This window comes from Coptis chinensis, chromosome 1, assembly GCF_015680905.1.
Source record: "Coptis chinensis isolate HL-2020 chromosome 1, ASM1568090v1, whole genome shotgun sequence".
Classification (NCBI taxonomy): Eukaryota; Viridiplantae; Streptophyta; class Magnoliopsida; order Ranunculales; family Ranunculaceae; genus Coptis; species Coptis chinensis.
Genome location: NC_141456.1, coordinates 37231972 through 37304060, shown reverse-complemented (window position 1 = coordinate 37304060; position 72089 = coordinate 37231972). Strand labels below are relative to the sequence as shown.

At 38.2% G+C, this 72089-nt stretch overlaps 2 protein-coding genes and 1 pseudogene across 2 annotated transcripts; 1 reads left to right on the top strand and 2 right to left on the bottom strand.

Moving 5' to 3' along the window:
• Positions 1–22199: 22199 nt before the first annotated feature.
• LOC147523818 (callose synthase 12 pseudogene) lies at positions 22200–24805 on the bottom strand (annotated as a pseudogene).
• Positions 24806–36721: 11916 nt separating this feature from the next.
• On the bottom strand, positions 36722–38320 carry LOC147523817 (uncharacterized). Its single transcript, XM_086572492.1, has 2 exons — positions 37175–38320; positions 36722–36997 (listed from the first exon to the last, which is right to left on the bottom strand). Exons 1-2 carry the CDS (start codon positions 38318–38320, stop codon positions 36722–36724), a joined length of 1422 nt encoding a protein of 473 aa, XP_086428618.1.
• A 15210-nt stretch (positions 38321–53530) lies between these two features.
• On the top strand, positions 53531–57779 carry LOC147523816 (uncharacterized). Its single transcript, XM_086562754.1, has 6 exons — positions 53531–53840; positions 53972–54781; positions 54863–55049; positions 55186–55275; positions 56431–56516; positions 57469–57779. The coding sequence occupies exons 1-4, from the start codon at positions 53643–53645 to the stop codon at positions 55203–55205; spliced, it is 1215 nt and encodes a 404-aa protein (XP_086418880.1). The 5' UTR covers positions 53531–53642; the 3' UTR covers positions 55206–55275; positions 56431–56516; positions 57469–57779.
• Positions 57780–72089: the final 14310 nt, after the last annotated feature.

The window sequence follows — 72089 nt, the reverse complement described above, 5'->3', positions numbered from 1 at the left end:
TATTGGACACTTGACAATCACACACCACAACATGCAGACTCACTCATAGTTAGGCTTTCACTTGACAATCAAGTGTTACTATGTAAAATAGGGATATTCAAACGTGATTAATTGCAGTTCTTCAGTTATATCAGTTGATCATTGTTATGTGTATACCTTCACTTTGTCCTAGCTTTCTTATAGATTGTTATGATTATTTCAGGTTCTGGAGGAGATTAGATTGGGTTTAGAGTTGAACGATTATAGTTTTTAGCAAAGACGCATTGCACATATGTGTTTCTTGGGGGAGCTCTACAATTATGAGCATATAGATTCCTCTGTTATTTTTGAAACACTATATTTGATTCTCGCTTTTGGCCATGGGACATCGGAGGTATGAAATTGTAAATTTTCTTCTGATAAACTTCTTTGAGTAGAACTTGGTACTTTTAAAATAGTTGCAAAGGATAGAAGGAATAGCCGAAGGATAAAGGTTAGGACAAAGGATATTCCGCTCCTATTAAACAGTAGCAAGGGATAGAAGGAATAGCCGAAGGCAGGACTTCTTGACTCCTAAATCATAGGTAGGGGGTTAAAAATCTCATTATAGGTTGGTCGATACCTTTATATCTGACTCTGCCATCTGTTGGACCTGCTTTTTGTAGTTGAGCTTGTTTGCTTGATTTACTTGATGTTTAGCCTTGCTTATTTTATTGTTTCATTGGTGATAACTTTATGACATGAGGTTTTTTAATGGTTTGGCATTTACATGTACAATTTAGTTCAAAATCTATTAGTTTTTGACTATTTTTGTCTTCTTATTTGATCTGTACCTTCATGAATGTGATCGAGTTATAACTTTGATAAGTTCTTTCTAAGCTTTTGGCCATGGGCACCAATTTACGCATATAGGAGGTGCATAGTTTCACATGCATTGCCAACTTGAGTGTATATTAGGTTTATTAATGTTTCTAATAAATTTTTATTTGATTTTTTTTTTTTTTTTTTATTTTTTTTATTTGTTGTCGATTGGGTCGTAAGTAGTAGAATCAAGAAGAAGCTCCGAGTGGATGCTACTTAAATTAGCATGTTATAGAAATTATTTGTGGAATTTTAGTTTTGAATAATTCGTCTAAATTTAGTTGAACGTTGTTAAGATTATGTGAGACAATGTTTTTTCGCAAAAAATAGTTATGCGAATTCTTTAAGATCTTTTGTATTGAATGATTTAGTAATGAAATTCATTTTGTTATGATTTGTGGTGAATTGTTATAGGGTTACTGTGTTCTATAAAAATTGTTTTGGGCAGGATTATGTAAATGGAAATGTACAGGTATATGTATGAATTGCACCATTTGCAATGCTAAATGCGTCCCAAATAAAGCACATGAGTTTATATCATTCGCAACAATTTTGGTGTAGCTAAAAGCTTTGATTCTACAGTAATGTAGATATCTTTTGCCACGCTTGGTGTGTGGCTAAATTTTTGGACATCTTTTGCCACGCCAAATGTTCAGCTAAATATTTAAATTTCCCACACTATGTAGGCAAATATTTAAACTTTCCAAGAATCGAAATAGTGTTGCAAAAGGTTGCCTTTGCGGCCCTAGTTTAGTTGTGTAGCTAAAGGTATCACTTTTGCAACGCCATCCTAGTTGTTACAAGCTCTCTTTTGTGATGCCATACCGCAAATAGTTTGAAAAAATTTGCAATTAATTTAATTTTAATAAATGAAGTAGCAACGGAATTAGTGTATTAGCAGCACCCTCAGGCGTCGCAACAAACTAAAAACATTTGCCACGCCACCTTTGGCGTTGCATTTGAGTATTTGAGATGCACTTTTTAGCCACGCCTTTGCAACGCCATCTGGTGCGTTGCGACAGATCTTTTGCCACCCTCAAAAGCACCTTTAGCGATGGAGTATGGCGCTGCTAAAACCATGCTCTGTTGTAGTGAACATAGCTCCAAAGCCCATGTACGAAATTGTAAATCTAGCCATCTCTTATATAAAGAGGACTAAGACACAACTCTAGCACTCTCTCCCAATTAGATAATAAATTAGTTTTCTTCTTTAGTTTTAAAACCTAGTTATTGTTTTATTAGCCTAGCCACCGGCCCATTAATTCAATCCAAGCTATTTCTAATACAAGTGTTCTTTAATTATGTCTTCTTCTCCTTATTATTATGTCCATGATAGTCTAATGAATCATAGCTAAATCTCTATTAGATGGGTTTGATTAAAGCCTTCATGAATACTTGATGTGTTAGTATAGAATAGTTGTAGTAAGATATTCCACTCTAGAGGGTAGTTAATTCACCATGAGAATGAGTTTCAATTGTCTCACATGCTAATTATTAGTTGGTAGAGATGCCATGAATAATTAGGGATAAAAAGACCTAATCTTTATGTGAAAACCTACAGACTAGGGTTGTAACAACTCCATACTAGCATATTAGGGATTAATCAAGGTGGATTTCAAATCTCCCTAATTCCTTCTCATTCACATCTTCGTATTTAATTGCCATAGTATACTTTAGAATATCTTAATTAGTTATTCCCACATATTAGTCTTATTAAAAACATTGCTCTCATTGGTATTATAGAATTGTTTAAGTTAGTAAAACTGTCATGTTCTAAGCAACTAGGAGTGGAACGAAATATTTACTCTAAGTTTATTGCATGATAATTGAGAGTAGAAACTTTGATTAAACGTAGAATAACTAGCTTTCTTATTCCTAGCATAAATAATTATTCATAGGATAGAAACGTTTATTTTTATTTTATCAAATGGCGTCGCTGCCATCTTAATTGTTTTAGAATTACATTCCCTTAGTTTTTCACGTCTTTGCTGTTGTTAGAATGTCTATGCCTTCTCTCCAAAAGTCATGGGGCTATATGTCTGATAATATATACTTATATAACTATGAGTATTTCCAAGAGACTTATGGGGCGGGGATTTTTCGTGTAGAGGACCAAGGGTATCTTAACGTAGCCCTTGGTAGCCTGTTCTTTAACGTAAACATTATCATGTTCTTTATCATGCTGAATATCTTGGGGAAATGGCGGTTTTCTTCTGTGAATAACGCCACTGGTGACGTCTTCCTTGCTTTAGCTGAGGGACGTATGCTATATGATATTCCCCAGACCTTAGTGTCCAGTTTAGCAAGAGCCCATAGTATGAAGCATAAGTACCTTCTTATGCTTGTCTAGGTTTGCCGCATCATGGTATGTTTCTTTCAGTCGGAAGCTCCAACTTCAACAATGACTCCTACATAGAGGATGCCCTTTCAGAGTCTACTCCTATCTTTGATCCTTCTATCGATCCATATCCTGAGTTTGAAGACCTTTTACCTAAACAAGTCTTTACTACTCAGGACGAAGAACCTCCTGAATCTTTTGTACCCGTTCCTCCCACCTATGTGCTTAAACCTCTTCATGCTGAGTTGAAATATATCCAACTTGATTCGGATGGTAGTCATCCGGTGATCATATCTTCTCAGTTATCTGCCGATGAAGAGGCATGTTTGATTAGGGTGATTAGGGAACATCGTTCCGCGATCGGTTGGTCCCTAGACGACATTAAGGGGATTGACCTTAGTGTATGCATGGATCGCATTCATTTGGTGGATAATACGAAGACTTCACACGAACCTCAGTGTCGCTTGAACCCTGCCATGAAAGAGGTGGCTAGGGAAAAAGTCTTATGGTTACTCGATGCGGGTATCATATATCCCATCTCCGATAGCGAATAGGTAATCCCATTCACGTAGTTCCTAAAAAATTGGGGGTTACCATTGTGCGTAATGCTGTGGGTGAATATTGATAAGAGCCCAAAACTATAGTTGAAACCCTTTAATAGTATTGCTATTTAGCCAATTATGTTATTAATAATATAAGTTTATCATTAATTACGTGCTTTTGAGTATTTCAGGCTTCGGAGTTGAATAAATGTCAATTCGTTACTAATTAGGTGCTAAAAGGAGCTAAAGTGATTGTTAGGGAAGTCCCATGAAGAAAGCCCAAGTTTCATGGAGAAAAAGCTCTTAAAAAGCCCAAGTCAAAACTGTTAAGTAAAAGTCAAATCGGATTAGAGAGTTGAAGAAAAGTCAACAGAACTTCAAAATGCCATATCTTTGGACATCTTTGGACTCAGGCCTCGGATTTGGGCCCATTTTATATTAAAATGACCGGCTCAGAAAGCCCTTTCCAATGGTCTAGGCCTTGACTCGATCAGAATAGTATAAGTTGGTGAAAACACACGCTACAGTAACACGACCAGAATTGGAAGTCTTAGATTCAACCAATTGGGTTATGGACTTGATTTATGGGTCTATAACCTAGCCTAAAAACCCATGCACGATTTTGCATCATGATAGAAGAGAATAAAAACCCTAAACCCCATATCCGGCTACTCCCCTCTTTACTTTAGTTGTAAATTAAGGTTTTCTCTCTCTCTCTCTCCCCCATTAGTTTAGAGTAATTAGGGTTTAATGTTCTTGCCTCCAACTCCATTACACCATTAGTTTTATTAATATAAGTTTAGTTTAATTTAATTATGTCTTATTATTATTGTTTATTGTTAATGAACCAAATGAAACTAGGCTAAAACTTCATTAGAGGAGTTTTATGAAGTCTATGTGAGGGTTATGATTGTTCTTCATTAGTTTTCTCATTGTCTTATGTGCTTCAAGTTCAAGTTCTATAGTTGTCTAGAGATAGAGATTATAGAAGTTGAACTAGAGAAAGAAAACTCCACAAAGAGATTTGTGGAGGAGAATTTCTCTTATGCTAATCATATCTTAGTATAGAGATTGCTAGGATTGGTTAGGGATCAATAATAATTGTGACTTTTGTTGTTTTACCTTGTGTAGATTAATAAAGGTTAAGATTAAAACATGAGAAACTAGTTAGAATAATCATAGCTTCACATAGATGGATTAAATTTTTCCTCTATGTTCTTCCTATTCATTAAATTCACATTTTAATTGCTTAGTTTAAATTAGTTTAATTTATAATTAGTTTTAGTTTAAATAAATCACAACACTACTCTCATTGTTCTCACTTTGATTTCTAATAGAATTTTAAGCTCTTAACGATTAAGAGTGGAACGAATCCTGACTCTCTATATTGCATAATGAATTGAGAGTAGGAATAATATTGATAAGGTAGTTGATAATTAGTTGTTTGTGTTCTTCTAAAGATAATTAAGGATCAATTTTTACGTTTATCAAATATGTTTCCACACGAGTTCGTATGAAATGGAGGATCTGTATTGACTATAGACGCTTAAACGCCATGACACGGAAGAATCACTTTCCTTTATCTTTTATAGATCAGATGCTCGAACGTCTAGCTGGTCATGTTTATTACTATTTTTTAGATGGCTACTCTGGCTATTTTCAGATCATTATTGATCCTGACGACCAAGACAAGACTACCTTCATATGTCATTTTGGAACATATGCCTATAAACGAATGCCTTTCGGCCTTTGTAATGATCTTGGTACCTTCCAGCGGTGTATGCTTCATATCTTTAGTGACAAGGTGGAGTGCTTCATGGAAGTTTTCATGGATGATTTTTCTCTCTATGGAGACTCTTTTAGTGAATGTCTGTCTAACATTTCCAAAGTGTTGACACAGTGAGAGGAAAAGAATCTAGTTTTAAATTGGGAAAAATGTCATTTTATGGTAACAAGAGGGATAGTGCTAAGTCATATTGTATCTAGTGACAACATAGAAGTAGATAAGGCCAAATTAGATAAAATATCATCTTTACCTATACCACGGACTATCCGTGACATTAGAGCCTTTTTAGGCCATGCAGGTTTCTATAGGCATTTTATCAAGGATTTTTCAAAATTAGCTAGGCCTTTAACTAATCTGCTTTTAAAAGATGTCATCTTTGATTTCAATTATGACTGCAAATAGGCTTTGGAAACTTTAAAAGCCGCTTTAACATCTGCACCGATTATACAGCCTCCCGATTGGTCTAAACCTTTCGAACTTATGTGTGATGCTAGCGATTATATTGTTGGTGCTGTGTTAGGCCAGAAACTAGATGACAAGTCCATTGTTATTTATTATGCTAGTAAAACTTTAAATGATGCTCAAAGAAATTACACTACTACGGAAAATGAATTTTTAGGTGTGGTTTATGCTTTAGATAAGTTTCGTCCTTATTTGGTTGGTTCAAAGACCTTAGTCCACAGTGACCATGCAGCTCTTAGGTACCTTCTCACCGATGGATTGATCCGATGGATTCTTCTCATGCAAGAGTTTACCCTAGAAATTAAGGATAAATGAGGGGCCAAAAATGTAGTTGCCGATCACTTATCTAGACTAAAAAATGACAGTGATAGTGATTCTAAGTCCATACCTGATTCTTTTCCTGATGAGCATCTTTATTATATTTTTTCTGCACATTGGTATGCCGACATTGTGAATTATTTAGCTTATGATATTATTCCTGATGTTTGGTAAAAAAATGAATGTAAATTTTTTTTGGCCAGAGTTAAGCTATACTACTGGGATGAGCCCTATCTTTTTAGGTATTGTGCGGATCAGATTATTCGTCGTTGTATTCCCCAATGGGAATATAATGAGGTTTTATCCTTTTGCTATGACAAAGAGTGTGGTGGCAATTTTAGTGGTATGAAAACGGCAGCTAAAATTCTTCAATGTGGTTTTTATTGGCTTACCCTTTTTAAAGATGCCTAAGTTCACTACAAGACGTGTGTTCGTTGCCAACAACTTGGGCGTATCACTAAACGAAATATGATGCTTTTAAATCCCATTATGGTAGTAGAAATTTTTGATGTATGGGGCATTGATTTCATGGGTTCTTTTCCTATTTTTCACGATTTTATTTATATTTTTGTTGCCGTGGACTACATTTCCAAATGGATATAAGTCATGGCTTGTTGTAGCAATGACCATAAGACAGTTGTATTTTTTGTTAAGGAATATATTTTAGGTCGTTTTGGCATCCCTAAAGCCATCATCAGTGATGATGGAACGCATTTTTGTAATAGAGTTGTTGCTTTTTTAGTTAAGAAATACGGGTTACCCATAAGGTGGCAACTCCTTATCATCCACAAACTAGTGGCCAAGTAGAAGTCTCTAATAGGAAAATTAAAAAAATATTAGAAACGACAGTCAATCCTAATCGGAAAGATTGGTCTAAGCATCTAACAGATGCTTTATGAGCGTATCAGACAGCTTTTAAAACTCCTATATGAATGTCTCCTTTTAGACTTGTGTTTGGAAAACCTTGTCACTTTCCCGTTGAATTGGAGCACCGTGCTATGTGGGTTATAAAAAACCTGAACTTCAATATTGATGAGGCAGGTATAAAACGCAAATTGCAATTAAATAAGCTGGAAAAAATTCGTAGCGATTCTTATGATCTCGCGAAGGATTATAAAGCTAACATGAAATGTGTTCATGATAAATAGATTTTGCGTAAAGAGTTTGTAGTTGATCAAAAGATTTTCATATTTTCCCAGGGAAATTAAAAACCTGTTGGTCTGGTCATTTTCTGGTTACTGAAGTTACCCCTTACGGGTCAATCACCTTGGTAAATCCCAAGGACAATAGTACCTTTCAAGTTAATGGCCAACGTTTAAAATATTTTTACGAGTTAATGTCCCCAGATGTGGAGGATGTCCTTTTACAGGACCCTATCTATGAGGACTGACCTTTGATATTTGGTGTACTTCCTCTCATTTCTATATATTGGTAAGTGCACCATGAAGGTAACCGGGCCCTCCCTTTGGAGTGTGTGGTTGTAAGTACCGGATCCTAAGTCCACATTTAACGTAATTCATGCTTTTCACTCTTGCATGTTTTCTCGGATTTTGATTCATGTTTCTCTATGGAGTGATTTATGTCTTTATTGTTTTCTTTTATATTTTTCCTTTTATATATATATATATATAAAACCCTATAAACAGTAATCTAGCAAGTCTCGGGAATTTGACTTTAAAAGACCCATGTTTTTAAAACAATTTTTTTTTAAACCTTGTTTTCAAAAATTTGTTTGGGGGTGGGGTGTTTGGTCTTTCCATTCTTGATTGCTCAACTTCCTATTCTTGTTGGTTATGTCGTAGCTCATTCGCAAAAATCGGACCGTTAATAAATCGAGAATTTTAGTTTTAAGTTTTACGAGGCATAGGACAGGATGGGTATTACGGATTTGTTTTGGGCTTGGGCCCAAACGATTTAAAACCCTACGCGGTCACGTGCCCCACATGTGACTCCCTAAAAAAAAACCATGCGTTCTTCTTTCCTCTCCACCTCCACGCTCAAGAACACTGACCAAAGAAAACCTTGAGCGGGCTCGCGCCCTAACCTCCACACAAACCCAGTTCAAATTTCGATCGAGTGATTCATTCACTATCCCCCACCTTACATTCGCCACAATTTCCAAATCTAAAACTCAATGGCTCCTCAACCCCCAAAGATTCTTCCGGAAGAAGTTTTTACTGCTCAACAATTTTCACCCTTTTTCGGTACCGAAATGTGTATTAGGAAGTGGGAAGGGTTGTGGTATTCTACGGATGATTTTTATCAAACTGATTTGGTGGTTGATTTTTATAAGAAGAGGGAGATTGATGGTCGTAGGATTTTTGTAAAGGTGAATGGTAATCGGAAGGAATTGACTACATCAGTGTTGTCTGAGATTACTAGTATTGAGCAAAGAGACATCATAGTCACAATGCAGGAATCTCAGTTTGGTGGAATCGGTCTTTTGATGACGGAGACTGTATTGGAAGGACTTTACAACCCTAGTTCGCATTGTGTTCGTCAAACATCTCTAAGAAGAAACTAGGTGGCTGTGGCTTAATGGGTTGGTAGGAATGTTATTGCCACCACCAAAATTAGTGACATCAATTTGAGTTGTCTGCACATTCTCTTGACCCTTAAGGAAAGGAGGTATGGGTTTTGCATCCTTTACTTTTTGTTAAATGAGATTACAGCAATTGGTAAATTTATCGCAGCCTTCTCTACATTGATTTCGAAGGTTATGTTGTACTGGGGATGTGTTCCGAAGACTGGTAAGGTTAAGTTGAAGTTGCATGAAAATGCACGTATTTATTGGGAATGTATTCAGAAGGATTGGCATTTGCTTGAGGTTTTGGGCACTGAGATGGTATCGGATGAGGAATATGAGGAAGATGAGGAAGACACAACATGTTTTGATGTAGACGCTTTGGAAAGGGCTACTACGGATATAGCTCACGTCTCATTACTTCATCGTGGCCTGCAAACTCTCTATAACGAGTATGAGACAATTTGTACAAGCCAACATTCTCTGCGTGACCTCTGTGAGGCTATTCAGACTAGGCAAGGTATTATTATCCGTAGCCAAGCAAACTTCCAGGCTAACGTGGAAACTCTCGTCCAGAGTAATAATGAGCGTTGGGAAGCCATGAATGTTTTTATGGAGCAATAGTGCACGTTTCAAGTAGAAGTTCTACGACACCTTCCACCTCATGATGGTTCTTCTTCTGCTGACTCTGGAAGGCATGAGCATCGTCGATGCAGGATGGATGATTCTAGCCCTTCCTCATCTCGTGGCTAGTTCTTTAGTTGTATTGTTGTTTTTAAGAATATTTTCCTGTTTAGTATTATTTTTTATTCCCAATTGTAGTTAAGTAGTTAATATTGAATTCTGTGTTTGATTATTATTTAAGTTTAAAGTTGGTTTAATTTTCGGCGTATGCTATATTTTTTTATGGATCCCACCCTTCCGACTTGTTTGGGGGTGGCATTATTTGTTTAGCAATTGCGTTATCATATCCACATGTTCCATTCGAAAATATTATTGCCTTGCTTGATAACTATCGTTTGTGTGCGCATCATGCCGATAGAGTGTTGTTAGAATTAGCTACCCTTGGTTTGTGCAACCTCAAGGATTAGAAATTGGATTATTGCTATTTTTAATTCCAGCCGAAAAGCTATCAGTTTGATTTTGGACTCTGCATCTCGTCTGTTTCTATTTTGGATTTAGAAAATTTTCTTTTCCCATCATCTTGCCTTAACAATTTGTGCAACTTGGGGAACTTAGATTAAGAAACTTGGGTTATATAAATACATGGTTCGCTCTAGACTTCACACCGCACATCTCAATTTCACCCCTCAATTCTTACCACGGACAGTACTTGGAGCGTGCACACCCTCTCTTTTGCTTTATAACAGAGTGCGCCCGCACCCAAGGTCCTAGATCGCAGAATTTTCCTTTGTCAGAATTGAGCGTGCACGCCCTCTTCCATAGGCCATTCTAAGTGCGCCCGCGCCTGGACTTCAACAAACTTCCAGTTCTATTTTCTAGGGTTTTCCGCAGTCACTTCCAGGAGTTCAGTAGGCATTTGTTTTCTATGAAATATCCTCAAATCATACTGGAGCAGTCCTTTGAAGAATTACTCGAGAGTGGCACCTATGGATACTGGTTCCGCGACAGGATTGTGCTGTCAAGATGGTAGACTCTACTGGTAAGTATTGATGAATCTTATTCTCCTGAACTTACTGCTTATTATTTCTATGATAATTGTAAGTTCTTTTATCGACCAGATGGGGAACAAGTGTTCTCCGTCACCATTAATGATAAGACAATGGACTTCAACAAGTTTTTGGTAGCCTTTGCTGTTGGAATGGCTATGCCTACTCCCCAAAACTCATGGGGCTATATGTTTGATAATATATACCTCTATAACTATGAGTATTTCCAAGAGACTTATGGGGCGGGGATTTTTCATGTAAAGGACCAAGGGCATCTTAACGTAGCCCTTGGTAGCCTATCCCTTAACATAGGCACTATCATGTTCTTTATCATGTTGAATATCTTAGGGGAATGGCAGTTTTCTTCTGCAAATAATGCCGCTGGTGACGTCTTCCTTGCTTTAGTTGAGGGACGTATGCTATATGACATTCTCAGACCTTAGTGTCTAGTTTAGCACGAGCCCATAGTATGAAACATAAGTACATTCTTATGCCTTTCTTGGTTTGCTACATCATGGTATGTTTCTTTCTTGATTTCTGTACCCGCTACACGGATTGGGTTGGGGTTGACATTATGCGACCCACCAATTGCATTATACGCTCTTTTCGTGTTGTGACTTGGCTGGGGTGGAGACTACAACCTCATTGGGTTGCCCTTTACACCCCATCAGACCAAGTGACACTTAACAAGTTAGCACAGGTTGATGATAAATGGCGTGAGGCCTGACAAATTATCATGGCTTGGCAGGATGCAAAGGAACCCCACTTCTTTATAGAAGAGGAGGACAATACTTAAATGTTGGATATGAGGTAAGTTTTACTTTTTGTTAGTGTCTGTTTATGTCCCAATTAATTTAATTTTTTGTTATTCCCATAACGGGTGAAACTCATATAGAGTTGCGTCTGTTTTTCATTACTTATATTAGTATGTTCTGAATTTGTTTTGCAGGTGTTCTAAAATTTTCACTCGTTTCTATGATATTTTCTATCCTTCTTATTTCTATACTTTGAGGAAAAAACATGTTTTTGTTTGGGGGTGGCATAGAAACACGCATAATTTAAGGCACCTATTAGGATATATATGTATAATATGCACTTTGCTTTCTAGTAAAAAAATAATAAAAATAATAAAAAGTATTTATACTATACACTTAGGAATATTGATATTGTTTTTTTTTTCTGTGATGATAGTAGTCTAGAAGTTTCAATTTAGCTCTTAAATTAGAATAGTTTTTAGAAATTTAGGTTAATATGTAGGTAATAGTTATTGCATCTTTCTATAAATATATTGCATGAGATCTATGTTTGTATTGGCAGTAAGTTTCTGAAATCTAGGCTAGTATTCTTATTCTACAAAACCTGTGAGAATATAGCCTAAAAAACCTTATATGAGTGAAATATTTGAGTAATGACACAAGGGAAAGTCACATGTCCACTTGCTTGATTACTATACCATATCCTAAGCGAGAATTTAGGCCCCTTTTGGATCAATATAGCCAACAATTCAAACCTATATGAAATTATTTTTCACTAGTCGCCCCTTTGAGCCTTTCTTTAGCCTTTTCATAAACCACAATCCTTTACCCTTTTACAAAAACAAAATAAAAATAAAATCAGCCTATCCATTTTTGAATGAGTCTGAGAAGTAGGATGAAAGGAAGAAAAGAAAAGAGAAAGACCTGTGGAACACCAAGAATTTGTTAGTTGCTTCAAATAAGAAAAGAAAAGAAAGTTTACATCAAAAGAAAAGAAAAAAAAGTTAGAACTCCAAAAACATAATCAAATGAGTCAAAAGCCAAAAGAAAAGAAAAAAATGGCTAAGGATGGAAACAAAGTGTAGAAGCAAAGTAAGAACAAGGTTTTCTCTAGTTACATATTTTGAAGATCCTATTATCTTAGACTTGTCCTCTTGAATATCCATTTTCTTCCTTCTTAAAACCATCACCTAATCCCCGCAACACCTAATAAAGACCTCTAGCTCAATTAGGAATAGGTTAGTGTGATAGTAAGTGGCAGATCTGTAATGAAACCCCAAGTATTCTTTGGCTAGGAGTAGATTAACGCATTTGACTTCGGAAAAGAGCCCCTGACCAGCCACTAGTGTCCCTACTAACCAGCCATCGGCATAAACTTTGATGGTCGGTGGCTGGATATGTTGACCACCCCCTCTCTAGCACGATCTCTCTCAAGAGCTCTCACAGGAGGCAACAAAAGTTTGGTCTTGGCTGAACGTGTTGCATCTCGATCTAGCCGACAGATCTGAAAAGTATTATAGGTACAATTGTTCATTGCTCATGGGTAGAAAGGATAGTTAACCACTCTTGATCCGTATAAGTCTTGCTGAGTTTGGGTTGTGTCGAAGCCATTGCTCCATTACTATGGTTGTTCTTGGAGTTTTAAGTTGAACAAGTTTGGATATGGTGTGAGAACTTTCTAAAGTTTGGGACTTGAAACAAAGTTGTGTTTGGCTGGAAACAAGGGAGGCAATAGCAGTTAATGGTTGCACTTCAATCAACTGCTCTTTATGGGCGGATATTGTAGATCGATTGGTTGGAAAACATTTTTCTTGGCTGATGAACTTTGATATGATTGTTGTATTCGGGTTTTTGATGAGAGGAGTTGGCAATAGCTTCTCGAATTGGATAATCCATAGCCTTGCGATGGGGAAGACACCACCTTAGGCGCTGGTTGCTTACAGGCGGGTAGAGATGGAGGAGTTCGGGTTGCCCAGATCCTTCCTCTATTATTGGGTTTGATCCTGTTGGGCCGGTAGACATGAAGTCTTGGTCTTTTTTTTTTGTCTTTGGGCTTGGTTAGGCTGTTAGTTCATGGGCATGTTTCTAGTACAGGAAAATATAGCTTTTGTACAGTCTATTTTGGGCATCCTCTAGATATAGATTTATAAGCCTATATAAAAGAGGATGTCAATGGATATGTCTATGTAAGTAGTTCTTGAATTTAATACAGGTGAGGGTCTGCCTAACCCTAGCTTATTTGAAAAAAAAAAAAAGTGGCAGATCTGTTTGATCGACTTCAGCTTCCTTGTACGTCATTGAGTTTGTAAAGAAAAGTGTGCCCACTGCACACTGGAGTGAGCGAAACTTGAGTGGAAAAATTAGAGTATTTTTGTCTTGGCATATTTGTGAGGACCTACTTAAGGACGTTATTCCAAAGTTTCAGAAACGGACCTGTTATTGCATTTCATAGCATAGTTCATTATATATATGTTTATCCGTAGATGATTGATTATTACGCATGTATTAGCTTAGGTTTCGAATTGATTATTCTGTATTCATTGCTAGTGAGATGTATAGATATCTAAGAATAAATAAGGAAACATTAAGTTTAGTTCTTAGTCGTTGTAGTATAGATGAAGTTTGTGAGTACCTTCTCTGGAAAACTCTCATGAGACTATAACTCGTCCACTAGGGAATTTTAGTGGTATAAAGCCTTATTGCATATGGTCAATGCAATCGTACTCGGCAAAACGAGATTAGTTAGAACTCCATTTTTGGTCACTTATTTTAATTTCTCATATTTGCTTGAGGACAAGCAAAATACTGTTTGGGGTGGTTTGATAAGAGCCCAAAACTGTAGTTTTAACCCAATATTACATTTAGACCAATTATGCTTATAATAAATAAGAGTTAGTACTGTTTACGTACGTTTGTGTATTTAAGGTATTGGAGTTAAATATGTTAAGAAATATGTCACTTTTGCAAGAGAAAGAAGCAAATGTTGGTTGCTAAGAAGTTATATGGTTAAAACCTATGTTTCAAAGAGAAAAATCATTTTTAAAGCCCAGCCAAAGCTGAAAAGTCAAAGTCAACGCGGGCAGAAATAGAGCAGAAAAATCAACAGAACTTTCGCATGCCGTATCTTTGGACTCAGATCTTGGAATTGGGCCAACTATATGTCAAAACGACCATCTCAGAAATTGCTTTCTAATGGTTTAGGACTTGATCCAATCAGAGGATTAAAAGTAGATGAAAAGGCTGTTGCAGTAATTTCCAGCAAAAAACCCCTTTTTGGACTTATATAATTATGTTTTGGGCTTGATTTAATGACCCAAAATATAGCTCCAGAGCTCATGCACAAAATTGTAAACCTAGTCCTCTCCTATATAAAGAGGACTAAGGCACAACTGTAGCACTATCTCCCAATTAGATAATAAATTAGTTTTCTTCTTTAGTTTTAAAACCTAGTTATTGTTTTATTAGCCTAGCCACCGCCTCATTAATTCAATCCAAGCTATTTCTAATACAAGTGTTCTTTAATTATGTCTTCTTCTCCTTATTATTATGTCCATGATAGTCTAATGAATCATAGCTAAACCTCTATTAGAGGGGTTTGATTAAAGCTTTCATGAATACTTGATGTGTTAGTATAGAATAGTTGTAGTAAGATATTCCACTCTAAAGGGTAGTTAATTCACCATGAGAATGAGTTTCAACTGTCTCACATGCTAATTATTAGTTGGTAGAGATGCCATGAATAATTAGGGATAAAAAGACCTAATTTTTATGTGAAAACCTAAAAACTAGGGTTTCAACAACTCCATACTAGCATATTAGAGATTAATCAAGGTGTATTTCAAATCTCTCTAATTCCTTCTCATTCACATCTTCGTATTTAATTGTCATAGTATAATTTAGAATATCTTAATTAGTTATTCCCACATATTAGTCTTATTAAAAATATTGCTCTCATTGGTATTGTAGAATTGTTTAAGTTAGTGAAACTGTCACGTTCTAAGCAACTAGGAGTGGAACGAAATATTTACTCAAAGTTTATTGCATGATAATTGAGAGTAGAAACTTTGATTAAACGTAGAAAACTAGCTTTCTTATTCCTAGCATAAATAATTATTCATAGGATAGAAACATTTATTTTCATTTTATGAAACCCCGCTACACACAATTGAGTTACTGATCTCTTTAAAAACAAATTTGCCCACATATTTTTTTGCAGGTGCCGATTAGCAAAGTTGGTAAAACTTTTGGGTGATGATAACAGAAGTTTGGGGCTCGAACCCTGCCAGCATCAAAGAGTTACTTATCTAATTTAAAACAGGCTTATCAATAAAAAAAAAATATGGACTTTATTAGAAAAATTATTTGGGCCTGTATTACTATATATTAGTTATATTAGTTGGGCCTATTCTATTATTTTGAGTCTAGTTTGTTAATGGGGCTTGTTCCTACTTTGGCCATGTTACTTTTTATGTTTGAATTAAATGTGTGGCTTTTGTTTGTTGGTTTGTGGTTGGTTGCATGGGTGTATGAGGTGTCTTTACAAGAAAGTTTAAATCTAAGCCTTGTGAACAAAACTTGTCACCACCTGCTTCAAATAACACCAGGACCTGACGGTGTGACTTCAATTCTCATCTCCAGTCCTTTTGACATTACAACACCTCTAGTTAGGATAAAAAAATAAATGAAAACAAGCTTTGGTGTCTTAAACTTTAATTTGTACTGCTATCCTAAAAATTACTTATGGATATATCACAATAACCGAAACGAAACTAAAATAATCCATCAAGTTAGAATGATAGTGTTATACAAGGAAATATTGGGTTTTGTGTTGCTGAAATTCAAAGATTAATCCACTCAAGTTCTCAAAAGAAAACTTGGTAGTTAGACAACTACTTTTACATGTCTATCTAACTAGTAATTAGTAGCAAACATTGTGTTGGTATTGGAGAAGGGTCGCAGGACGAACCTATTAATTGATCGAAGAAGAGTTTGTCTTCTTCTAAATAAAAACTTTAGATGAGACAATTATACATCTACGGAACACTTACTACTTAAACGGTAAGCTGGTGTATAAGTAGACGAGCTTGGGTCAGGTAATATAATTGCTATTTTCTTTAGCTAGGAAGTATATACATTGTTGGGTAAAGTAATATAAATGAGGTTAGTTCGATAGCTTGATACTCCATATAACTGTTTGTCAAGAAATAATTAATATTATATCTGTGTTAATTATGAATTAATGTACTAATTCTTATTAGTAGTGAATCAATAATATTTTATTGAGAATATTTTGCGTTTATTTGCTCGAGAATTATCTCGAAAGATAATTCCTAAAGTGACGTACAATGTGAAATAACAATTCAAGATAAGGAATCGGTTAGTGGACATTACGTAGATAGATGCAAGAGTGAGAGGAGCCTATGCCGCCTTCCTCATCAAAATGACTTAATCCATTCCCATAAAACCTTACAGGCTAATAGGAGAACTACGACTAGCTTGATCCCTAAATGGGTACGTAGGCAGCCAGCCGGCTCAGTCGTTTTCATGGAAAAACCACCACCCCTTTTTCAGAAAGAGATCGAATCAGTTTTTTGATATATTTTGACACGTATGTGCTATAATAATTTATTTTCGCATGTGTTAGTCATGATCTGGATCTTTCCGAATTATTGATTGATTTTTGTATTGCCTGTACCTAACATGTCTATTTTGAAACTCCGTTAATCGACACACATACAAAGATTATATAAACGAAATGTAAGAATTGCTAATAAGTAGTTGAAAGAGGATGAACATGTACCTACCGTCCTACATAGATAATTGGAATATAGGTTGCTAGGCGAATACAATGCAAGCACCAAGTAATTAACATTGTTTAATTATTATATATATGCACTGACTAAGTGATTAACATTGGTCATTTGAGAATAAATGATAGAGATGTACAGATTTGTTTGATAAGTAACAACCATGCAAGCTTCCTCACCATAACTGTAGTTTCTGCTGGGATAAGAAATCTTAATTCTTTAGTTTTAAACTGATTCTTTTTAACTTGTTTTGTAATAATTTAGCTATTTTTTCATTTTCTTTAATTATGAATCAATATTAGAATGCATCAATTATTTAGAAATTTTGACGTTAATTAGCATTCAGGTGTGAAATACCAATCTAGGGTAAGAGATCGGTTTCAGGGTGCTATAGTAGAGATCTTCTTTCGTGATGTATGTTACAAGCAAGTAAATGATGTATTATCTATTTGTGGAATGTAAAAGTTTGGATAGTTGGTTTCGATCTCATTTTGATTAAATTTTAAACTGACATAATAACAATGGATACTTGTGTTAAATATGTGAACTTAGAAACGTAATCTTATGTAAAATTCAAATGAAAAAGCTCATTGGAACATTTATGTTGCACTCTACTACAATAATCTGAGCTAAGAAATCCATTGCAACATTCCTGTTTGCACTATCAGAATGTCACTGCAACATTCATATTGCACTGTTAGATATCGTTGTAGCATTTATGTTGCAATGGAGTATATATGACTGGAACATTCATGTTGCACTACCTTTTAGAGCCTACTAGAATCAAATGAACTAAAAAACCCACTGCAACATTCATGTTGCCCCTACTTTGCAGCCTACTACAGTTAACTGAACTAAGAAACCCACTGCAACATTCATGTTGCACTATCAGATATCACTGCAACATTCCTGTTGCACTCCTTGTTAGCAATTTTCGAATACGTCTTTTTAGAAGCAAAATGATTAGAATGTCCGCATGTTTGAATCATTCAGAATAATTTGCGATTTTTTCATACTGGACGTTTAATACACTAATTCATGAATTAATCAAAAATTTGTTTTTAAAAAATGCCCCATTTATGGAATCTTTTCAATTTTAGAAATGAGCTTTGAGAGAAAAAAAGAGAGCAAAGAGAACAAATCAAGTTTTGATAAACCGTTGCTAGTGTTTAGGTAGATCAAGAAGAAGACATGCATCTTTGATTGCCTGCGATTTCTTTTTCTTTCTTTAATTTTATTGCGGTTGAGAGAGAGTAGGGAGTGAGAGAGAGAATAGAAACTGGAAAGAGAAGCGAGTTGTTGAGGGATATAAGTTTTGAAAGAATGCTTGTGGGCTCATATGCTTGGTTTATCAAGCATTTCAAGCTTAGTTTAAAACAATATCTATTTAAAACAAAATCTATTAATTTAGTTTCGAATTTTTGATTTTCAAATTTTTGCAACCAAACATTGAAAACGCGTACAAATTAAACATTGCATAATTATTGTATTGTGAATTTTTGATCCAATATTTGACCGTACTATTTTTTCGAGTCATCAAATAATTCTTAAATTTTCCCTTATAGTATTTTTGCCGTATCCCGAATTGCTAACAAGAGTTGCACTGTTATGCAGCTTGCTACAATCAACTTAATTAAGAAATCCACTGCAAATATTCATGTTGCAGTCGAGTATATCAGTGCAACAAAACAGAAATATAAAGAGTCAGACAAAAGTGACCCCAAGTGAACTTTATAGAGTAATTTCACCACTTCCTCATTACATCAACTCACATATAAAATGAATACTGTTACAACCACTTTACCGCGAATCTCGCTAATCTCTAACTTCACTCACATTCACTTTATATTTTGGATCGGCTGCACCAATTCGGTTGCCTACGTACCCATCTCGGGATCAAGCCGCCGTAGTTCACCTCTCTCTCCTCACCCTTCTATGCCTCCATTCATTGCCCTCCTCTTTTCTTCCTCATTCCTTTTCTTTTTATATCCCTCTCTTAGGTTTTACTCATGGGACATAGTATGGTCCTGGGCCTATTCTCTGGGCCCAATACATACTATGGTATGGGCCTTATCTCTTGGGCCAGTACTTATGTGATGCATTCCTGAATATGGCTACTACATTTGCCCCCTCTCGGGTTCGGCGACGATGACGACGGCGGACCCGAGAAGTCTTCGAACTTCCTTGTCCCTCTCTTTGAACTCTAGATATCCACAGTATCCTGTGACTGTACGTAGTCTTCTCCTCCTTAGGACATTTCGTATCCATGTACTCAAGCTCTTTGGACCGTATGTCTGCGTGAAGTACTCAATCCATCGGGTTCTTGTTCATATACCCCATTAACGTATCCCCAAAGGATCTCATCCCTTCGCTCTCTCCCTTCAACTCGATACAATGCCCACAATGTGTCTCAACCCAGCCATAAGCTCTCCTTCATAGAACTCACTACTATGTCCACGGAGTGTCTCACCTCAGCCAACATCTCTCTTTCCGAAAACTTGCCACTATGTCCGCGAAGTGTCTCAGCCCTGTCATAATCTCTCCTTCACATAACTCACTTCTATTCCGTAGAGTGTCTCACCCTTTCATTTCCCTTTCATAGGACTCAACTATCTCATCCCCTTCACTCTCTCTTTTCAACTCAATACAATGCCCACGATGTGTCTCAACCCAACCATCACCTCTCACATAGAACTCCCTACTATCTCAGCGGTATGCCTCCCCCAGCCACCTGCTCTCTTTCTCGGAACTCACTGCCCTGTCTGCGGAGTGTATCACCTCAGCCACCATCTCTCTTTCAGAGAACTCACCACTATGTCCGCAGAGTGTCTCAGACCTGTCATAAGCTCTCTTTCACATAACTTCACTACTATATCTGCGAGAGTCTCACCCTTTCATTTCCCTTTCAGAAGAACTCCTGCCTCTCATCCCTTCGCTCTCTCTCTTCAACTCAATACCATGCCCACAATGTGTCTCAACCCAGCCAACACCTCTCACATAGAACTCACTACCATATCGGTGGTATGCCTCCCCGACCACTGCTTCTCTCCTTCCGGAACTCATCGCCCTGCAAGGAGTGTATCACCTCAGCCACCATCTCTCCTTCAGAGAACTCACCACTATGTCTGCGGAGTGTCTCAGCCCTGTCATAAGCTCTCCTTCACATAACTCACTACTATATCCGCAGAGTGTCTCACCCTTTCATTTCCCTTTCGTAGAACTCGGTATCTCATCCCCGCCCGCTCTCTCTCTTCAACTCAATACCATGCCCACGATGTGTCTCAACCCGGCCCAACACCTCTCACATAGAACTCACTACCATATCGGTGCGCTCCCCCCCACCTGCTCTCATTCTCGAACTCAGCGCGCCCTGCAGCAGAGTGTATCACCTTAGCCACCATCTCTCCTTCAGAGGACTCACCACTATGTCCGCGGATTGTCTCGTCCCCTGCATTTCTCCTTCTCATAACTCACTACAATGTCCGCGGAGGGTCTCGCTTGACCATAAGCTCTCATTCATAGAAATCTCTATCATGTCCGCGGAGTGTCTCACCCTTTCATTTCCCTTTCGTAGGACTCAACATTGTATCCGCCAAGGGTCTCATCCCCCTTGCACTTACTCATGGAATTCGATATACCGCATGCGCAAAGGGCCTCCTCCCCTCTATTTCTCTTTTGTAGAATTCAATAGTATTGTTCCTTCTGGAACTCCGGCACGCGGAGGGCTCATCCCCCTCCCCCCACTGTCTCTACTCTGAAGTGGAGTCTATTGAGGGGCCACTCTGTTTGCCCCCAAGTCTGATTGGGATCTCATGTCCGCAGATGGCTCATCCCCCGCTATCTCCGTTGCGGGTGGAGTCTGATGAGGGGCAACTCTGCTTACCCCCAGGTTTGACTCGGATCTCATGTCCGCGGAGGGCTCATCCCCCGTTGTCTCTGCTCTGGAGTGGAAAGTCGGATGAGGGGCAACTCAACTTGCTCCCAGGTTTGACTCGGATCTCATGTCCGCAGAGGGCTCATCCCCCCTGCTATCTCTGCTCTGGAGTGAAGTTTGATGAGGGGTAACTCTGCTTGCCCCCAGGTTTGACTCGGATCTCATGTCCGCGGAGGGCTCATCCCCCCCGTTGTTCAGATCTCATGTCCGCATATCTCTTGCATCTCCGACCTGCAGCTCAACCAGGCTCTGGGGCTACTCTCTTTGACCTGCCTGTCTCTTTGCCTTTCTCCGTCCCGCGGCTCATCCCTCCTCCGGGCTCATTTCGAGCTCTCGCTGTTGGGGCTCTCATTGCCTCATGTATCTCTAGCAGCATCTCCGGTCCACGGAGGGCTCATCCCCTCCGCTGGGCTCGACCGGGTTGTCGCCCGGTTGGGGCTCTCTCATTGCCCCATGTATCTCTAGCATCTCGATCCAGCGGAGGGCTCATCCCACTCCGCGGGCTCGCTCGGGCTCTCGCCTGTTGGGGCTCTCTCATTGCCCCATGTATCTCTAGCATCTCTGATCTGCGGAGGGCTCATCCCACTCCGCGGGCTCGCTCGGGCTCTCGCCGGTTGGGGCTCTCTCATTGTCCCATGTATCTCTAGCATCTCTGATCCGCGGAGGGCTCATCCCACTCCGCGGGCTTGCTCGGGCTCTCGCCGGTTGGGGCTCTCTCATTGCCCCAAGGCTTGACTCGGATCTCATGTCCGCATATCCTATCTCGCTTGAGGCTTCGGACACGCCGGACCATGACAGCTCTGCCTGCCCCACACGCGCTGTTTGGACACGAGGGTCCGCGGAGGGCTCATCCCCCCCGCACTCATTCGGATAGTCCCACGACATATCCGCGAAGAGTCTTCTCGAACCCCTCCGCTCTCCTTCGGAATGCTTATCCGGGAACAACTTAGCCTGCCCCATGTTTGATTCGGACAAGAGGGTCCATGACAGCTCTGCCTGCCCCACACGCGCTTTTTGAACACGAGGGTCTGTATCCTATCCCGCTCGAGGCTTCGAACACGCTGGTCCGGGACAGCTCTGCCTGCCCCACACGCGCTGTTTGGACATGAAGGTCTACGGATCCTATCCCGCTCGAGGCTTCGGACCTGATGGTCCCGGACAACTCAGCCTGCCCCATGTTTGATTCGGACACGAGGGTCCGCGGAGGGCTCGTCCCCCCGTACTCATCCGCTTAATTGGGCTTCATTGTTCCTCATGGGATATAATATCTCCTTTGCATGTGGGTCTTTCTTAGCTTTCTGAGTTCCTCAAATCTGGCGAGCAACTACATATGTGTATTTCCTAAGAGCAGTTCCGTACTCAAGGCCTCTGAAGGCTACACTTGCCTTTCTATTCATTCTGCTCATACTTCGTGAAGAACGTGACACATCTGAGTCTGATGCCTGAGGCTTCATTTCAGTGCCTTGTCTCTTTGAACTAACATGAGCAAGGTCTTCTGATCTCTCCCTGATGTCCATCTCGAAGCGAATCAAGGAACGCCCCGACATCCTGAGAGCTCTATGGTAATACATCATGCCTTTTACAGTACGAGCAATGTCTGGTCTCTGTACGATGCCCAGAAGCGGAGATCTTTTAGCTTGTTATTCCCTATTTCATTTTCATACACCGTGCCCACTCTGCGCATCCTCTCTAAGAAATTTATCCACTCATCATCGTCAATTTTCTGCCGATAGAACAGTGTAGAGACACCATCTTCACTCTCAGTTCGCAGCTGTTCTTTGTTATACAAAACTTCTTTGTTATAGTAAGGAGTAAGGACACTGAAAGCCATCATTTTTTCAACTTGGGGAGCATGGGGTATATTCACAAACAAGGAGTTGCTGAAGAAAGCAACATGGCGTCTTGACTCCAGATTAATTGGGACGTTGACCCTAGAGTCCCTGGATGTTAGACTTATACGCACATGATGAACCTGGCGGTAGAAGGTAGCATTTTCAATGTTGGGCAACTTGATGGAATTCTCAAAAAGCCAACTGGAGTTAGTAGCTGGACTCAGAGGTGCTAAACCATCTTCTTTTAGTTGTTCTGACGTCCTCTTCACCTTGGGAAATCTTCGAATCAAAACCTCGTACAAGGCCTGCAGTGTGTTCACCAACTTGTTGAGATATTTCTTAGGCTTATCCAGGAAATCCACAAGGGATATTAACTTCGCATGAATCTGTTGCACTGCAATCGTTTTGTAGATTTCCGTGAACTTCTGAATCCGAATTGAGTAATCTATCTCCGCAAAAAGGTTGCAAAAAACTGAAACCTTAGCCTCAACTGTTGGATGTTCCGAATCTCACCCAAATGGTCAAATAACCCACCAACGATCCAACCAACGAAGAGAATATTGAGTACCATCTCTATATATCCACAAGGCAAATCAAAAGCACTGGAAGCCATAACAGCCCGACCGCCAATCTGTTAGTGATACCAAATAACTCAAGCCAATCATAATCTATTCTTTTAAGCTTCCATATAGCCTTCAGTTCACTCCTGGGCATAATCTGGAAGTAGAAACTGAAACTAAACTTCGCGGCAAGAATGAGAATCCAGAAAACTGAGTGCTCCATGCTGTCAACAATCCCTTCATTAAGGCCACGACCAACAAAAATTCGCGTCTCGGTTACGACATTAAAGATTCTCCAATTAGTTTCCTCGAGAAAGTTCTGCACCCAAGGTAGAACCAATAGAACCTTCGCTAGTAGTACCTGCGGGAGGAGATATACAGGCGCTGCAATAAGGAAAACCTTTTGCATTACTTCTGCTTTGCTAGACCCTCTCCAAACCAGTCCATATATAACAACAAAGGTAGCTGTCCATACTGCAGCAACAACACTCTTTAGCACCATCCTCAGGCCAAGCCGCCTTGTCTCGCTTGAAACCAATCCATACTGAGTGAAAAAATCTAGTAAGGATTGAAACAATCTAAGTCCTGCCCTAGTGATAAACACACTTAGTACCCGAAACCGGGTGTCACGATTTCTCAAAACTTGCCACGGATAAGCCCACTTTGACTCTTCCGCCCCCACAACTATAATTGCAGCTTGAAGAAACAATAAATGCCTAATCCATAGTCGATCAAAGCTCCTAAACACATTCAAAAATGACCTCTGCTCAACAAAACCTGTCTTACCAACACCCTTTCGCTTCCCTTTAGTCACCTAAGAACTAGCATATACATAGTCATCCGAAAGGCCCAAGCTCGAGACCAGGCCCAATTTGCCAAGATCTGAAATGGGTCCAAACCGACCCATTTCCCCATCTTCTCCACCCATCTCTCCACTCACCACCGTGGGATCGACCGATTCATTCACCACCACCAACAACGAGCGTAATCTTACGCTACCGTTCACATCAACTATTTAACTTGTGAATGACATGATACAACAATGGGATGTAACATACTTGCACCAGTATGATCTCTCGGACTAGTGAACCCAACATAGTCATCCAAGCTTCACTCTTGATTCCCACCACCGTCTTCTTTAATTACTTTCGAACTACCCTCTCCTCTTCTCTCAGGCCATTAAGTGGTCCGGATGTGAGACTTCGGTTATTCATGCTCTTTGTGCTCTTGAGGAAAGTAGTACAAAAGGTGCCGACTTGAGGCAAGGAAACAAGCGGACTAAAGAGCGGCATGCCCGCATTTCGAGTTTATACTCTTCTTAGTTCTTGACCGATCTTGAAGCTCTTTCACAATCTTCATTTCTTCAGCAAGAATAGGTGCCCCTCCATTCATCACCACCCCACCTATTGCTTTGCTCTTCTCCTCCAAAGTAAACATGTTTCCTTTCTCTATTACCCCAAACTATATTATATCAAAACAGAGAAACCCATCTTTCTAAGTCTTAAAGCACTCAAACTCAACACCCCATATTAAAACCCGCTATACTCAACTTCAAACACAACATCCCCACATCTCAAAATCTAATCTTTCTTCAAAACTCAACCGCCCCACTTCCAAAAACCTTATCTTTTAGCTCAAAACATCACCACTCTCTCTCTCAGAGTAACATTTAAGAAACCAAAATAGAGGAACGAAATAACAGAAAATGGTCAAAGCTCGAGTGTTTTTTGTAAGAATGGAGAGAAAACTTATATGTTTAAAACTTTTCTGTCCCCCAGGACGAGCCATTTATTTACAACCACTTTACCCTTGAATCTCGCCAATCTCTAACTTTACTCACATTCACTCTATATTTTGGATCGGTTTGCACCAATTCGGTTGCCTCACGTACTCATCTCGGGGATCAAGCACCGTAGTTCACCTCTCTCTCTCACCCCTTCTATGTCTCCATTCATTGCCCTCCTCTTTTCTTCCTCATTCCTTTTCTTTTTATATCCCTCTCTTAGGTTTTACTCATGGGACATAGTATGGTCCTGGGCCTATTCTCTGGGCCAAATACATACTATGGTATGAGCCTTATCTCTTGGGCCAGTACTTATGTGATGCATTCCTGAATATGGCTACTACAAATACATCATCTCAATGCGCCCATACACCGTGCCTATGTTCTTCACTTCTTTTATTTTAAGCCAACATTGTATCTTTAAGTTAGGTGGTTGTATTGTCGTCTCCGCAACTACTTCATTGGAACACAACATTTTTTGAATCTTCAACCGAATCACAAATTAAACAACTCCATACTACTATGTCCTTTTGCATGGCCAAAACAGACAAGCACTGCAACTCTTTTGTCTCTTCAATTGCCTGTCCTCCTGTGTACGTGTTTAGCCACTTCCTATCGAGAAGAAATAAAAATCACACGCCACGAGACGTAAGGTAAGATCAGCTTAATTACGAAAAGTATATCGTTCAGAGTAACTATAGAGTCCGAGTGTCCAACCCAATTCGTACGCTAATTTAAGTGTTACTCTGACATGTACTGATGTACACAACTTCAAGAATGTCGTTGTCCATACTCCATAATTCTCCATATCCTGCAAATAAGAAGCCAATATATCAAACACAAGAAATAATCATACCTGAAAAAAACAATAAACATCGATAATTAGCAAAACCAAAACTTGTTAGTAAATCAAACCAAATCGACACGATAAGTAGAATGCAACGTCAAGGTTCAAGTGTTCAACTCAAGTTAACGGTGCCACATTCATGCTGCACTTTAACAAAATTTTAGATTTAAAATGTGAGAACTCCAAAAACAATAGTCTACTTAAGGGCTATTTGTTTTTGCCTCTTATAAGACATGAAAGTCTTATAACCTCTTATAATATGTGGACCAGTAATTTTGGACATTTTTTTTATTTGTTTTTTTGCCTCTTATAAAAGACATTATACTAGAAATGTCTTATAAGAAGCTCCAATTCTATAAGTATCAAAATTGGACGCCACCATCACCACCACCACCACTACTACCAAACTATTAAAACCACCGCCGCTGCCACTACCAAGCTATTAAAACCGCCGCCGCCGCCATTACCACCACCTCCACCACTGTACTATTAAGACCACCGCTACTACTATTGCCACTACCATCACTACCATCACTATGCTATTAAGACCAATACCATTACCTCCACTACCACCACCACCATCACCACCATATTATTAAGGCCACTACCACCACCACCGCTGCCGCCGCTACTACCACCACCGCCACCACCTTGCTATTAAGGTAATTTTCTAAAATCGATATTCTAATTATTAAAATTGATTTGAAATCGAAAATTAAATTATTCGTTTGTTTCAAATTAATCTATTAAAGTTAAATGTGATGTAAAGTAGGGTTATATTTGTTAAATAACCATTTATAGGATGTTGTGTATTTATTTTTTATATTTTTACAAGTGTTTATAAGAAGAACTTAAAATGAAAAACAAATCACTTTATAAAAATCATTTTATAAGACCCTCTTATAATTTAACCCAAAAAAACAAATAGCCTCTTAATATAACTACAAAAAACTGAAAGACAACACCCAATTAATTACCTTAAATAAATGTCAACTATATTAGATCCACGAGATTCAGAGTAACCAGTTAAAAATGAGGGTTGGAGGCCCAATTTCTTGAAACCAGATTATATAAGGCAAGATTTAAGAAAAGATTATGTTACACTCTAAAATTGACTAAACGCCCTAAGAAATTCTATGTCAATACTCCATTGAATAAAAGGCGCATACACTGATAAAAGGTACATTGGATAAAGGGCGCATACACTGATACACACTTTCTACCAATTCATACACACCTACTTGGCTACCTAGAATGTTTATATTGGTTGTGAAAGATTTTAGGATTTCACCTTATGACTAATGCCGTAGAGAAATATTGCTATCATCAAGCCCATTTCGTGAGAAATATTGCAAGACTAGAGCCAAATCCTAGTCAAATATAAGTTGTACAGGGCCAAAATTTCTACCATTAGGTTGTACAACTTATATTGTACAAATCCTAGCCAGTATCTACGATTCCCAAGAGAATTGGCATGCAATAAGAATTATATGCATAAATTTCTCATGTCAAAATTGTCATGATTAGAGAAACTAGCTTTGATTTAAAAGAAACCAATAACTAAAGATGAAGATAAAAATTGAATCAAAATGAAAATAGCTTTGGTTATTACTGAACAGTATCAATTACAATTTTCTTTTTCTTTTTCTCTCTCGTTCTTCTTTTTCAGATTTGTGTAATGATTTCCAATGAATGAATCTCCTCTTTTCCAGTCTTTTTATAGTACTTCTACAATAGCTTTGACCAATCAATACTTGCCGCGTGTCCATTTTCTTATTCTTTCTTCTTTTTCCCGCCTTAAACATGCAATTAGGGGTGTAATACGGGGCGGGGCGGGTCAACCGCAGGTCAAATAGTGATGGGTCGGGGCGGGGCGGGTCTAGGGGATACAAATCCAGTGGTCCCCGACGGGGCGGGTTGAAGTGTCATGTCTTAGTACCATCGCCTGGCCTGTTGGGTCAGCTTACGGGGCGGGTTTTGGGCGGGTCATCTAGGTCGAGTGGAAATTATCATTTTAATCCAATTTCACTAAAAAAAAAAACTTTCTAATTCTGTAAGTAATATATTTCTAATTCACAACATAGAGAAAAAATGGAATCAATCAATAAAAAATAAACAAAAATAAAAAAACTTGAATTTGAACCCAAAACCATATCTGTAAATTTGAAACTTATTTATCATGATTTACCATTTGTAAATTGATTATTTTCCATAGTATGATAAAATGAAGATGGGAGCGAGGATCTATGGTACAAAACAATAAAATATAAACAAAAAGAATTCGAAATTAATACAAGGATGAATGATTTATCTTCTTCAAAATTCGAAAGTTGAATTTGAACTTTTGATATTTTTCCAATGTTCAAACTTGAATATGTAAAATTGATGTTGAACTCATAAGTTTGTTTCATATCTATCAAATTCCTACAAAAGTTAAAAGAAATTATAAACAAAATACAAAAATATTAGAGTTAGTCTTGAAATTGTACGGGTCAACGGGGTTGGGTCAACGGCTTTTGACACGGTGCAGGTTGGGCGGTTTGACAGGTCAGGTTTGAGCATAGAACCTATACCCATAGCCCGACCGCATAAAAATGGTGGTGGGGTGGGGTGGGTCTATTTTCAGGTCGGTGGGGGTTTGGGTGGCGGGTGAAGACTGGGTACCCTACCGGATGATGGGTCAACGGTTTTTTTTACACTCCTACCTGTAATGTACAAACTTATTTACCAATTATCGATATATCGCCATACTCGGGCTGGAATATCGAGGTGACGATATTTGCCCACTACATCGCCCCTTCTCGAAACTTTCAAATTTTAACCCCAAAAAATTTGAATGTTTCGAGAACCAAAACAAATTTCACCCATCTCCAAATTCAAAAATTCAAGCGGTTACAACTGTGGACAACCCAGTTGCCTCGAAATTATAAACGCCGTATTTCACTTTCTCTCTCCTAACTTTTGAAACTATAAAAACCTTATTTTACTTTCTCTCTCTTCACTTTTACAAACAATCTTGCGAAAAAACCATCTAAACCCCACCACCATTAACGTCTTCAGAAAAGCTCCGTTTTGGTTGTACTTGCTGTTGCTTTCAACAAATCTCTCTGCATAATATCAGGTTAGTACCAAAAAATAACTTAACATGCTATTCCTTATTCTCATTTTAACGTTTGGTGATAATATTTTAACTGATCTCGCCATCTTCTTTTTCCAGATTATTCTACTTAGGGTTTAGGCTTTGAGTGTTTCAATATTACCTGTGTATCCTTATACTAATTAGATTTTGAATTATAATCTTTGACAGTATGGCTAGGAGAAAAACTTATGTTAACTTTATACGCACTCTCTTGAAACAATCCTGGCTTCGACGTCAAGAACGCATGCGTTTGAGACACAGTTCTTCACCTCGAACCCCGACATTACCATCTCGTGACCTCAATACGTGCTTAGTAAATAATATATTGTATACTTATACTATATATAGCGATAGTGGCTCAGATAAAGGATATAATTCTAATAAAAAATTTATTGTTTCTAGTGATACCGACATGTCGAATGAAAGTATTGAATCTGCAATTCGAGTGAACTCTTCTTCTTCAGCGTCGTCATCCCAAAGAATTGAGACTGACGAACCGGCATGGCATCCCTTGTATCTGGCTGATGGCCTACCCTGCCATCCCTTCGAGACTGTGGATTCAGACACCGATCGGGAAATTATTAACGATCAGAGCATTTGGAGTAATGGTTTGGATCCTTGTTTCTTAGAAAGACCCAATTTAGATATTGTTAAAGCTGCCTACCAAATACCAGACTATATCCAACTTCTACATTATGCTAGAAGTAAAAAAGGAGCTCGATGCCAAAGTGGCGACTAGAAAACCACCATTATTACTGTTGGGCAACTAGCTGCCGGCTTACGCCTTCCCTTATCCTACCTCGATCGAGAAGTACTGAACTATCTGACCATTTCTCCTAGCCAAGGCACAGGCAATTTCTGGAGATTGCTGTACATTTGTAATTTCTATAATTCTCACCTTGCACCCGATGCCCGATCATCCTCAAGAATTCGTCTCATCGATATCCAAAAACATTATACCTTTCTTGAATGTAATGAGAAGAACAAATATGGTACAAAAGAACCCAGTGGTTATTTTTATCCCAAAAAATGAATGAACTGTGCTGGCATTATAAGGATAAACCGAGATAGTGATTTCAGATGGCCATTATACCATATCATTGTATCTGGGCAATGGGAGTCATCCGCTTCGATTGCTGTTCTATCCTTGATACATCGTGTTTTTAATATTAGAGGTATGTTACTTTACGATACTCCCTCCCTCCTTTATCTCGGGGCTGCTATTTGACTGGTCTATCGTTGCGACTTTGTTTTAGTGCTTAAACGCACTGAGGAAGAAGTCACCGCTCGAACTGGTGTTGATAAATACGGCAATCCCAAATTGACAATCGATCTCCCGAACACCGATAATTATGTCGCTCCTCTATACTTCTTAAAAAGTACTGTCCATAGCCTGAAAAAGTATTGAAAAAATGGACTTGGAAGCTGAATTGGAGAAAGCCCATTCCCAAGTGGCTGCTTATGCTGCAAACATGGAGTACTGTGTGGACACTATGAAAAGCTTCAAGCGATTTCTTCCTGCTGATGTCATTAAGGACAAAGGGCTTGACTATGATAACGAGAGCGAGCTGCCCTCCGACATTGGCGCGCAGGATGCTAATAATGATGCTGTGGATTCTATCCCTCTAGCAAATGAGGCTTTCGAGACGGAGATATCTACTCCACCTTTTAATCCTGACTCCCTCCTTAGTACTCCTAACATTTTGGATGATCCAGACATTCGAGTTGACCTCAACACCATTCTTGAGACTAGAGATCTTGCAACAACCAAAATCAAAACCTCAAAACAGCTCTAGTTTCTTTGTAACTGTAATGTTGATACAATGGGCCTGGCCATCTATATTTCTTTAAACTCCTTTTTTGAAATATGTAACTATAGTTTTTGTGTTCTACCATCTGCTTATGTGTGTCAAATAACTTTTGATATTACTTCATATAGGCTTAACTGATGCTTATTAACATTTTTACACAGTACCATCGACATTCGATACCATTCCAACCAAAAATAGTATCGATATTTAGTAAATATCCGAAAATCAAATTTTGAGTTTCGATACCACTTCAACTAAAACAAGATCAATACTTAGTAAATATTTTGAAAATCAATTTTGAGTTTCGATACCACTCAAACCAAAAAACAATATCGATACTTAGCAATTATTTGAAAATCAATTTTGAGTTTCGATACCACTTCAACCAAAAAACAGTATCGATACTTAGTAAATATTTGAAAATCAATTTTGAGTTTCGATATCACTCCCACCAAAATAGTATCGATACTTAGCAACTATTTAAAAATCAATTTTGAGTTTCGATACCACTCCAACCAAAAATAGTATCGATACTTAGCAACTATTTGGAAATCAATTTTGAGTTTCGATACCACTCCAACCAAAAATAGTATCAATACTTAGCAACTATTTGGAAATCAATTTTGAGTTTCGATACCACTCTAACCAAAAATAGTATCGATACTTAGCAAATATTTGAAAATCAATTTTGAGTTTCGATACCACTCCAACCAAAAATAGTATCGATACTTATGTATCTTTATTTTAAAAACTGAGTTTTGATACCACTCCAACTAAAAGCAGTATTGATACTTAGTAAATATTTGAAAATCAATTTTGAGTTTCGATACCACTCCAACCAAAAATAGTATCGATACTTAGCAACTATTTGAAAATCAATTTTGAGTTTCGATACCACTCCAACCAAAAATCGTATCGATACTTAGCAACTATTTGAAAATCAATTTTGAGTTTCGATATCACTCCAACTAAAAATAGTATAGATACTTATATATCCTTATTTTAAAAACTGAGTTTCGATACCACTCCAACTAAAAGCAGTATCGACACTTACATATATATCTTTATTACTCTCTGCCATGCATTTAATATAGCAAATAAATATTCTTTTGACCAACAAAGTACTATCTAACAGGCTCAAACACCAACATTGATTGAACTAAACCATCTTATTAAAGCTTATCTAATTATCATTCAAACTTCTAACTGTCCCGCGCACAAACAACGAAGAAAAAAGCTTTTTCGTACCACCTCCTCATTTTCATGCTCGCCTACCATTAATACCCCTCTTTTTCATACTAATCAACATTAAACACTCTTGTTCGTACACACTCTTTCTACTATAAAAACTCTTTAAAACCTTGATTTTTAATATACCTCTTTCAACTTCCTTACTGATCATCTTCTAAAAAAAAACATGACTTCTACCTCCCTCTTCCTTATTATTCTGCCCATTTTTATGGTTTTACCCGATCATTCTCCTCCAGATCACTGGTCTGATTGTCATACCACCGACCTTTCTGATGATGAAGAACATACAGAAAAAGAAACTGAAGAAGAAGAAGAAAAAAAAGAAGAAGAAACTGAAGAAGAAGAAAATAAAGCCGAATATGACAATGAATGGTTGAGAGATCCACATTTCTATGACTATGCTAAAGATAGTTATGATGATGATGAAGAAATCAATAGCATTGATGATGAGGATGATGGTGAAGATGGTGATGATGAAAATGAAGATGAAGAAAAAGATGATGATAACGATGAAGATGATGATTAGTCTTGTTTCCTATATTTTAAGCTTTTACTTTGACCTATAATAGGCTGCTTAGCCTACCCTTTTCCCCTTTTTAATGAAATCTTATTGCACTATCTCTGATAGTCTCTTCCTTAATTATTAATACCTGCCTCTGCTTTCGACCTAAAAAAATTATGTCGACATTCGACATCAACATTGCATTAAAATATTATTTATAAAAACATATCTTACTTCCTCCGTATTCTGGTGTTGACCACTCAATCACCACATATTCCATATTTTCTATACTTGTATTTCTGCCCCGAACTGGATTTTATTAACCTGAACTCGCATTTCTGCCAAGAACAGGATTTTATTGACCTGGCATCGAGATGAGGGTCTACAAATCACCAGTATTTTTTTACCCGAACTTGACATTTCTGCCAAGAACTGGATTTTATTGACCTGAACTCGCATTTCTGCCAAGAACAGGATTTTGTTAACCTGGTATCGAGATGAAGATCTACAGATCACCAGGATTTTTTGACCCGAACTTGACATTTCTACCAAGAACTGGATTTTATTGACCTGAACTTGCATTTCTGCCAAGAACAGGATTTTGTTGACTTGGTATCGAGATGAGGATCTACAGATCACCAGGATTTTTTTTACCCAAATTTGATATTTCTGCCAAGAATTGGATTTTATTGATCTGAACTTGTATTTATGCAAAGAACAGGATTTTGTTGACCTGGTATCGAGATGAGAATCTATAGATCACCAAAATTTTTCTTGACCTGGTACCGAGATAAAGATCTACAGATCACCAGGCTTTTGCTTGACCTATTATCAATCATATAATTCTAGAGATACGAATATTTGTTATACATGTATAACTATTGATTTTGAGATTGACAATATCTTTATTGAATGTATAACTTTGATAACAAAAATTACATCATGATACTTGAAATATTCTTTATTGATAAAATGCTTTCAATTTGCTTACATTTTGAGGCTTTAGTAATATTACACCTTCAGCCGTTTTTAAGTAATAAGCTCCATTGATTCCAACCTTGTGAATGATATAAGGCCCATCCCAGCTTGCTGCTAGTTTGCCAGCCCTTTTTTCTTTAGTAGCTTGAGTGACCACTTTCAATACCAAGTCACCTTCCTGAAAATGTCTTTATCTTACTTTCTTATTGAAAGCTTTTCTAAGCTACCTATGATAGGTGTCGATCTTTAGCCTTACTTGATCCTTTGTCTCCTCGAGATTGAGAACTTCTGAAGCCATTCTTTCATTATTTTGACCATTCTTTATCATTTTTGTTCTGGATGTCGATACCACCGTTTTTGATGGAGTTATTGCCTCCATACCATAGGCCAAAGTAAAAGGTGATTCACCTGTAGCTGTTCGAGGTGTTATTCTATAAGCCCATAAAACGCTATTTAGCTCATCCACCCAAAGACCTTTCTTGTCTTCTAATTTTTTCTTGATATTATCCATAATGGTCTTATTTGTTGCCTCTGCCTGCCTGTTACCTTGAGCATAGTATGGCATAGATGTGAAGTGATTAACCTTGTAAGATTCCAAGAAAGCTTTCACTTTTCCTCCTTTGAACTATGGACCATTATATGATATAATAGCATAAGGCAATCCATATCGACATATGACTCGTTCAAAAAGGAAATTTATGACATCCTTTTCTTTGATATGCTACAGAGCTATGGCTTCTACCTATTTTGTAAAATAATCTGTGACTGCCAATATGAACCTTCTTTTGCCTCTCCCTAGTGTAAGCGGACCGACAATATCCATACCCCATAGAGCAAAAGGCCATGGGTTTGAGACACAATGTAACTCTTCAGCGGGAACATATATGGCTTTCCCATGAACTTGGCACTTTACACACTTTTTCGCATATCGAAGACAATCCCTTCACATTTGAGGCCAAAAATATCCCTGTCTCGTGATTTTATTGGCCAACGATCTACCAACTGAGTGGTTTCCACATTCGCCTTCGTGAAGCTCGGCAATGATTAGCTGCGCTTCCTCATACGATATGCATTTCAAATGTGGACCACTAGGATTCTTTCGATATAATTCATTATCAACCAATACATATCTTTGGGCGCCAGACATGATTCTTATAGCCTCATTTTTGTCCTCCACTACTTTCCCATTAGCTAAATATGAGATGTATGGTTCCATCCATGACGCCCCCAGTGTATCAATTTCCATGACTGTCGAGTCGTCAATGTCGATACTTGGCTTCTCTTGAACTCCAATATGCAGAGTATGACCTTCTGTGTTTTCCAGCATTGCTGCCACATATGCTAAGGCATTCGCATGCCTATTCTCATTTCTATTGAGATGCTGAAGTCTTATTTTACTGAAATTCTTTAACTTGGCTTTTATAAAATTCAAATAATCGACCATATTTTCACATTTTGATGAGTATCCCCCATTGATCTAGTTTACCACGAGCATCGAGTCACTAAAAATCGATAACTCTTTTATATTGAGAGATTTAGCCATCTCGAGACCAGCTATTAAGGCTTCATATTCAGCCTCATTATTCGACGCATGGAAACCCAATGTTATTGCAGTCTCGAGTCTTTGATTTTCAGGAGTAACCAACACCACTCCGATGCCACACCCCTCTCCTCCAGAGGATCCATCGACAAATAGTCTCCAACTATTTGTTCCAGCCCATGGATCGTCTGCATTGATAACATTTTCAGGCTCTTGCAGCATTGCGAACTCCTCTTTTTCCATGCCCCAACTGGCATCTTCAGATGGAAAATTAGCTAGGAAGTCGGCTAGTACTTGACTCTTTTCCGATATGCGGTTTCGATACTCGACTCCGAATTCATTTATTAATAACGACCACTTAGACATCCTTCATGACTTAGCAATTTTTGCTAGAGTCTGCTTTAATGGGAGATTCGTCATTACAATCACTGAATGTGCTTGAAAATATGGCTTTAATCTTTGAGACAAGAATAAAAGTGCCAAGGCATACTTTTCTATCATCGAATATCGAGTCTCGGCTTCGAGCATTGTTTTACTTTGAAAATACACTGGTCTTTCCAATCCATTTTCTACCTTCACGAGGACAGAGCTTATAGCAAAATATGAGCCAAATAAAGAAGCAAACTTTCTCCCTCATCTAGCTTTGTTAGAGTTGACATTTCTTGCAAATATTTCTTTAATTCAGAAAATGTTTCTTCACATTCCTTATTCCAACAAAACTTGACATTCTTTTTAAGCAATTTAAAAAGTGGCTTACAGAGATCAGACGTTCTGGAAATAAATCTATTGAGCGCAGCTATTTTTCCCGTTAGCCTTTGTATTTGCTTTCAAGTTGTAGGTGATGGCATTTGTTGAAGCGCTCGTATTTGATCAGGATTAGCATTGATACCTCGCTTCGTGACTATATATCCTAAAAACTTGCCAGAACTGACCCCGTAAGTACATTTTTCGGGATTAAGCTTCATATTAAACTCTCTCAATATTCTGAATACAGTGTCGAGGTCCCTTACGTGATCTCTAGTTTTCATAGACTTGATAACCATATCATCGATATAGACCTTGACAATACGTTTGATGAGTTTTTTGAACATCTTCTCCACTAGCCTTTGGTAAGTAGCTCCCGCATTTTTCAATCCAAATGGCATTATGATGAAACAGTATATTCCACCATTGACCACGAATGCCGTTTTTAACTGGTCTAACACAGCCAGTAGAATCTGAAAATATCCTAAATAACCATCACAAAAACTGATCAACTCGAAACCAGCCGTTCGATCAACCAATTCATCAATTCTAGGCATGGGATAGTGATCCTTTGTACACTTTTTATTTACATCGGTAAAGTTAACACAAATTCGAACCTTACCATCTTTCTTGGGTACCGCCACTATGTTTGCTACGCATTCAGAATGCTCAACTTCTCTAATGATACCATTATCTAACATTTTTTGTATCTCCACCTGGACTGCTTCTTCATACATTGGCCTCACTTTTCTATGCTTCTAATGCATTGGAGCTACATTTTCCTCCATATTCAGTTTATGTGAACATATCTCTGGATCGATACCGGTGAGATCCGACATCGACCTTGCAAAAACATCTTGATTCTCTTCCAAAAATATTATCAACTCCTTTCTTATACCTACAGCCATTTCTGTACCGATGAATGTATGATGCTCACTTTCTCCTTTATCGATATTAATCTTGTCCACCGCCTCTATGGTTTTTCTTTCCCATGGTGGTTCCTTATGCTTATTTATCTCTTGAGTGAACTTTACCTGCTCATGTATATGTATGCTAATATCGGCAGGCAAAGTTTGCTGTAACTGTTAAGTAGAGTTTTCCAAGACGCCCCCAGTGTCTTGGCTCTTCCCCTTCATCATTCCCTTTACTGTAACGAAATTACACTTTTATGATTCAGACTGATCGCCCCTAATCTTGTGCAATCCATATACGGTTGGGAATCTAAGAACTTGATAAAATGTACTGGGCACAGCCTGCATTTTGTGTATCCATTTCCTTCCCAATATAGCATTGTGATCAGATTGGTGCTTGATGACCACGAACTTCGTCATTACCGTTTGAGGCCCAACTCGAATTGGCAATTTTATCTCCCCAGCAGGTTTGGTAGAAGTTCCATTAAAACCATATAAATTGAACTTTGGTGGTTTTAAATGCGACTCATCGAGACAAACTCCTTTGAATGCTTTCCAAAATAAAATATTAACTGAACTACCACAGTCCACTAATATCTTCTGTACATCATAGCCCGAAATACGCAAAGTGATTAGCAAAGCATTATCATGTGGTAACATTACCTTAGACAAGTCCTTCGGTACGAACATGATTGCCCCAGGAATGCTAGACGATATTAGCTGCTGACTTACTGGCACTGGCTCGATATTGACCTCGAGAACTTCTTTGACCGTCGAGATCTTCCTTATCTTATCTCGAACAATCTTTTTCTGAGGAATTTCCCCTTTGTAAATCATGTTTATTACGCCCAATGGCTTTTCTCTTATGGTCGCTGTTTCTACAGGTCTAACATCGGCACGAAACTCTCTTAGTTTCCCATATTTCATAAGCCTGTCTATCTCTTTTAATAACTGGAGAAACTTATTAATCTCGTGGTTCTCAATCTTGTGAAATTGACAATAAGGCTTTCCTTTCATTTCTCTAAGAGTGTATTTCGGCCACACCACAAAATCTTCCTTTGCTATTCTCCGCAAAATATCCTCCGCTGTGGAATTTAGAGCTATGAAATTACTAGGATCAAGCTCTTCTTTCAATATTCTATCATACTTTCTTCGATGTTGAGGTTGATTATCTCGATTTGTATAATGCTCCTGAGGTCTTTTGTTATTTGACCTCGAGGAGTCTTGATTCTCATATTGATCATTATTATCTTTCTCTTTTTTCCCCGCGTTGGTGACTTGCAATACCGCTTGCACCGTGACGGTTCTCAATCCCTCCTCTACTATGATATCTCTATCCACCTTATCATACAATTCTTGCAACGTTTTTACCTCTTTCCTCAACAAATACTTATGCATATAAGATCTTGGTATTACTCCAGCTTGAAAAGCTATGACAGCTGCCATTTTTTATTCATCTAATCTTTCCACTGACTGCGTTTCAGCCTTGAACCTCGATAAGAAATCTTTTAATGACTCCTTCTTCGCTTGTTTCAATTGGAACAAGGCTGACACCTGCTTTGGCTTCACCTTTTGGTGACCATACTTAGTAAGAAACCTTTCTTCAATCTCTCAAAAGCATGAAATGGACCCCTCTGGAATTGTACAAAACCACTTTAATGCCTTCCCTTTCAAGCTTCACGAAAATGATCGACATAGTACCGTATCCCAATATTCGGTGCCTTGATATATCGAGAACTGATGTCGATAACTAAACAAATGATTCATGGGGTCAGTAGCTCCTTCATATTGGCTCAATTTTGGATTTTTAAATTTCGGAGGTAACGAGGCCCTCTCCATCTCTTTTCTTAATGGATTTCTACCGACATCATCTGCCAGCTTCTTATCGATGCCGATACCTTTTCCAATAACTAATTTCCTAATTGCTTTTGCATCATTTCCTGCACCATCTCCTTTGTAACTAGTGTTTTACCTTCTTCTTCATTCACCACTTTCGGAGTCGTTCTCGCTACAGATTGTACTTCTTCGATATGACTCCTTTTCCTCTCCTCGAGATGACTCTTTCGCACTATTAGAGTTCCTGAACTCGATTCCTCATCATCTTTCTCATGCATAACGTCTTCAACACACTTCTCCTTCTCTTCCCTTATTGATTTATTCTCAGGCATTAGCATCTGATTTTGCTTTTCTAATTCATTCATCCTTCTCAACAATTCTTTCAAAGATATTTCTTTCTCTTGCATTTCCTCTACTTCTTCTATCATTTTGCTTGTTGATCTTCGAGTTCTTCGCTCCTCATTCTTAGACACAGCCTGAGAAGTGCTTCCTTCATTCACCATCATTGCTTTACTTGCTGTAGCACGCTTTGGAGGCATCTTGATTGCTTTCTTTAACCAAATTCCTATTCTCTTCACAATTAATTTCAAAACTTCCAAGAAAACCAGAAAATAATGTTCTTTCTTGATCCTTAACTCCTCACTGATATTTCCAATAGCTTCTCTTTACCACTAAGATTTCAATCAATGGATTCTATCAAAGAAAAAGAAAACAAAAGACAAAACAATCGATCTTTGTCTTTGAACCACAGACGACGCCAATGTTGTGATTAAAGAAACTAGCTTTGATTTAAAAGAAATGAAGAACTAAAGATGAAGATAAAAATTGAATCAAAATGAAAATGGCTTTGGTTATTACTGAACAGTATCGATTACAATTTTGTTTTTCTCTTTCTCTCTCTCTCTCTCTCTCGTTCATCTTTTTCAGATTTGTGTAATGATTTTCCAATGAATGAATCTCTTCTTTTCCAGTCTTTTTATAGTACTTTGAGAATAGCTTTGACTAATCAATACTTGTCGCGTGTCCATTCTCTTCTTCTTCCTCTTTTTCCCGCCTTAAACCTGCGATGTACAAACTTATTTACCAATTATCGATATATCGCCATACTCGGGCTGGAATATCGAGGTGACGATATTTGCCCACGACCAAAATCTCTTTTGGCATCCATATGTCACTAGAAAAGATTGTAAAATGCCAACAAAGCGCGCAAATTATTGAAGGATTTGAAGGTGTGGTGCAATATCGGGTCTGTAACTCTGTATTCTAAACAAGTAATTAGGATGAGAGCCTAATTTTTTAAAAAATTGCTCTAAGTCTACTTAAATTTTAATTTCGCCCCAAGTCCAAAAACACGGGCTGACGTCACTAGGTAAAATTAAATTTTCATATGTAAAAATACTATGTAAATTTAAATTTTCATATGATGACGTCAGCCCGGTTTGTCCTTGAGCCAAAATTATTAATGAAAATGTGTCATTGAGCCGAAATTATAAATAAAAAATGATGATGTATGATGACGTCAGCCCGGTTTTGGACTTATGACGAAGTTAAACAAGTAATTGGGCTGAGAACCTAATTTTCAAAAAGCATTCGCCCTAAGTCCACTTGAATTTTAATTTCTCCCTAAGTCTAAAAACACAGGCTGGTGTCATTATGTAAATTTAAATTTTCATATGTAAAAATACTATGTAAATTTAAATTTGCATATGAAAATGTACATTTTCATATGTAAATTTAAATTTGCATATGAAAATGTACATTTTCATATGCAAATTTAAAATTTAAAATTTACATAGGTAAAGAAAACCTATGTAAATTTAAATTTTCATGTGATGATGTCAGCCCGGTTTGTCATTGAGCCGAAATTATAAGTAAAAAATAAAGACGTCAGCCTGGTTTTGGACTTATATGACAAAATTAAAATTGAAGTGAACTTATGGCAGTATTATTATTGGGTTTTGTCCTTGGGTTGTGATCTCTGGAAATTAAAATTGAAGTGGACTTTTGAGGAAATTATTATTGGGCTTTGTCCTTGGTTAGTAATGTCTGTACTCTAAAACCCAACAAAAAGTCCACAAACGCCAAAGAGTTAGCCGTTCTGCTTGCGTTACTGTTAAAGTAAAGTAATGGTACCTCACATGTAGGCATGTAGTCATGTACTAGCTTCTTAATCCAATGTGAAATAAGAATCCATTGACTTAAAAAGTCATGTTAAAGGCTTAAACAACTACCAAGTTGTTCCAATTGCCATAAGAAAAGGAGGGATCCTTGTCAAATCCGTTTCAGCTTTGTATGCAGGGTCAATGAAGCAGAGAACTTCAGAAAGGTTCATATGTGCTCACCTACTTCCAACTAGGAATGGGCAATGGGCCGGGTCGGGCTAGCCCAGCCCTAAACATTTAAAAGCCTTTAGATATTAAGGTCGGGCTGGCCCGGCCCTAAAGTTAACATAGGGTCGGGTCGGGCCGGGTCACAAGTCTAAATCTTAATCCCTGACCCTACCCTAAGCCCTCTTTAAAGGCTTTAGGGCCGGGTTTTAGGGCCGGGCCTATATATTTTCTTCATTTTACAAATGTCATTTTTCAAACAAAAGTTGCTTTTTTGGTTTCTGTGTTACAAATTTCTGCTCTGTATTTCGCTTTCATGGTGTGGACGAAAACCTTTAGTTCTAGACTTGGCTTGGATGTGAATAAAAATATAATTTATAAGAAGTAAGTGGGAAAATAAATTGAGAATAATAAGTTCTAGACTTTGATTTGATGATCAAAGGAATAAAGTCTTATTTTTTTATTAGGCTAATGTTCATTGTTCTTCATGGCTGCTAGATAGGTTGACAAGTTTTTGTTATATAAAACAAGTTATTGAAAGTAATATTGGGTGTAAGTGATAAATTACAAATGACAATATTATTTTAATTTAAAATATTTAACAAAGGGTTGGACAATTATGGTACGTGTATTTATAGTGAAAATGTGAAACTATAACTAGGGCTTGGTTAGGGCTGAATTAGGGTCGGGCCTATGTTTCAGAACCTTAGCCCTAGCCCTGCCCTAGAAGGCCTTAGGGTCGGGTTGGCCCTGCCCTAAACTCTGTGAGGGCTTTAGTTGTGAGGGCTTTATAGGGCTTAGGGTTGGGTCGGTCAGGGCCGGGTTAGGGTCGTTAGGGCCAAATTCCCACCCCTACTTCCAACCATCCATTTAGAGTAGTTCATCTCTGCTCGCCTGATAATATAGTAAGTATCTAAGCCTTCGTCGTCGTTCATCAATTATATGTTGTTTTCATGTATATGTAATTATGAATGGTATAGTATGCAGGCGAACTTTCAAGAATACATCACCATGGAACTTAATTAATTAAATTAAATGAAAACTAGCTAGTTGATCCAGTCATTTCAGGTATAAACTTGTCACCTGTGTACAATTCTTTGAATATCCTGTATACCTCTATCGGATTAGCTGCACGTGGGTTTTGTTAGATCTTGAACTTCTGTGCATGCTTATATACATGAACAAATCATACTCAAATAAGAGATGGCCAGAGATCTAACTTTTGATATCTGCATTGGTATCGTACTTTAATATTCATATCTACAGTAGTTATTATTACAGCTGGTTCACAGTTGCCACCGAACACATAATGATTTCTTCGTCAACACTTTTCTGGTACCATAAGTTTTTCGTGTTAGATACTTAGATGATCCTATTAGAAAGTCTATATTTGTAAAGAAGATCCCTATAATCAAGGGACTGCCAAATTGTACAAGCTAGAGAATGTATATATAGACCAAGTAAACTCAATGAAAAGTAAATTAAAAGTTTCAATATCTTACATATTTGTTCATGGTATCGGAGCAAGATTCTGGAAATCTTTTTTACTGAAATTGTCTCATCTCTTTCACCTCTACAAACCCGAAAATTAAAGTCTATCCAATGTCTATGCCAAGTCTTGCTCTTCCAAACATCTCCACTCTAGTCTCTGTTAAACTATCAGAAACAAATTTTCTTCTTTGGCAAACTCAGATCAAGCCCTTTCTTATTGGCCAAAATTATTGGTGTTTCGTCGACGGATCACACCCATGTCCCCCTCAATTTCTATCTCCGGGAATTACTGAAAATCCTGCGTATACTACATGCTATAAAACTGATCAAACACTTGTGAGTTTAATCAATGTGACTCTCACTGAACCTGTTCTCTCTCAAGTTGTTGGCCTTACCACCTCTCATAAAATCTGGAAGTGCCTTATGTCAATTCCACTCATCTGTGATTTGAACTTATGTCAATCTTGAAAGGAACTAAATCAATCTCGGAATACCTTCAATATGCCAAAACTCTTGCTGACTGTCTTGCTGCGATAAACGAACCAGTGAAGAATGATGATCTTGTCACCTTTGTTCTTCGGGGTCTTGAACCTAAATATCAAATGCTTGTTACTGCTATGTTGAACTTTCCTCCCCTTCCTCCATTCTATGATCTTCGAGGACGTCTTCTCTCGTATGAAAATCATATATCAAGAACACAAGTGAATACTTCTTCATAGTCTGCACTTATCTCCACCACAAACAACAACAACATCAATTATCATAACAACCGTGGTAGAAATCAAAACCGTGGTGGCTAGCTATAACAATCGTGGAGGGTACAACAATCGTGGTGGCTACAATAATGGTGGCTATAACAACCAAGGAAACTTTAATCGTGGAGGCTTCAATATAATGGTCGTGGAGGTTTCAACAATGCTCGCGGCAGTTTTAACAATGGCCGTGGAAGCCGTGGTCATGGCTATGATAATAGCCGTAGTCCTTTCTTTTCTGAAGTTGGTATTCTTGGAAGTGCTCTAGGATATTCTAACACTCCAGATATTAATTTTGTGCCATGCCAACTCTGCAGTTGGTCTGGCCATTCTGCTATGACTTGCCCACTTTGGAAAAATAGGAATAATGTTGATCAACTTTCTAATAATTTTGCTGGTATGCAGATGTCTCAATCAGGTGAACCAAGTTGGTATTTTGACACAGGTGCCACTAATCATATGACCAGTGACACTCGGTCTTTCGCTCAAATGTCTAATTATGGTGGTTTCGATCAAGTCAGGTTGGGTAATGGTGAATCTCTCCCTATTGCGCACACCATTAGTCTCTCCCTCTCTTTTGGCTCTTCATCTTTCCATCTCTCTAGTGTTCTTAATGTAGAAAGTTGTATAGAATTTTTAGTGTATAGAGCACGACCCGCGCTCAGATAAAGGCATGATGGAGCGCGACCCACGCCTCGGGCATGACTGATGTCCAGTACTTTGAGCGCGATCTGCGCTCTTCTCTAGTACAAACAGAGTGTGGGTTGCGCCCTGTGTTTATGAAGTCAGACCGACTGTTTGTAAACTCTATATAAACAATTGTAACCTATTTAGAATTTAATCAAGTAAATATACAACTGAATTGAATTGAATCATCTGGTTCTACATGGTATTGGAGCCAAACCATTGAAATCCGCTGCGTATTACAACCTTGAATCCTTGAATCTCAAACCCAATTTTTTTCTGAAACCTAAATCTCAAACCCAAATTTTTTTTTTTTTTTTTCCTACAATGGTTGAATCTGACAACAATTCTTCAAACGTCATTCATCACCACTACACCCCACAAGACAACTTTGCATTCCCAAAAACTCTTTCATTAGATGAGTCAAACTATACCATATGGGCTCCTTTCATGCGGATGCGTATTGGAGCAAGGGGAAAGATTGGTTTTTTGATTGGCGCAAAGGTTGAACCGGATATGAATTCGCCCGAATATGAAGTTTGGGCAACAAATAATGAAAAGGTGAAAAGTTGGCTTATTGATTCTATGGAGATTTATCTTATGAATCGATATATTTGTCTTCCTACTACAAGAGACATTTGGGAGGCTGTGGAGAAGACTTTCTATGATGACTCTGATGAAACTCGAATTTTTGAATTGAATACGAAGTGCTTTGAAGCGAAGGAGAATGGGAGACTTATTCCTTCCTATTATAACGAATTAGTGGCCATGTTCTAGGAGATTGATCAAAGGGTGACATCCCAGAATAGCAATGTTGCAGCTGTAGTTCATGAGATGTCAACAATGTCCAGATTGCGAGTTCATATGTTTTTGCGTGGACTGGATTCGAAGTATGATCAGGTGCGTGAAGAGATTCTTCGCAAGGAGCCTAAATTTTCCTTAGAGCAAAGCTATGCTTAATTCGCAAGGTGCAATCGGAGAAACAGGCTATGGGGCGCTCTATATCCACTGAATCCTCTGTCTTGGCTGTTCATAGCAAGATCAGTACTCCACCCGGTTTCTCTGGTCCTTCACGCCACCCTAAAGGTAAATCCAATCCTTATGTAGATAAAAAGTGCAGTGTTTGTGGAGAATTGGGTCATAGCAAGGAGAGATGTTATGAAGTGATTGGCTACCCTGATTGGTGGGACTTCGCAAAGAGGCCACGAAAGAATATAAGCAAGGCTGCCATTGCTAATACTGTCCATGGACATCCAGACCATGTTTCGGCTAATGTAACTCAATCAGGTATGAATGGTAAGGTTATTTCGAATAGTACATGGATAATTGATTCAGGTGCATCTGACCATATGACAAATGACTCTAGCCTTGTGGAAAGTCTTAGAGTTTTACCTCAAACCGCTGTTTCTACAGCAGATGGTACTCCAACTCCGGTTAGCGGAGAAGGTTCTATTATGTTATCTAAAACCCTCACTCTTGAATCTATCTTAGTTGTTCCATCCCTTATAACCTATTGTCTGTTTGTCAAATCATTCTAGCACTTGCATGTACTGTGACGTTCTATCCATCCTTCTGTGTTTTTCAGGGCATTATGACTCGACAAGTCCTTGGTTATAGTGTTAGAAGGGGGAAACTGTACTATCTGGATTTGATAGAAGCTGGAGAGAAACAGAAGAATTCTCTAGGGCAAGATAATCAGGTCAATAGGGTCGAGAATGCAAAAGAAATTGTGTGGTTATGGCATCGTCGATAGGTCATCTTTCGTTTAGTTATCTTAAGAGGTTGCAACCTTAGTTATTTTCAGTTGTTAGTGATTCTGAGTTTCATTGTGACATTTATGAAATGGCCAAGAGTCACCGTATTTCTTATTCACAAAGTATTAATAGATGTCCTGTTCCTTTTATGAAAATTCCCTCTGATGTTTGGGGTCCTGCCAAAGTTTCTTCTTTTTCTGGAGTTCGTTATTATGTGACCTTTATTGATGATTACACTCGCATGACTTGGGTGTCATTACTGAAACACAAAAGTGATGTATATGGGATGTTTACTGTTTTTTACAAAATGGTGGAGACACAGTATCAATAATCTATCAGGGTCTTTCAGTCTGATAATGGTGGCGAATTTGTGAATAGCCTCATGTCTAAATTTTGCCGGTCAATTAGAATTCATTATCAAACCTCTAATTCTGGTAACCCCCAACAAAATGGTTTAGCAAAATGGAAGAACAGGCAGTTGTTGGAAGTTGTTCGTGCTTCCTTGTTTGGCATGAATGTACCTCGATCCTATTGGGGTGAAGCAGTGAAATCAGCAGCCTATGTTATAAACTGTACTCCCTCACGGGTAATTGAGTTCCAGAATCCTTATCAGAACCTCCATACACTTTTGTCCATCCTACAACCAGAATGAAGTAAACTTGATCCTTGTGCGAAGAAGTGTATTTTTGTGGGTTATGCCGAGTTTCAGAAAGGGTATAGGTGTTATGATCCCATTATTGACAAGATGCATATATCTCTTGATGTCTCATTCCCTGAATCTGACCTGTATTACTCAGGGGGAGTTTCCCAGTCTTCCCTTCAGGGGGAAAGTTATGATGAAGGGAGTCCTGATGTCTTTGGAGAATTGGAACACTTGGAGGAACGATTTGAAGTTCCTGAAGTAGAAATTGATCCTGTAGCAGTAGAGACAGAAGCACATGATCCGGATGTATCTGAAACTGTAGCACACGAGCCGGATGTATCTGAAACGGTAGTACACGACATTTCGCCTTCTACATCAATAACTGAAGATCTCGATCAGCATGATCCACCTCAGGTACCTCCTATAATCGTTAATGAATCTGTTGGGTTAGAAAGTCTTGAACCTAGACAATCACAAAGAGCGAGTAGGGGAGTTCCTAAGAAACAATATGAACCAGCCATCAAAGCCAATGCCAAATATCCTATAGCTAATTCTATGTCTAACCATAGCCTTTCTGAGTCACATGCACTTGTCATAAATCAATTATATATTGTATCTATTCCTAGTAACGTGCAGGATGCTTTGAAAGATCCAAAATGGAAGAAATCAATGAATGAAGAATTGGATGCCCTTTAAAAGAATGTAACATGGGAGGTAGTTGATATGCCTGTTGGAATGAAGACTGTTGGATGTCGTTGGGTGTTTATTGTGAAGCTTAATGCAGATGGAACTATTAGTAGATATAAGGCGAGATTGGTTGCCAAGGGATACACACAACGTTATGAAATTGATTATGAGGAGACTTTCGCACCTGTGGCGAAAATCAATACTGTCCGAATTTTAATTTCGCTTGCAGCAAATGAAGATTGGCCCTTGCACCAGCTTGATGTGAAGAATGCATTCCTAAATGGGAATTTGGAGGAATAAGTATACATGGATATGCCTCCAGGTGTGAAGAACCATCCCAAAGATGTTGGGAAGGTGTGTAAACTGAAGAAGGCTTTGTATGGCCTGAAACAGTCTCCAAGAGCTTGGTTTGGAAGACTTACACAATCAATGAGAGTTTTTGGGTACAAACAGAGTAATTCTGACCATACCTTGTTTATCAAACACAAGGATGGTAAGATTATAGCTCTAATTGTGTATGTTGATGACATGATCGTTACAAGGAATGATCCGAAGGAAATAAATGAATTGCAAAAGTATTTGTCGGCAGAATTTGAAATGAAGGATCTAGGACAATTGAAGTATTTTCTGGGTATTGAAGTTGCAAGGTCTAAAAAGGGGATTTCACTCTCACAGAGGAAGTATGCCCTAGATTTGTTTGCTGAAATAGGAATGTTAGATTGCAAACCAATGGAGACACCTATTGAGATGAATCATGGACTCGCCATTCATCCTGATCAAGTTCCTACTGATAAAAGAAGGTATCAGCGTCTTGTAGGAAGGTTAATTTATCTCTCTCATACGAGACATGATATTGCTTATGCTGTGAGTGTGGTTAGTCAGTTTATGCATTGTCCTAGTGAAGAACATATGAATGCAGTCTCTCATATCTTAAAGTATTTGAAGAAGGCACCGGGCAAAGGTTTACTATTTGGAAAGTATGATGTGTTGGATATTGTCGGATACACAGATGCAGATTGGGCTGGTGATAGAACTGATAGACGTTCTACATCAGGATATTTCACTTTTGTCGGTGGAAATCTTGTAACTTGGCGTAGTAAGAAGTAGAAAGTTGTTGCTAGATCGAGTGTAGAAGCTGAATTTCGAGGTTTGGCACAGGGAGTATGTGAATTGTTATGGATCTGTACTGTCTTGATGGAATTGGGCTTCAAGTTTTAAAAGCCTATGGATTTATATTGTGATAATCAAGCCGCCATTCAAATTGCACATAACCCAGTTCAGCATGATCGAACAAAACATGTGGAGGTTGATCGTCATTTTATTAAAGAAAATCTTGATAGGAAGGTTATTCGGTTTCCGTTCGTAACCTCAGAGGAGCAATTAGCTGATGTTCTTACCAAAGGTGTATCTCACAAGGTGTTTGACAGCTCAGTTGACAAGTTGGGCATGATTGACATCTATGCACCAACTTGAGGGGAAGTGTAGAAAGTTGTATAGATTTTTTAGTGTATAGAGCGCGATCCGCGCTCAGATAAAGGCATGATGGAGTGCGACCCGCGCCTTGGGCATGACTGATGTCCAGTACTTTGAGCGCGACCTGCGCTCTTCTCCAGTACAAACAGAGCGCGGGTTGTGCCCCTTATTTCCGAAGTCAGACCGGCTGTTTGTAAACTCTATATAAACAATTGTAACCTATTTATAATTTAATCAAGTAAATATACAACTGAATTGAATTGAATCCTCTGGTTCTACACTTCATGTTCCCAATATGAACAAAAACTTATTATCCGTTGCTCAATTTACTAAAGATAACTATGTTAGTTGTTGTTTTTTATGCCATGGGGATTTCTTGTCAAAGATTTACGAACTGGGTCTATTCTGTTTCAGGGCCGATATGAAGGTGGCCTCTATCTGTTTCGTTCAATGCGTCCTCATCGTTTTGCTTTTTCTGCCAGTAGTACTTCACCCTTTTGGCATCGCAGACTTGGACATCAGTCCCCCAAAGTCATCCAGATTTTAGGATCAAATAAATGCTTAGGACCATCATTTCATTTTATTCATCCACACTTTTGTAAGGATTGTGCTCTTGGAAAGTCCACACGACTCCCATTTTCTCTTAATGAAACTCATTCTTTTGCTCCATTTTACCTAGCTCATTCTGATGTTTGGATGTCGCCAGCTGTGTCTGTGTCTGGTTTTCGTTATTATGTGTTGTTTACTGATGATTACACTTGATATTATTGGATCTTTCCTATACGACAAAAATCTGAGGTTTTCACTCATTTTACTAATTTCCTAACCTTTGTTGAAAATTATTTTTCCTGTACACTAAAAGTTTTTCAAAGTGATGGTGGTGGTGAATATGCCAATCACTTATTTTATGATTTGTGTGCGCATAAGGGAATTAGTCATCGTTTTTCAAGCCCTCACCCCAACAAAATGGTCTTGCAGAGCGCAAGCATCGTCACATCTCTGAAATGGGAAATTACACTTTTAATTATGGCTCAATTTCTGTTGAGTCTATGGGTTGAAAGCAATTTGCCTTCTTTGTTCACTTGATTAATCGATTACCCTCTTGACACGGAATGGGCATCTCCATTCGAGTTGTTATTTGGCAAAAAGCCAGACTATATGAGCCTCAGAGTTTTTTGTTGTACCTGCTATCCTTTTCTTGGTGTCTATGTTACTCACAAATTACAGCCTAGATCGGTTGAATGTGTTTTTCTTGGTTATAGCTCACACCATAAAGGATATTGTTGCCTTCATCCTTCTACTGGCAGACTTTATATCTTTCGACATGTTCTTTTTGACGAGACTCGATTTCCTTATGTATCAGTACAATTGAATCCATCATCAGTTTCACCTTCAAGGGACTATTCAGATATGGTATTTGTTCCTCTTATTAGGCCATCACCATCTGCTCAACATCCATTGCCCACTATTCCGAGTCATTCCTCTGCACCTACAGATTCTCTTGCTAAAGTATCATCATCTACCGAGCTAGCTGCATCACAGTCCTCTTTTGATGCCATGTCTACACCATCAGCATCACATTCTCCTAGTGCAACGTCTCCACCATCAGTACGACAATCTTCTTCACATCTAACTTGGTCACCAACTCCACCACCTCCGCCTCCGCATAGACCCGCTCATACCATGGTTACTAGGTTTAAGGTTGGTGCCAATAAACCTAATCCACGATATGCAAATGCATCCACTCGCCATCGTATTCCATCTACTTATGCTAGTCTAGTTTATTCTTTTGAGATTGAACCTACATGTTATTCTCAAGCTGTAAAGTTTTCAGAATGGAGGCATGCCATGGCTGATGAGTTTAATGCACTTTTAAAGAATCGTACTTGGACTCTTGTTCCTTTCCGTCCATACCTAAATATAGTTGGTTGCAAGTGGGTTTTCAAAATTATATTAAAAGACATTCTAACGGCACTATTGAGAGGTATAAAGCTCGGTTAGTTGTAAAAGGTTTTCACCAGCAACCTGGTCTTGATTTTGGTGAAACATTTAGTCCGGTTGTTAAACCTGCTACTATTTGCATTATTCTTAGCCTTGCAGTATCCTTTGGTTGGCGAATTCGACAGCTTGATGTCAAAAACACATTTCTTCACGGTTATCTTTCAGAGGAAGTGTTTATGTCTCAACCTCCTAGATTTGTCGATCCTCGGTTTCCTACACATGTTTGTAAGCTGCAAAAGGCTATTTACGGTTTGAAGCAAGCTCCACATGCGTGGTTTCAACATTTTAGCACTTTTCTTCTCTCAGTTGGCTTTACACAGAGTAAAGCAGATAGTTCTATGTTCACATACCATCAAGCCGACAAGATTATGGTTTTATTTCTCTATGTTGATGATATTGTTCTTACAGGGAATTCACCACCTCTATTGTCCTCCTTCACTCAAAAACTAGGCAACGAATTTGATATCAAGGACCTTGGCGATTTACATTTCTTCTTGGGTGTTGAAGTTTCTCGAAACTCAACAGGTTTGCATCTCTCTCAGACTAAGTATATCTTGGATGTCCTTCGGCGCACCAACATAACTGATTACAAACCATGTTCTACACCTCTTGCTCCATGTGTTGTTCTATCATCTTTGCAAGGTACATTGCTTTAAGATCCTACAGAATACCGCCAAATTGTGGGTGCTCTTCAATATCTTACGTTGACTAGGCTTGACATCGCCTTTGTTGTACATCATGTATCTCAATTTCTAAATAAGCCACGTGAACCCCACTTTGTTGCTGTTAAACGATTACTTCATTACCTAAAAGGATCTCTTGGCCAAGGTCTACACCTCCATAGTTCACCTTCTCCACTCCAACTTGTTGCCTATTCTGATGCTGATTGGGCTAGATGTCCTGATAGTCGACGTTTGACCACCGGGTATTGCGTTTTCTTGGGTTCTAACCTCATTTCATGGTGTGCCAAGAAACAACCAACTGTCTCTCACTCTAGTGCTGAAGCCGAATATAGAGCTCTTTCTCAGACTTGTGCAGACACCATTTGGATTCAACATCTCTTTCGTGATCTTATTAGACTTCCTCTCGCTTCGCCTACAATTATTTATTGTGATAATCTGAGTGCTACTTATATGGCTGCTAACCTAGTGTTTCATGCTAAGACCAAACACATTGAACTAGATTATCATTTTGTTTGTGAGCGAGTCGCTTCTAGTAGTCATTGTATTCATTTTGTCTCTTCCATTGATCAACTTGTTGATATTTTCACTAAGGGACTCTCGAAGCAATACTTTTCCTTATTGTCTTCCAAACTCGTCTTTACTATGCCGTCGAGTTTGCGGGGGAGTATTACAGCTAGTTCACAGTTGCCACCGAAGACATAAGGATTTCTTGGTCAACACTAGCTTTTCTTGTACCATAAGTTTCTTGTGTTAGATACTTAGATCCTACTAGAAAGTCTCTATTTGTAAAGAAGATCCTTATAATCAAGGGACTGCCAAATTGTACAAGCTAGAGAATGTATATATAGATCGAGTAAACTCAATAAAAAGTAAGTTAAAACTTTCAACATCTTACATATTTGTTCAGATATCATTTGCCCGGTTGACACAAGCAAACTCTAACCAACACCTTAACAGAACTAAGTAGTTTACTGAATGAAGAGCTTTTAATTTACAAGAGATATTATTCTCAATAATGTCTTTTATCTATTGGAATTCATGTCTGCTTCATTCTCACTTCTCAATTTCCTTTTCTTTTCGCACAAGTCATCATTATTATTCTTACTTCTGTACTTACTTGCGGTTGGACTGCTAAGGGCATCTCCAATGGAGGGTGTAATTTTACACTCCCACATAGGCTCCACATAGGTGCCACTAGGATTTTATACACCCCACTCTTCTATGATATATTTAAGCAAAATATACACCCTGAGTAGTTTCCAATGGGGCAAAATTAGCGAGGTGTAATTTAAAACACGGACGTTTGTCGGACTGACGTTTGAGAAATTAATAGATTCAAACGTCACTTTAAATAACGTCCGACCTTTTCTATATTTGTTGAAGAAACGTCCCGCTTCTATTTTAAGTCGCACGTTACTTTGAGTAACGTGTCAATTGTTTTGCCAAAAAAAACCCAGAAACAGTCCAGTAGACCGAAACTCTACTTCTTCTTCCTCTCAACTCCATTTTTCTCCATTTTTCTCTTCCAATGCCTCCTTGCAAACGTTTTTTTGGTGGTAGAGAACTCCGCGAAGAAGAATCAACAACGTCTAGTGTAAACTTGGGGCAAGAAGACGAATTTGTTGCTCAAACACCGGATGAAAACACACTTGAACCCATTGTTTTTCCACAATTTATCAATCCACAACAACATCCACCACTGATTCGAAGCCCAGAAACGCATGTATCAAAGAGAGTGCTTGACAACCAAGTAAGTTTTAGTATATTTTTATTTAAGATTTACATGATTAGAAATCATTTGTTTAAATGTCTAAGCAAACTTTGGTGTTTGAATTCCTAATTGTATACTATTTTAATTAATGACTTTTTTTTTTTTTTTTTATGTAATGACTAATCATAGGGTGTAACTCCTTGGTTGATTCGTTGTTCTTGGGAATCAGTTAAATTTTTTTGGAAAGCTCTTCGGAGTAGAAAGGAGCCGGGGTTTATACGAATTTGTGATGCCATATTGGCGACTCCGTTTGGTGGTATCATAGATGTGCCATATTTGAAAAATGACAAGGCACTAACGTACGCCTTGGTTGAGCGTTGGTGGGATACCACACATAGCTTCCACTTTCCTTGTGGAGAGGCCACCATCACCCCATTAGATTTCTCCATGCTTACGGGTTTGAGTATAGGGAGAGGAAGACTGTTACAATCTAACCGCAGTTATGAGACTTTTGAGCTTGAAGAAATGACTATTTCTCGAAAAGAATTTAAAGGCGATGATCCGGCTAAAGGCGTTGAGGTTGACTCCATCTAATTGGGACGAGCCTTTGGGATACAATGTAGATGGTTTGAAGATAGGTATGTGAATTACATTTTGGAGAAACCTAAAGGGTGGGAGCCAGGGGATGATCACGAGGAGGAGTACATACTTGCTTTTCTATTTTATATGGTTGGTCAAGCTTTTCTCAAAACAGGAACAAGTTCCATTCGCCTCTCCCTTGTTACGGATCTTTTGGATAGGTCGGTCATGAAAGATATTGACTTTGGTGGTGCCATTTATGCGTATTTGTTTAGAGGCATGGATGAGGCTGTGCGTACTAAATCTAGCAAGGGGCAAATATTGGGATTTAGTATTATCTTGCAGGTAATTACGTCTTAATTTTTTATTATATTTTGAAATGTAGTCGAATTAAAATATTAATCTTGCAGGCTGTGTATTATTAAATTTGTAAAACTAATTAACGAATGCTAACCATTATTTTATTTTTACTATAGTATTGGTGGTTTGAGTACGCGCGTACATTGAACCCCATTCAAGATCCATTGTACAACGGGGATGAAGTTCCAAGGATAAAGGCTTGGGGTAAAAACAGAGTTGAGAAACACTATGGAACAGTAAGACATAGTATTCATTTGTCTCGTCAGCAGATTGAGATGGCTACTGCTAATAAGATCGTATGGACACCTTGGATTACGTCATGCATAATGGTGAGAGAGCGTGACTCATTTGCTGAGGATGGTTCGATGCAAAACTATTGGGATGTTTGTCACCATGCCTTGGACTTGAGTAGGAGGAGGGTGGTTTTCATTTCGCCAGGCCCTTTAAAAGCATGGTACCTTGGGGATCGAGCTTGGCGCCAACTTACAGGAGAGGTTGCTATCCCCCACCCACCACTGGAAAAAATGTGTGCTGTAGATGTCACTCTTGCACAAATATTGTGGCACCGAGAGAACCATTGGCCGTTTGCTAGTTCTTTTATCACTGCAGATTATGGTACTTATGACTATTATTGGGCTACTGTTTCTCGAGGGTCCATCCTACCGGGGCCTATTTATCGTGCATCCAACCTTGATTTAGTCACTCCGGAGGCCTTAAGACAAGACCTCCAATTCCCAGGGCCTTCACAGGCGACCTATGCACCAGGTGGATATGATGCTCATGTGTTGTTGGGGGTTGACCCAACAGACGATGTTTGGACGGCACGTATGGTTGGATCAGAAGGCCAAGTAGTTAATTATGCGATTCCACCTATTGACAATAGTGTATTGCCACAGCTAGATCCACGCATTAACGAACATGACGTGGTAAGTTTTATGTGCTCGAATTAGTTAATTGTTGTATTTTAATTTTTCAATAGACTAATGTATACTTTTCCATATAAATAGGATACTCTACGGTCTATGTATTCCTTGTCATTGAGATTGACACATGGCATGCGTCGAGTTCTACTTGACACATCTCGGCAGAGTTTCAAGGACCTAGAGGCTGAGAGGGCGAGGGGGGATATAGCAGAGCATGAGCTCGAGGATATTAGACTACGCTTTGGTCAAGCGTACATGGATAGCCAGGGCGGTACAATTTTTGTTTATTAAGTGTATATTTTTGTAATAAGGCCTACATCAAGCAATGCACGGAAAGGCCTCCTGGTATATATTTTTTATTACATATAAATTGTTGTTTACTTAATAGCAACTAATTTGGATTGTAGACCACTCGGACTTCGTCTGAGGGACACAAAATACAAGGACACCTGAGAGGGCATAAATAGAACTTAAGGCTTTTGATTCAGTTTTGGTTAGTATACAAACTTCAAACAATTTTAGCTCTAATATATTTTGATTCAGTTTTGATTCAGCATGTGTTTTTGTTTGGATATTTTCATGGGCTGGGATTTTTTATTTGGGTATTTTTAGGTACTATATTGTGTTGGAGTGAGTTATGAGTTTGATGCTTGTTTTATTTTTTTGCTTCTTTTTGTTGGACTACAATTTTTTCTTTGCGATTGCACTTTCTTGAATTGATTTTTAGTTTTCTCTCACTTTCTTGAATTAATATATTACTGTACTTAGACTAGTCATCTGGTATTTATGATTGCTTGATTGTGGACTGAGATACTTCCCAAGCCAAGGCAATTGGATGACAAGACTTGTCATCGCAGACCAAAAGAACACAATAACTGCACAAGGGCGGATAGAACAATAACTGCACAAGGGCGGATATAACCAGGACAAACCTCTGGTTTTTCTTTCCAGTTCTGTAATTTTTCCGCAAATTTCGACCTTAGTTGGACCGTCCATTATTTTCATTCTTCAGAATTAGCCCGGATTAACTTCATAGATTATAAGAGATATAACCATGCTCACAAGTCACAACTCACTTTTTATTTGATATATAAGATGTCACAACTCACAAGGGAATGGAAGTACAAATTGAGGATTTTATACTTGCATATAAATACCCATCTATAATGTTGACTAGGATTTTATATGGTGGAAGGGACTATTTGTGATGCCAAGACTTGTCATGGTGGGCGAACATATGGCTGTGATGCCAACCCCTTTAGTTAAAATAGGCTGTGATGCCAAGTCTTGTGGAAGGGAGTGTAATTAATAGCGAGGGTAGGATTGAACACTAGTTGATGTCTTCTTGTTAAGGTAGTTTGTTGTATTTTTTCTGGTTATGTTGAATTTCCTAGTTATTTTATTGTAAGCATTTATTGTCATCTCGTCTTTGTAAAATTTGTTGTCATCGAGCAAATTTGTTTGATCTAAATGTATGCATTACCAGCAGAAATGCGTTACATGAATCCATGGAATTTACTTTCCAAAGTTCTCAACCATCTCCAAATCCAACCTTCTAAATCCTAGAAAAGGTAATTTAGTTAAACCTCAATTACTTCTTGTTCTCAGATACCCCTTGTCTTTTTTTTTCCCCTGATTCTCCACGGGATAAGGGTGTCTTTGATTGGTGGGAATATCTCCCACTCATTCCAGAAAATATATGGAAAGCACTACAATGTCGATTAAGTTACATCTTATGGCGAATTTCTGATGCCCCAAAACTTTTAGTGTATATTTGAATCACAAATGGCGTAACGAATGAATATACACCTCACTTTGCATATAGCATACACTAAGTTCAATGAAGGACCAAGCCGATCAACGTAAAAGGAACTTCATTACTCACATCCTGTCTATTCATTTTCTAGAGTTCTCATTGCTAGAGTTTCTCCTATGCCCTGAACTAATGCTTAGCTTACGCTAGAATCATTTTCTTCCACGTAAGCCTACACTAGCAATTCTAACCGTATCATTGTACTCCCAGTTGCTCCTCTTCTCCCTAGAAGCTCCTTTGAGCTTATCATTCAGCTCTAGGTCCTTTAGAACTGGCCATCTGCAACTCGATTTGCTGATGCAAACCAAACCAGATATTAATATCACCAAGATAAGAAAAAAAAAAGTTGTTGTGCAGAAGAATGGGTGAGCTTATATGATAATAAATTTACAACATGTACTACACATTGACAGTGGCTATTTTTTGGGAATCCTCGCCCAGAATTGTAAGTACAGCTTGACAATCAGGGACACTGGTTATCGCACCTAATACAAAACTTACGGGAAAATTAAGGTTGTATCATGTTTAGTAAATGAAGATACACTTTAGGACTACTAGCTTACTTCGCATGTAATTTGTGTCTTTGTGCTTATTTTTCATTTTTTGGGTTCACTCCCTATTTCCATTAAAATGCTTACAAGACAGAAAGGTTGAAAGAAAAGAGTAGTCTAATGTAGCTTTACTCTTGTTATCATCCTCAATACAGCATGCTTAATGGGAAAATATTTATGAAGTAACACTTCACAATATCGATATTGTGCACTTTCTATAGACAATAGGGCATTAGGCTGCAGATATGAATGCTTTTCTGTTTACTCTGGTTTTCTACAATTCCATGTATGATGCTAACTAAAACTTATGTGTATTTCCCTGCAAGAAGTTTGAAGCCTGTTGGAAATGTTGGAAATGTTGGGAATGCTTGCTAGCAGCCACCAAGAAGTTTGAAGCCTGCTGGAAATGCTTCAGAGCGAAGTTTGAAGAATTTTGGAATCCATGGTAGCAGAAGTTTGAAGCCTGCTGGAAATACACTAATAGTTTGAAGGCTTTTGTTTAGTGTTGTGCGGCAGAAAGTTATGAAATTTGTTTGGTTGTAAGAGTACTAGTTTTATGAACTTCAAATTGATGTCAGTGTGAACTTTTGGTTGTAATAGTACAGGTGATTATATGATATGTTGAATATTCAAATGATACTCTGTCGAATTTTTTTTAAGGTGCTTTATATGATATGTTGAATATTCAAATGATTCTCTGCCGATTTTTTTTAGGTGCTTATATGATATGCTTAAATATTCAAAGGAAACTTTGCCGATTTTTTTTAAGATGTTCAATTGACATCAAACAATAAAAGTAAGATTAGATAGATAAATCATAAGCTAAAATTCATCATGATTAAAGTACGTAAACCATAGTCCAACACTCCAACACATTAAACATAACACAATTAAACAAGATTTAATCCAATTATTGTTCTCCAGCGAAATCCCATAGATGCTCCATTAAGTCTCGAGTTAATTGAATGTTGGTTGCACGATTTTGAATGATATTTAATCGATTAACCAAATTAAGAACATGTTGATACTCATTTTCTGGTTGCTCCAAAGCAAATCTTCTATCCCCTTCTGGAGGTTCCCAATTGGCAACTCCAATTTCACGCTCGTCCTCAACAATTAAGTTGTGGAGGATTACACAAGTCTTCATTATGCGTCCAAGATCTTCCCGCTTCCAAAAGCGTGCCGAACTGCACACAATAGCAAATCGTGATTGGAGAGCACCAAAAGCACGTTCCACGTCCTTTCGACATGACTCTTGAAATATGGCAAAGTTCTTTTCTTTTGCATTCATTGGTCGTTTGATCGTTCGAATTAGAGTAGCCCACTGCGGATAAATACCATCTGCAAGATAATATCCCATACCATACGGATTTCCATTTACAATGAAATTACAAGCAGGAGATTCACCTGAACAAGAAATGCAGTTTTTAAAATATAATAAGATGTGGTGATAAATTTATGGAGCGCAAATTTTTTTAATATTTTTATTTTACCTGAAATAAGAGGTTGGAACACATTAGACCTATGGAGCACATTAATATCATTGTTGGAACCTGGCACACCAAAAAATGCATGCCATATCCATAAATCTTGATCGGCTACGGCTTCTAAAATAATGGTTGGCTCTTTCTTATGACCCCTATGTGAACCTTGCCACTCGACCGGGCAATTTTTCCATGTCCAATGCATGCAATCAATGCTCCCAAGCATGCCTGGAAAGCCACGTGCCTCATTCACTTCTAGTAAACGGTTTACATCCTCTTGTGTAGGTGTTCTAAGGTAACGTTCCTCAAACACACCATTCACAGCATCACAAAAGTGCATCAAACTTTCTATAGCTGTACTTTCTCCAAGCATAAAAGTCTCATCTGTAGAATCTGCTGCACAACCTTGTGCAAGCATACGAACCGCACACAACACCTTTTGTAAGCCGGACACTCCCCATTTTCCTATCCCATCTTTCTTGTCTACGAAGTAATTGTCATATTCTTGGACACTAGCTAAAATTCGCAAAAATAGATGGCGATGCATGCGATACCTTTGTTAAAAAAAATAATAAAATGATTAAAATAGAAACTATGCACACTTAAAATAACTAAGAAAATTTACAAAGAATGTGGCAATAATATAAAATAAAAAACTACATCAAAATTATAAATAATTTAAACAAAAAAATAAACTCACTACGCTAAAATGATATACATACGAAATTAGTAAAAATATAACTATACATACCTTCGTCGAAAATAGCTATCATCAAAAATAGGCTTATCAACAAAATACAATCTCCTTAGATGGTTCTTACAATATAATTGATCGCGGTGAACATAGTTTCTCCCCATTACACTACCACCATGCTTTGAAGTCTCTTCTCCCTCCTCAACAATTTCTTGAATTAGTGGTATCATAGGACCAACTATATTTTCCACTTTTGGACGAAACATATCATTAACCAAATTTTCCATTTCTTCATCTTCGGAAGAACTACTAGATGAAGAAGATAAATTGTTCCAAAAAAGAGATTGGTTGAAAGCAATTTTATCTTCTCTTGACATTGTTGAAATGCTAAAATTGTTGATCTATGGAAGGTGGAGACAATGAATTAATTAATTTTTTTGGGAGAATGATAGTTGGGTGGGGCTCATTAATTTGCATTCTTCTCAATGAGAGTCAATTAGAATGTGTGGTTAAAGTAATCAATGTTTTATTTTTTTTCAATGAGATTCAAATAGAGTGATTTGTGATTAATTGCCAAACAACTTGCATGTCTTATTAAAAAAAAAATTTGAAGTAAATTCTCATTTGTTGATTTTAGGCCATAGTCTCAACAATAGTCTAAGAAAAATACATCTAAACTTATCAACTCTATATGTTTGATTTTACGAAATATATATATAAGAAATGATTGATAAAAAAACATCTCCAATTGAAAATTACTACTAGATTCAAATTTTAAGGAATGTAAATAAACATCAAGAACAAATACTAGTACAAGAATAAATATTACATCTCAAACTCCCCCAACCCCCACATCACCACTTGTTCAATTGTCTCCTTTCCACTTTTTGTAAATCTCGACTTGTTTTGCTTCGAAAAAATCCGAAAGAACCGAAAGATCCATTGCCATAATTTTAGCTTCTTCTCTTCTTTCCATAGCTTCAATTTTTTTGTTCTTCAACTCTTGGTCACGATCTTTAGATTGAAGTTGTGTTTCCAAGAGTTTGTTTTGCTTTTCCATTCTCAACTCAACACGGCTAACAAACCCCTCAACCACTTTTGCCGCTTCACTAGCTCTCTTTTTTCTCTCTTTTTGCTTCTTCACGCCATCCGGTCATATAAGATCACTAGTCGTCATAGTAGGCGCATTAACATCTTCATCTAAACAAATTAGAGTTTGTGAATCATTAACATTCGATGACCCCTCACTTTGAATTTTCTTTGAAGTCTTTGGTTTTGTCTTTGTTTCCATTGATCTATGCCACTTGGGGGTATCTTTAAGCATAAGATAGCAATGGTCAAAAGGAAAAGGGCTACCTTCTTGATCTTGATAAGCTACTCTTGCTCTAACCATCTAAAAAAAAAAAGTTAGAAAAGTAAAAAGAAAAAAAAAATTAAAAACAAATAGAATTAATCGAGCATTAGCCAACAAAATAGAGTTACCATATCTTGTATACTAGTCCCACTAGGACGATTGTTCTCCAATTGTGCCATATAGCCAACAAATTTGCTCACACCTTTGTTAATCATTTGCCAACGCGCTTTGATTGATTCTAAGGTGCGTGGAGTGCCGGGATTGCGCAATTTAAACTCATTTGTTATTCGTTGCCAATAATTACCCGAAGTTTGACCCACACCTACAATCCCATCTTCTCCAATTGTTAGCCAACTTTCACAAAGTTTCACATCTTCACTAATTGTGAAATTCGATAGGCGGTTTCTTTTTTTTTTCCATTGGCGGGTGTTGGAGAAATTTCATCTAGAGAATCCATTGACTAGGAAAAAAAAGCTTTGAAGAGAATTATAATGGAAAATAATAGAAACAAAAGTGACCAGTGTTTATGCACTTCAAATTAAAAAAAAATCGTTTTTTTTCCGTTATGGCAGGAACGTCACTTGGAGTGACGTTTGAGTTCATATTTGAATGGGACGTCACTTGAAGTAACGTTTGAGTTGCAACAGTTGAAACGTCACTCAAAGTGACGTCCGAAATTTATTTTACTCAGACGTCAGTTCGAGTGACGTCCGGGCTTTTTATTAACTAATAGCGAGAGGGGGAATTCCCCACCCTCTCTATTAGCTAATACACTATTACCTACGGTTTAGCACCCCCATTGGAGAGAGTTTTTTGATATTTGAGGTGTAAAATTTCCACTCTATACGGTTTACACCCCCCATTGGAGATGCCCTAATTAACTGTAGGTACATTGTTTAACCTAAAACGATATGATGGAGCGTGATTACAGCTCACAACCCATTGAAAAGTTCTTATATGATATAACAAATGAGAAACCACAATCATTTTCACATGAGGAACTTAAGAGCTTTACATCAAATTGGAAAAAGAAATTAGGCTCTGGTGGGTTTGGAGACGTCTACAAAGGCAAATTCTCTAACGGTGTCAAAATAGCTATTAAGGTACTTAAAGACAACACAAATGATATCATGAGAATGCAATTCAGGTCTGAAGTAAGTACCATGGTAAGAACTTCACATCCAAACTTAATTAAACTGTACGGATTTTGTTTTGATACTAACATGAAAGCACTTGTGTACGAATATATGAAAAATGGATCAATATTGGATACACATTTGTTTAAGGACCTTATTAAGATAGCAAATGGGTTGTCTTATTTGCACGAGCATTGTCGTCCACGAATAATTCACTATGACATAAATGAGGGTGGGTAATGTGCTCCTTGACTTAAATCTTTCGCCTAAGATAATCGATTTTGGAATTGCTAGGCATTCAAATAAGGACACGAGTCTGGTGGAACAATCAGGTTATAGAGGAACAAATGGTTTTGCTGCCCGAGAGGTGGGTATGGAAGGCTAGTAACGCATAAGAGTGATATTTATAGTTTTGGGATGATGTAACTGCACCAAATTTAAAAAGAAAAGACAAGACTACCGACGCTATTTTTTGTCCTTTTGTGATCACGCCCAACATGCGTCGTTGAACTCCCCGTGAACATCGGATCACAACCCATAAACCCATAGAAAATAAAAAAAAAATCATCCCAAAAAAACTGTTTCTTCTCTCACAAAAATAAGAAAAATCTCGCTCCCAAATCACTCTCAAAATCCTCAATTTCTCTTCATAATATTTAATCGATCCTCAAATCGCTCTCTTCATCAAATCTACAATCTCAATCACATCAAATCTACAATCTCTTCAGGTAATTTCAATTATTTGATTTCAGTTGTTATGGTTAAGCGATTAGGTTAGATTTTGATAATTTTTAATTCGTCAATGATTAATTCATGTAATCTTCAAACATGTAATCAGATTCAAAATTAGTTAAACACATTAGTATTGTAATCAGATTCGAAATTAGTGTTTCATTGATTTGTCAGCTGGTTTTGCGTTTGGTAATGAAACCTAGATGCATAATTAAAAGTTTAGAAATTAAAAATGACCAAATTCAACATCGCGCGTGTTGATATTGCCGAGGATTATTTTTTAGGCAATCACGTTGTGTAATGCCGTCGGCAAATGGTCTGCCGCAATACTTGTGTAAAACATCATGCAATTTATATCCAACACCTGGAAGTGGAGTCCACTGATCTGGCAAATATTTCACAAATGTATAATTATCATTACGAAAGATCAAATGTATTTGGTAGCTTTAGAAAGGCAGTTAAAGGAAGTAGATGACCTGATGGGACTTGTGATACAAATCATTTCTTTTCGTATGAAGGCGGGATTCTATGGACACTGTGTATTTAAACCAAACGACACGTGTCAAGTGCCGATGGGTATTGACACAGTTATGTCTTGTGATGTGGGGTATTAGGAATATATGAATAGATCAGGAATTAGTGAGTGGTGAGTGTTGGAGGGTTTTAGCTTACAAGGGTTTATGTGTAGGTGGCTTGGTGTTATAGGTGTGTTTTTGTTCATTTTGTTGCTTTCGGTTAAATGGTTTTCATTTCGGTTAATCGTAGGCGTGTTTTTTGAAAATCCATGTTTTGGATCTGGTCATTTTATTTGATTTTGACTTTGGTTAATTATGAAAGAGAAATTATTTTTGGTTTGTTTGTTTGTTGTTGTGAATTGTATGAGGTTTAGCCAGTTTATGTTTTAGTATAGTGATTTTGTTCAGAAGATATTTCGTTTCCTTCACTATAATTGTTACAGAAGCTGCAGATTTACTTCAAAAATTATCTATAGATTCTCAGACGAAATCGCTTGATGTTCCTGAGGTCACTAAGAAGATATGTTCTAGTTTTTTAATTGTTTTAGATGGTATTCAGTTTATTTCCATAAACTCGTCACTGAGATCCGTTATCTTTTTATGTAGGTTTCTTCTATAAAACGTGGATCTGTTGATGCTAAGGAGTCAAATGGTACAATCCATTCAACTGATCGGTCTGCATCGCCTCTTCTTTCAGAGTTTGGAGATACGACCATGTGTTACCTTCCTAATTAGATAGGTGTTGACCGTAACATCTGTTTGTTGTATCACTTGATGCAGTGAAGGCTTTCCCCAGAGATGATGCGAACAAGCCCTGTAAGCTCACTGCCTTCTTGGGTTAATTACAAGGCTGGCATGACCCACATTGTTAGAGATGTTGAAAAACCTGGATCAAGTAAGAATCTCTTTGATTAAGTAGCTTTGCCTATTCTTATTGGAGAACGAAGCCATTTGTGTTTTCAACATGATTATTGTTGTTGGAAGTTATTTACTCATAATATTGTATGTGCAAAGCTTCACAAGAAGGAAACCCGTGAGGTGTGACAATTATTGAAACTCCTCCAATGGTTATTGTTGGAGTAAATTAAACTATTTGAAGATACCTAGGGGGCTTCATACTCTCAACACTGTTTAAAAATCCCGTATATTTTAGGACACAGTACTATTGTCAATGACTTTATCAAATCTGGTATATTTTTTTTATTTCTTTATTTTTTAAACAGTCTTCAAATTATTACTAAAGTTGAATTCTTTTATTACTGTTAGGTAATAATTCTCATTGGGAAAGACTACCTTTTGATTTTCTAATCGATGGCGAACTTGTTCGGATGGAACTTGAACACTTTCTTCTTGCCAAGGCATTTCCGCGGTAATTTATCATTTAATTGTTTTTTTTTTCTTTTCTAATTGGGAGATATTTCTAATTATTTTTTTGTGTTACAGGAGAAGATACTTGAAATTGAGTATATAAAAGCTGCTGTCCCTAGGAAACAAGAAGACCCTTGTTTACATGTTGATTGGGTCAGTGCGGTCAACGGTAGTAATCCTAGGTAACTACATACATACATACATGGGTTGTTACTATGGTTTTTCACATTGATATATGCTCTCGCATTGGTATATGATAACAGTAATGTGATTCCAATATATTTGCCATTCTTGCACTTTTTTCATTTCAACTTCAAGTAGATACTGAATTTTCTTAAAAAGTTGCACTGACACATCCTCTATCAGGTTCATCTTGACTAGGAGCTACGACAATTTTGCAAGGTGTTTACAATATTATTTTAAGCTGCTCTTTTGTCTTTCTAATTCTTTTAATGGCTAGTTGTATCATCTGGGGCAAACTCAAATTGTGAGAGATTATCAATGTGTTATTTCTCTTTTTGCCAAAGTAGGGAAATCTGATGGATTGTGTACACATGTATTGGAAGGGCACAAGGATGCTATTACTTCTGTTTCTCTTGTCAATTCCAAAGGTACACAGGAGAGATATTTATCATTTCATACTTGTAAATCTCTTAAGTGACATTGGCGCAAGTACGTCCTATAGGCATCATTGTAACTCTGGTTTAACATTTCAGATCAGGAAGATGAAGGGATTGAAGCAGAAGAAGGCCCATCTGATGGAAATTCAAGTGAATGGTGGAACTATTATTCACTTTGTTATAGTTTGGGCTTCTACAGAGATTTTGTGTTAGGATTTAAATTGATCCAATTGAATGGGCATGTACTGGGCTTTATCTATATGTAGGCTTTGTTCTTATTTGGGCTTTTATAAAGATTTTGGGCTAAGGAAGAATTGGGCTCAATTGACCTGGATTGGGCTTTGTCTGTATGTAGTAGACTTTGTTCTGATTTGGGCTTCTATAGAGATTTTGGGCTAAGAAAGAATTGGGCTCAATTGACTTGAACTGGGTTTTGTCTGTATGTAGTAGGCTTTGTTAGGCCATGATTTAGTAGATTTTGGGCTAGGGGCATTTTTTGGCCCTGATTTGGCATTTTTTTTAAAAAAAAATGAAAAAATAAAAAATGACACTTGTCAAGTGTTGTAGAAAAAAAAAGACTGCAAAAAAAAGGGGTCACCATATGACACCGAAAAGTGTCTTTTTTTCGGAAAAACGACGCAACTGTCTTGTCTTTTTTCAATAGATATGGTGTAGTGTGTTGTTTGAAATTTTGAGTAGGAAAAGGAATTCTGTGGGCCCAGGGTGGTTTCTAGGAGATGTCGCGGAAAAAGTAGAGAATGATCAACTAAACCAAATTATACCTATGCGATCCCTATATACCAGAAGTCTTGTTTCAAACTTCCTAAGAAAATAACCAACAAGATGAATGCGATAGATCCAATGCGATTTCTGGTGGGAAAAAAAGAGAATGGTAAGAAGATCCTTTATCTCAAATCTTGGGAATCTATCTGTTTGCCTAAAAAGATGGGAGGACTAGGCATTAGAGATTTTAGTACTGCAAATGAGGCCTGCTCTGGTAAACTAGCTTGGAGACTGTTGAGTAACCCCCCTGAGCTCTGGGGACAAGTTCTTAAAAACAAGTATTTCCCTCACTCTAAGGGCTCACAACCACCACTCTTAAAAAATGACTCGTCCTGGCTTTGGAAAAGCTGCTATGCTAGTATCTCTTTTATCATGAATAATGCCATTTGGGATATTAGAGATGGTTCGAACATCAACATCTAGACGAAACCTTGGATTCCTAAAGATGGAGGTGTGGTGCACATTTATGGCCCCAGGCTTAGAATGGCGCCTGAGAGAGTCTCTGAACTCTTTCTGCCAAACACAAAATCCTGGAACATCCACTTGCTAGAAACTCATTTCTCTGCCTTTATCGTCCATAATATCATGAACGTTTATGTCAAAGACGATGCTACAGTTTTGGGGGGTTAAAAATGGGCCTTTCAGTATTAAATCCTTCTATGAGTACCTCAGTCATGCCAAGCTTAGCAAACCCATTGTGGATATTCCAAGCTTTTTTCTCCAAATATGGAAATCAAATGGGAACCCACGGATTGAGCTTTTCGCATGGAAAAGCATTCATGATATTGTCCTAACTAGAGAGTGTATCAATCGCATCTTCGCTATCAAAGATCAGTGTTGTGTTTTCTGTAGAGCACCGGTCGAAACTTTACACCTTCTGCTCATTGCTTGCCCGTTCACTAGGGCAGTCTGGTTTGCTTATCAATGGCATTTCCGGCTTGATGCTTTCAATCGTTTAGCTGTTAAAGATTTTGTTGGTCTCTGGTTTAAACCACCCCCTGGTTGGCCGGTGGCGGTAGAGGAGTGGAAATTAACATGCCTTTACACATACTGGACCATTTGGAAAGAAAGATGTGCCCACATTTTCACAGGAAAAACTGTTTCATTACCTTTTGATATAACCAGGACTGCCAACCAGCTCACTTCTCTACACCTCATTAAACATTATAAAACACCAACACAACCATACACTCATTTACCTATAAACAAAACTTGGCTTGCACCACCATCATCCTATGTCAAAATTAATATGGATATAATTTTTTATTCGAAATTTAAACATGTTGGTATTGGTTATGTTATGTGAGATGACAATGGAATTTTCTTAGCAGCAGGTACCAGCAGAAAGTGTGGATGAAACGCCGAGGAGAGACAGAGCCGAGGGCTCAAGTGCACCATCCAATAGGCCTATGTCTTAGGCTACAACAGGATTATCATTGAAACTGATTGCAAAACAGTAGCTGATTTTTGGAATCACCTAGCTACTAACATCGGGAGGATAGCCGCTAATATAATTATAGATGCACAATAGTTCATCTCCTCTTTTGATTTTCTCAGTGTAACCCATGTAGATAGAATGTGTAATAAGGTCACACATATGTTAGCGACCAGGGATCATCATCTCAGAGATTGTTTCTGGGAGATGGAAACACCCTCTTGGTTACTAGGACACTTGCAGGAAGATCATATGACATGTAATATTTGTAGAAAGTAATTTAGGAAAAAGTTAAGTGAATGAAAGAGCTCATCACTTATATTTATAGAATCATGATAGAAACCCTAGAAAGGGTAATAAAGTAATTACAGAGGTAATATAGGAAAATACAATAATAGCCCTGCTAACACTCCCCCTCAAGCTGGACTATGGATATCACACATACCTAGCTTGGACAAAACCTCTGAAAATAGTCTACTATTAACTGCCTTCGTGAGAAAGTCTGCAAGCTGCTGAGACGTCGGAACATATAAAGCACAAATCTGTCCAGAAGTCACTTTCTCATGTAGAAAGTACCGATCAACATCTATATGTCTGGTACGATCATGTTGCACAGGATTAGCCAAAATGCTAAGAGCAGACTTGTTGTCACAGTAAAGCATTATCGGAAGAGAGACATGTAGATGAAAGACTCGTAGAAGACGTTTTAACCATGTTAGTTCACATACACCTTGGGCCATCGCCCTGTATTCTGCTTCGGCACTGGACCTAGAAACAACATCTTGTTTCTTACTCCACCATGTAACCAAATTACCACCAATAGTGCTACAATACCCAGAAGTAGATCGACGATCAGATCTACAACCTGCATAGTCAGCATCAGTCCACGCCTCAACCCGAGAATGACCATTATCTTGAAACAAAAGGCCACGTCTAGGACATCCTTTGAGATAACGAAGCACACGAATAGCTGCCTGAAGATGAGGAAGGCGCGACTTGTGCATAAACTGACTGAGAACTCCAGCCACATATGTAATATTAGGACGGGTAAGAGAAAGATAGAGGAGCTTCCTAAGAAGCCGCTGATATTGACCAATGTCGTCCAACAACTCCCCATCATAGTTGGCTAGGTGATGGTTCTGTTCAATAGGTGTCTCAGCAGGACGACATGCAAGTTGCCTTGAAGCAGAGAGAATATCAAGAATATACTTTCTCTGAGAGATAAAAATACCAGAACTAGAACGAGCAACCTCAATCCCAAGGAAGTAACGCAAGGGGACGAGATCTTTCACCTGAAAGCGGGTACTGAGATAGGATTTTAGGTCACTAATACCCTGAACATCATCGCCAGTAATAACAATATCGTCCACATAAACAAGCAATACAACAATCTTCGTACCAGTATCGAAGAAACAAGGTGTGGTCAGCTTGACTCTAAACATATCCATATGCGGTCATGGCTGCAACAAATGATTCATCCCAAGTGTGAGGAAACTACTTAAGCCCATAGATAGACTTTTTCAACTGGCACACCAAGCCCGAAGTAGAAGAAGAACGAAAACTAGGTGGTGGAGACATATACACCTCTTCTTGTAAAGCCCCATTGAGAAAGGCATTTTTCACATCCATCTGAAAAAGGGGCCATGACTTGGACGCAACAAGAGAAAAAATAACTCAAATCGTATTCATCTTGGCCACAGGAGCAAAGGTCTCCTGATAATCAACCCCATGAATCTGTGCATACCCCTTAGGAACCAATCGAGCCTTGTACCTACTACCTGTTCCATCTGGGTTTTGTTTCACCATGAAAACCCATTTACACCCGACTGCTCTACGGCCAGGCAGAAGAGAAACCAAGAGCCAAGTATTATTGATCTCCAATGCATGTAATTCCTCCAACATCACAACCTTCCAATGAGGCTGGGCCAACGTCTCTGCCACTGTACGTGGTATATCAACCAATGAGAGAGAAGCCTAAAAAGATCTGTAACTAGGAGACAAACGATGATATGAAGTATAATCAATGATAGAATAAGCCACATTATTAGCATATCTAGCTGGCATTCCTGCTGTACGCTTCTCTTTCCGAATAGCAATAGGTGGAGTACTAGTTCTATCAACAACCGGTAAATCAACATCAATAGTAACTGGTACAAGAGGGATAGGAGATGGCTCAATACCTGATAAAAGTGAATCAGTGTCAAGTGGTGAACCTGGAGAAGCAGAAGATGTCGGGCAGTCTGGTGGAGAAGGTTGGCACCCTGGATATCGACGAGTATAAACCTATAAAGGAGGTGAAACCAAATGTGGAACTGGAGGGGAGACTATAGGCTCTGGCTAAACACTCATCGGAAGTGGAAAAGAAATAGGAACCGAATGTGAATCCTTATGAGGAAAAGGGAGTACTGGAAACCACTCCCCCTGAGATAGAACATCACCTGAAAAGAACGGAGCATGTTCGAAAAAGGTAATGTCCATGGAGATGAAACAACGACGCGATGAGGGGTGATAATACCGATAACCCTTCTGAGTATGAGAGTAACCCAGAAACACACATTTCAAGGCATGTGGATCTAGTTTAGAGATAGACCTGGTGACTTGGACGAAACAAACACACCCATAAACACGAGGTGGGATTTGAAAATCAAGAACGATCGGGATGAATAATGGAATACGGGGTGCGAAAGACAAGAGCTTGAGATAGAGAATGGTTAATGAGATACACCGCCGTAAGGACAGCATCAGACCAGAAACGTGAAGGAACATTCATGCCAATAGACATAGCACGAGCAAGATCAAGAATATGACGATTTTTTCTTTATGACTTGCCATTTTGCTGTGAAGTCTGAGTGTTAGACGTTTGATGCAAAATACCATTGGCCTCACAGAACTATTGAAGACCATAAGATAGAAATTCCCCACCCTGATCAGAACGAAAGACTTTAACTATTGTACCAAACTGTGTACGAACCATTACAGTAAAACTCTGGAAAATGGAGAAGACTTCATCCTTGGATTTCATTATATAAACCCAAGTACACCTAGAGAAATAATCAATGAATAATACAAAATAACGAAATCCTAAAATAGAAGTGACTGGGCTAGGACCCCAAACATCGGAGTGCACAATATCAAACAAAGACAAAGTTTTATTACTACTTAATGGATAAGGGCTACAATGATGTTTAGCCAGTTCACATGTCTCACAAGATAGACTTGACATGGACACTTTGGAAAGGAAAGATGGAAACAAATAAATTAGATACTCAAAAGAAATATAACCTAAGCGGTGATGCCAACGTAACACCCGCTTTACATTTTCACTACCAGACAAAGACTCTAACTAGAGGGCATGGGGAGAGACTGAAGAAACAGGTCTATTCAGTACATATAAGCCACCCTCTTCACGTCTACTACCAATCACCTTCTGCGACACGGATCACGAAAAACCACGAAAAAGAAGATAGATAAAAGGTTACACTGCAGTTTACATCTTTGGTAAGTTTACTAATAGAAATAAGATTGGTGGTCAACTTGGGGACATGAAGAACATCAGGTAACAAAAAAAATCAGTAACTGGGATACAACCCTGCCTTACAATAGGCATTTCAGCCCTATTGGCAAGACGAACTGTCCGTTTCCAAGAACTAGATGCATAATTCGAAAAAGAGAAGACATACCAGTCATATTATCAGTGGCACCCAAATCAACAATCCAGGGTGAAGTCCTGGATGCAGAAGCACTATTGGCAGATGCAAAATTACCTGCATGAGAAGGTCCCGATTGAGAAGACATAGAGAGAAATTGTCGGAACCTGTTGATCTCGTCCGGAGAAAGAGCACTAGAAGCAGAAGACTCTAATGTACTAGAGTCAGCAAATAGGTGTGCTGAGGACTGAGATGTTGATCGTGGTGGTTGAAAAACAGAAGCACGACCGTGTAATTGATAACATGTTGCCTTTACATGCCCAAATCTACCACAATGATCAAATTTCTTGTTTGGAGGACGAGAACTACCAGGGGCCTTTGGCAATGGCAAAAGCCCAAGTAATGGTGCTCGGAAAGTTTGTGGAGGAACTGATGGTGGTGGCGGATAAGCATAACAAACTACCATCGCAGAAGTTTCAGACAGAAGACCAGGAGTATGTGGCATAGGCGCTCGATGACTCTGATAAAAGAGACAATAGGCATGTGCTTCCTCGAGAGTTAAGAATGGATGCGTGTCAAGCAGATGAACAACATCATACTCAAACTCAGAATTGGGCCCAGCAAGAAACTGAAATACTCAATTGTTCTCCACAATTTTTGCATAAATCTCTGCTGCATTAGCTGGCCATTCAATAAAACTATCAGATCGAAGTCTCGCATAGTACGCCCCAAGAGATCGAGTTCCCTGTTTGAAATTTCCAATCTCATTGGAAAGTTGGAAACTCCTTGCATTATTCTGCCTTTGAGAATATACTGTACGAAGAGATTCCCAAATAAGATATGCAGTGCCTGTAAACAAATAGCCAGCAAAAATCGTTGGTTGCATAGAATTAATCAACCAAGTCCTCACCATAGAATCATTGAAGAACCACTTAGCATATTTCGGATTAGTTTCTGCAGGTGCCTTTTCTGTGCCCAGAAGAAATCCTATCTTTCCACGGCCTCCAACAAACAGTTTTACAGACTGTGCCCATTGAACATAGTTCAAACCATCTAGTAGCTGTGAGGTAATTTTCAAATTCGGATTATCATGAACAGGGTAGAAGGACTAGACATCTTCACCCGTTCTAACCGAAGAAACAATCGAGATAGTAGACTCATAACTATTAGTCATATCAA

Excerpts from the sequence above, each read along its gene's own strand:
- LOC147523817 (XM_086572492.1), bottom strand. The coding sequence starts at position 38,320 with ATGGCAGCTGTCATAGCTTTTCAAGCTGGAGTAATACCAAGATCTTAT. Across the intron at positions 36,998-37,174 it reads AAGTTCTTAGATTCCCAACC|GTAAAGTTCACTCAAGAGAT; the intron begins GTATATGGATTG and ends ATACATGAGCAG.
- LOC147523816 (XM_086562754.1), top strand. The coding sequence starts at position 53,643 with ATGGTTGGTCAAGCTTTTCTCAAAACAGGAACAAGTTCCATTCGCCTC. Across the intron at positions 53,841-53,971 it reads GATTTAGTATTATCTTGCAG|TATTGGTGGTTTGAGTACGC; the intron begins GTAATTACGTCT and ends TTTTTACTATAG. Across the intron at positions 55,050-55,185 it reads GTACATGGATAGCCAGGGCG|ACCACTCGGACTTCGTCTGA; the intron begins GTACAATTTTTG and ends TTTGGATTGTAG.